The sequence below is a fragment of the Physella acuta genome, unplaced genomic scaffold (genome assembly GCF_028476545.2).
Source record: "Physella acuta isolate Inbredline_101_S28 unplaced genomic scaffold, ASM2847654v3 ptg001720l, whole genome shotgun sequence".
Classification (NCBI taxonomy): domain Eukaryota; kingdom Metazoa; phylum Mollusca; class Gastropoda; family Physidae; genus Physella; species Physella acuta.
In genome coordinates this window covers 35578-100000 of record NW_026733232.1, presented here as the reverse complement: position 1 = coordinate 100000, position 64423 = coordinate 35578, and the positions used below count along the sequence as shown (strand labels likewise).

At 34.8% G+C, this 64423-nt stretch overlaps 2 protein-coding genes and 1 pseudogene across 3 annotated transcripts; 2 read left to right on the top strand and 1 right to left on the bottom strand.

Annotated features, from left to right (window-relative positions):
• Positions 1–6669: 6669 nt before the first annotated feature.
• LOC131930115 (uncharacterized) lies at positions 6670–12780 on the top strand. Its single transcript, XM_059286490.1, has 8 exons — positions 6670–6896; positions 7884–7934; positions 8830–8883; positions 9199–9255; positions 9795–9836; positions 10554–10667; positions 12327–12632; positions 12734–12780. Exons 1-8 carry the CDS (start codon positions 6707–6709, stop codon positions 12778–12780), a joined length of 861 nt encoding a protein of 286 aa, XP_059142473.1. The 5' UTR covers positions 6670–6706.
• Positions 12781–26848: 14068 nt separating this feature from the next.
• LOC131930118 (uncharacterized) lies at positions 26849–45903 on the top strand. 2 transcript variants are annotated; one of them, XM_059286493.1, is made up of 11 exons: positions 26849–26980; positions 35225–35327; positions 35909–36190; positions 36632–36670; positions 37239–37292; positions 40212–40271; positions 40425–40457; positions 42205–42306; positions 42573–43043; positions 43813–43864; positions 45291–45903. In XM_059286493.1, the coding sequence occupies exons 2-11, from the start codon at positions 35261–35263 to the stop codon at positions 45343–45345; spliced, it is 1215 nt and encodes a 404-aa protein (XP_059142476.1). In that variant the 5' UTR covers positions 26849–26980; positions 35225–35260; the 3' UTR covers positions 45346–45903. The 2 variants fall into 2 exon arrangements, with proteins under 2 accessions (XP_059142476.1, XP_059142477.1); XM_059286494.1 differs by having other exon boundaries at positions 45286–45903.
• A 13829-nt stretch (positions 45904–59732) lies between these two features.
• Positions 59733–63393, bottom strand: LOC131930114 (uncharacterized; annotated as a pseudogene).
• Positions 63394–64423: the final 1030 nt, after the last annotated feature.

The window sequence follows — 64423 nt, the reverse complement described above, 5'->3', positions numbered from 1 at the left end:
CTCAAAATGCTATAGATCCTGAGTGAGTTTTTTCTTTTTCGTGTCTACGAGGTATAGAGAAAGTCTAGTAATCGTGAAAAAAAACGCGATTTTTGCAAATCTCGACGTTTTACAACTACCTGAGTCGGAAAAACACAGTTATGCAATCTTGTCTATATGTCTCTGTGTGTGTGTGTGTGTGTGTATGTGTGTGTGTGTGTGTGTGTGTGTGTGTGTGTGTAACATATACCATGGGTACCAGTCAGGGGGGATAATTTACAATTTATGTATTATTGATATTATTTTGTATGCTCTCCTGTGAGCAATGTTCCCCGTGTTCGCATGTCATGTCACATCTTGTCCGCGGCATTCAAAACACAGGCTGCGGATGACAAGGACCGTTCAGTTGATTAACGTGGTTATTTAGACCAAATGATGGACTATATGTCGTGTATGGATTTACTAACACGGATTTGACGTTAATGAATTAGCTGTATATTGATTTGCCGTTTACGGATTTGCCGTATATGCATTAAAGCCAGGATCTATCATGAAAAGGTTCGTTGATCGTTTGTGTGTTATCTCGCAGGGTCAGCGCTAAAAAAACATGACATCTCAATGGATGACATCACACCACATCTCTACTGAGGTAGTGTTACATATGGCCTATGTATCGTAAGAAATTACAGAAGGTCTCTGCCCCTTCTCCTCTGGAGTGGTATCTCTGATTAGCATGAAGGAGCTTGGAGAAGCAATGAAGCTCCTCAAATTAAAGCAAGCTCCAGGCCCTGACAAAATCTTAAATGATACGCTCTTGCACCTAGGCCCCATTGCTAAAAAAAAAACTTCCCTAATATTTTATCCAAGCTGGAAATCTGGGAAAATCACAAATATTTGGAAAAAAGCAATCATGATACCTGTTCTCAAGACAGGAAAACCCAGGAAAAAAGTCGATAGCTATCGCCCAATAAGTTTAACAAGCTGCGTCTGTAAACTGATTGAAAGGGTGGTAAACAACAAACTGACCTGGTTTCTCGAATCGAACAATCTACTTGCATACGGACAGGCTGGGTTCAGGAAGTGCAGATCTACTGAAGACCAAATCACGTACATTTCCCTTGGCTTCCAAGAAAAAAAAAACCAACCTCAATAGTGTGGGTTGACTTTGAAAAAGCCTTAAAACAAGATCTGGGAGCTAGGTTTAATTATAAAGCTAATAAACCATCAAGTATCTCATAACATGCTAAACTGGATCAAAGGTTACGTAAACAACCGAAAAGCATCAGTCTCCATGCAAGGAAAAAGAAGTCTTACTGTAACTTTAAAAAAATGGAGTCCCTCAAGGGGGAGTCTTGTCTCCTACTCTCTTTCTCATCTATATAAATGACTTAAATGAAAACATCCCAAGGAGAGTAAAAAGAAGCATGTTTGCAGACGACCTTTCACTAATCAGCAATATATTGGTACTTCAAAATTGTGTCTTCAGGAAACACTTGACAAGCTCGGCAAATGGACCAAAAACTGGGGCTTATCTATTAATACCAAGAAAACAACCTATTCAATCTTCACCCTATCAACTAAACATAAAAAAAATGAAACTAACCCTAGAAAACCAAGAGCTAGAAAAAAATGACCACCCCAAATACCTAGGAGTCACTTTTGACACTCGACTTACCTGGAGAAAACAAATATAAAACCCACAAATCTAATGAGGAAACTGGCAGGAACAGACTGGGGAACAAATCATCACATCCTGAAAAAAACCTACACCAGCTATGTGAGACCTACGTTAGAATATGGTGCTTCGGCTTGGGGCTCAGCAGCAAAAACAAATATTAGCAAAATTGACAAAGTTCAGAACAATGGTTTGAGAATAATGACAGGAGCCATGAATACAACGCCTATAAAAGCAATGGAGGAAGTAGCCGCTCTTAGTTCAATAGAAGAAAAAGAGAATAAAAAATCCTCACTCAATACACAAAGCTAGAGGCACTGGAACACCATAATCTAAAATACAAACTCCAGAAGCCCAGTCCATCAAACAGACTACAAAAATCAAAGAAGCAAAGAATCTAAAAAAGAAATATGAAATCGAAAACATCATTCCTGAAGCAATCAAAATTCAAAACATCTCCCCGCCTTGGATCTCCCACTGTCATTTAACCATTAGTGACTCAATAGACACCATAGAAAAAAAATCTGACTATGATCAAGAAGAACTAAGAAAATAACAAATAAGCACATTAAGGATCAGTACCCTAGCAATAGTTGGATTAGAGTATTCACAGATGGCTCAGATGAAGATGCCACAAAAAATGGCGGGGCTGGTGTCCTTATTGAATGGCCAAGCGGAGAAAGCCTGGAAAAGTCAATAGCCACAGGCAGCCTATCCGACAATTTTAGGGCAGAAAAAGAAGCTTTAGAGCATGCAGCAAACCTCATGTCAGAACACCCTGAATCACCAAATAGTCAGATAGTATTTCTTACAGATGCCAAATCTGTCCTGCAATCCCTAAAAAATCCAGAGTCCTATATTCAAACACTTATGACAGCACTAGAGAGGCTAAAAAATACCTGAAGCAGAATTGTGCTGCAGTGGATTACGGGCCACTGCCAGATCCAGGGTAATGATAGTGCGGACCAGCTGGCAAAAATTGGGGGAAAGAAACAACAACCGGAAATTTCGCTACACCCAAAAGAAATAAAAAGAATAATAAAAAACAAACAAACGCAAATGTGGTCTGACACACACCCTCACTAAAATAAAGATGATGGATATTATAATTTGACACGAAAACAACAATACATAATCTTTCGACTTAGAAAGGCCATAACAGACTAAATCAACACATGCATAAAAAACCAAATGTTTGGGTGTGGCGAAATGTGCCCTTGTGGCAAGGCCCTGGAAAATACGGAGCACGTCCTTCAGGATTGTTTTTGAATAGCCAGGCACGAGTCAGACACTGGCTCCTGCTCACCCCACTCAGGGAAAAATTATATGGGGCACCTGCTGATTTGGAGACCACAGTCCGGTTTGTTCACGAAGTTGGACTTGTCTAAATCCTCCACCATATTCTCAATTAAGAACGAAGAAGGAGAAGAAGCTCTCATTAAAATCACATTAGAATAACACAAATCTTTAACATAGTTTAATATACACAGTTTCAAAAAGGATGAACTAAAACAATTAGAAAAAATATTAAAAAATACATTTTAGCCAACTTTTTTAAACGTGAGACCTAAAAGGTTTTAACAAAAACTTTCAACTAAATATCTCAAGTAGTTTTTGAGATATAGTAACATTTTGAGAAATACGCTAAATAGTAAAAAAATATACTAAATTTGAAAAAAAAAGAAAAAAAACAAAAACTATGCCAAAAGAGTCGTTTTTAAAACCTCCCAGTTACATTAATTGCATCTGGAGCCTCTTGCTCAACAACCAGAACATCTATTTTAGTTAGTTTTTAATTTTTATGTTGCAAATTCAGTACGTTGAGTAGCGTGGGTTTATTATTAGAATTTAGAAAAAAGTAAAAAAATAATATTGGGAATTTCCAGTGTCTACTTTAGCTGTTATATAACTATACAAGGCGTTACCTTGCTTCACTGATAGTCGCCATCTTGTGAAAGGTAAGACCAAGCACAAACGTCGGATTTTCTTTTTAAAATATACGAGCCGGCCCGCGGCATAATATACGCCGCTATTTAGTTGTTTCTAATTTTCAATAATTCATAAATTTGTGAATTCGACAGTACCAACGCTGACACTGAAAATATTTCTTTAAAACACTATAAGTAGCTCGTTAAGGACCATAACCCCCCCCTCCCCTTCCTTCCCCCCCCCCTTCCTTCCCCCCCCCCCCCCCTTCCTTCCCCCCCCCCCTCCCCTCCCCCCCCCCTACGTTTAAAATCGTTGGCTCTGCTTGTAAACATTTAGAGTGAACACAGCTCACTAAAATCATGTAGGGGTGGGGAGGTAGGGAGAGCGTTTGCAGCTTGTTTTCTAACGGCTCGAAGAGGAGAATTATATATATATAGAAATTTTGACAAGTATCATGACTTTTACGCCTTTATTCATTGACGAATAACAAACAGTATCTTCCTATTAATGCTTTTCATTTTTTCTTGTTGATTGAATAAATTCTGAAATATTCTGTCTCTCTCTATCTGTTCGTTTGGGGCGCTGCATGGGTCCTTTAGATCAGATTTCTACTTTTCTCTGTATACACCGACATCGTTAGTGCCTCCCGTTCAATCACTGATGACACTTCCCATCTTTTCATTTGCCTGAAGCTTCTATTTAAATGAGTTTTTTTTTTTTATTAACAAATTTAAGCAGCAGATTTTTTTTAAAAATATCGTCAATGTACAGCAAAAAAATTTATTTAAAAATAGCATATGTAAAAGTTGCTAAATTTACAGTAATGCTTTTAAAATTAATAGTTATAGCCCATTTGATGTAAAAGTACATAATTCGATTTTTTAAAAAATTCTTGAATGTGGTCGCTACTACTTGGGTGGAATTTGGTATGTGTGTAGTGTGCCACAACACTATCTACATACCTGACACGCTTCTATGATAGCATAGAGGTACAAGATTCGCTTGACTAGATATCAAGTACACGCATTAGACAACTGTCGTGAATTTACAACGGTGTGTGATAAAACGACTGAAACCTTGAGTATGTTTAAATTTACGAGTAAATTATACCAATACATCATTCAACGAAGAAATCTTAAGACGAAACCTAATTAAAATTATCTTCTACATTGACGACAAACAGTAGCGTCAGAAGTTGGGGTGGTGTTGGTGGGTGAAGGTATTTGAAGGTATGTGAAGGTAGTGGACCGGGGTATATCATCCAGGGTGAGGGGGGGGGTGAAATCGAAACGAACAAATTACTGCAAACACATAATTATGCTTCTTAATTTAATAAATTATCAATGCTGAATACATCCTAGACACAGGTTGAAGCGTTATGAGACACAACGATTCGTATAGATTTAGTACATATCAAATGGAGTCGTGGGGTGGGGGGGGGGGGGTTAGAGCGGTGTCAACCTGGAACCAAACCTTAAAAACATATTTGCTCCATTTTTTTTTCAAACGCCACAGTCAAATCCTAAGCAATGTATCCTCCGCTCAAAGCATGTTTTCTCGAATTCTAAAACACTAACTCTGCCAGTCTAATTGCATTTCTTTTACTCACTATTTACAAACAGCACTGTGACTAGCGTCTCACTCACAGCATCCTTAAACCACGTGTAACAACGCGTATTTGTAGATGAGACAATACGGTGTTATTGTGAGTTCTTCAATGAATACGAATAACAGTTCTTTCAACTTACAATTTTATTCACTTTAATAAATAAATCCATAGGAATTAATAATAAAAATCCATAGTGGAACAACAGCAGTCAAAATACAATTCAGAAACAGAGTGACGTGGTGACAGCTTACAACATTCTTCTATAGAGGCACCATAATGGCACTTCTAGTCCACCTTACGCTCCCCTTTTATATCCTTCATTCTCTCCCCTAACGTCAGTGAGCGATCTCACAAAACGCATGGAAAAATACATGACAAGTCGCTCACACAGTCCTTCCGTTGGCCAGGTACTCTACTTTCATACTACGTCATGCTAAATACAAAATAGTAAATCATCCCCAAAAAGTCTGTTTCACCACGTTTTAGCGAGAATTTAGTTATAGTATACATCGTCATTGTTGATTTTTTTTTACCGCTCCCTCTCGCCACCTTGCTACCTTTGTAATTTTTAGCGCAATTTCCATACGGACAATTGCGATTATTAACTCGTCATTTCTGGATGGATGTGTGTCCCCAGCTTTAAGTCGTATCTCCTCCTCAACGAAGCAATATCGAGGACTAGTTCCAAAGCAAATATGTTAAGCAAATTCCGAGGATGATTGTGGGTCAAAAAATTCCCGGAATTCCTTCCTGGATTTCCCGGAAAAGCCAAAAAACCTCGAAAAAATGCAGTTTTTTGCCCATATCTTGGCAACCAGACCACTTAGCGACCGACTTGAAACATGTACCAATCGATTTCTGTCATAAATTAGAACAATATTGCCGAAGAAAGTTTTCAAAAATATCCTTTCGTTCGGGAGTTACAATTACAAGGTTTTGTTTCGCTAGGTCTAATAATTTTTTTCACATTTTTTACAAACAAACTTGATCACTATCTATTTTTAGATAACATAAGGAAATTGCGCTTAAATTGTCACTAGACTTTTTATTAACTTGTTTTTATTTTATGCCGTTTTTCAGAACAAAAATGATATAAAAATGCTAGTTCTCACTTCATTTTGGATCCTGTTATTTGCTCCTGTGTTTCTATCAGCGGGTAACTATCCCGTTCTTTTTTTAAATTGAAATTGAAATTCATTAATTTAGAATAATCATCCGATATTACTGTACATGTAAAGGCCCATTTAATAACTCGATAAATTAATCTTTATATATAATTTTAATTATCAGGAAAATAAAATTATTACTCAGACAATGATAAGAAAGTAAGTTTGTGTATTTACAAATGCTACGGCCTTTAGAGTACATAAATTAACAAAATATAGTTATGTTGTTAGTGTTATATTATAAAAGCTATAACGTATTTCATTTAATAAAATCAAGGGAGCGTACAATTACATTGTAATGAATCGAGGCCTATCCCTTGCCCAAAGTATGGCACCTGTTGCAGTGGGATGCAGTTTTGTGCTGAGGAGCTCGGGACGTGTGAGGAATGTTTTCCGCTGGACATCACGACAAGAGAAGAGCGTCTCAAGTTGTGTAGTGAGATGGCAAAGAGTACAAACACACGTTCAATGCGACATTACTCTTGTAGCCCGGCTTGCTATCACTCGTTTTCTCATGGTGAAATAAGTAACTACACAGGTAAGAGATGTGCTGAGATTATTTTCGTTGTTGCAAAAGTTGATAGGACGACTAACAAGCAGATGAAGTCTACTTCACCTGCATTATGGTCTTAAGTGCAATATAAACATAAAGTGATATTTTCAACGCCAAGGGTAGACAAAGGTACAGAAGTGGTACTTTACTACTTCTTTACCTTAATAAAAATTAACAATCTGGGTGCGTGTTTCGTATGAACGGTTTAATGTCTGTAATTGTATTTTATAATACGTAAGTGATTCCAACTATGAATTTATTTTATATAAGTGAAATGGGATATAGCAAACGTAAATAATATTAAAATTTGTTCAATTATAGGAATGGTTAAGGATTGTGCTCAAAGAAGCTATATTTATTTTTCGGTCTCATTTTTATCTTTCTAGCAGCTTTTCTACTTAGGTAAATATGATGATTCATTTTTTAATAAAGCAAAAGTCATATTTCCGCAAAATCTAACGAGTTAATTATTCTTTAAATTTTAAGCTAAAACAACCTTATAAGATAAAAATAACTTTTGTTAACAGCTGTAAAACTCATTAAAACTAAATTGAAAGCAAAAGAAAAAGAATGATATTTGGAATATTTTTTTGTATATTTATACTGCTTTTTAAAAGCAACATAATTATCAATTATTTGCATTGTTTATTGTAGTTTTTAAACTACTTGTTCGGGTGTGTGTATCTATACAAGCACATGTAAGTTGTACTACATCCATTAAATCTCAATATCACACTTTACCCTATTTACTGCATGAAAAAAACGCATTTCACATTTCTATAAAGTACTACTATTTATGTGCGAATAAAACATTAATCAGACTTTTAGAAAAACATTATCCTTAACGATGGTTTTGAAATATTTTTCATTTTAAGAATATTTTTGCTTAGTTACTGTTTTTTAATACATTATTTTCTTTTCATTAATTGTTAACATCAACGTTATAATGTTAATAGATTTTTCTTTGAATAGAACAAGCGCCAGCGAAAACAACTAAAGAACTCATAGATGGATTGATAGCCGGTAAGTTTGAAGAAATATGTTAACAAACATAACAAATCTACTGAGCAAACCGGATATATTTTAGATACAAATCTTTGGCCTGTTTCAAAATAAATAAATACAACATAGCATATTTTTCAACAACCTCTGTGGTTGGTTGAGAAAGAAATTAGGTCAAATTATTTACTTGGTCATTCGGCTATTTTAATAACAAACTTTAATATATTTATGCACTTGATAGAACAAAATAAATATTTTTCTTTAAATATAGTAATGCACTATTATTTAAATAAGTAGAAAGACAGGCCTGGGTCTTTCGTTAATATTTAGTATTTAGTAAAGGTATTCTATACATAGATAGCCACCCACGCTTTACTTTATAGTTATTTGAATAGTTCATGATTATTTAAAGAAAATCATTTATTTTCTTATGTTTAGTGCATACTTACATAATTGTTTGTTATTAAAACGTTTCATGAATTTTGATTTTCAGTACTTAAAAGTTTTTTTTTTAATAGCATTGAATTGCAAGACTAAAAACAAATGCGCATAACAGAGTGGTAAAAAGTACTTAATATGGGGGGGGGGGGGGAGGAAAACAATAATGATTTTCTTTTAATATATAATAATGAACTATTTAAATAACTAGAGAAAATTTCGTCAGTTTCTATTCATGACGACGAAGCACGACAGAAAAGAGTCGATAGCAAGTTAAATAAATGCTTATAAATAAAAACTTGTAAAAATTGTATTAATTATAACCCTCTTACACCAACATGATACACAATTTATTATGGCGTTAAATAAAAGACTACAAGTCATCTGCCATTCGTTACGAAAAGTTATTTGGTAATTCTTTTAGACGGCTAAATTTAGGTTTTAGACTTGTGAAAATATATATTTTGTAATTTTACAGAATATAAAAGCTCTAGACACAAACAATTAAGGAAAATTAGAATGGACATAAAAAGTAAGTAAAGATTAAATTATTTAGATCAAATTTTTGATTAAATCTTAAACCTAGTTTGTTATCGAACTGTATTAAATCAAAATTATCAAACATTCCCATGAAGACATACAGACGACAAGCATATATTTACTTCATACGTCACAAACTAATAAATATTTCTAGGAAACTACCATAAACGTATTTTTAATTCTGTAGGCCTACTTGGAGTACTTGTTACTATCTTTGCCTGTAAGCTTATGTGATTTTGATTGTATCTTTTGATTTAGTTCATCAAACGATTAAAAAATTTTCATAAACAAGTTTGTGTACTTTCAGATAAGACAGAACGTTTAAGTTATCTTGAAGATCAAGTACAAAATTTGAAAATTAACGGTAAGTATAAGTTTACACAATGTACGGCAGGTCCGCAAATTATTTAAATTAAGTTTCACTAATTTACACATTTTAGCTGAACCAACTCAATATAAGATTTCAAATAGCAGTAAAAATTCTTTTTTTTTTTCAAAAAAATGTATTAGGTCTCTATTACGTTCTCTGACTTTGCAATTTCTCTCTTTCTCTTATTTATCTCAATTAATGTACATTTGAGTGAGTTAGGTAAGTACACGTTACTGGTTTTTTATTCGTTTTCCTAATCCTGACAAAAAATTTATTGTTCAAATAAATATTCATATTCAAATATTAATGTAAAAGTAAATTTCTTGTTTAGATACAAATGCGAATACATCTAATTTTATTGTAGCTATTTTTTTAGTTTAACATTTTACAGTAACTTAATATTTATTATGTCTTCTAAAAATGTTGTATTGATTGTAGGCTTACAATACTACTACTAAGCAAATCAGAAAAATGTAGTTTTATAGACCAGTATTATATTTGTGATAAATGTTGTATTTCATATGGTTCCACAGGTCAGAAGCAGGACGATAAGATGGTGACATTATTGATAATAGGTACTTGAAATGTGAAATCTAGTATTTCTTTGTTCAAATAATTTTTAAGTCATTGTTTTGTCATCAGCAACAATAAACAGAAGTTCTCTTAACTTGCAGTATTATTGCTACAAAATCAAAAACTATGAAAATGTTGCTCTAATCTAAAACGTTTTAATATTTTTTATGGTACAATAATTGTTCCAGTGTGATTTGACTCTAGTTGGTGTGAATAAATAACAACATATCATTTCGGAATATAGCTTCCCTAGAACCAGATAGTCCTAATTTTATGTTGTTTTTTTTTTAGATTTATCTCTTACTGTTCGCAACACTTTAATGTCACCAATGGCTTAATATAGAAATGTCAAGGAACACAAAACTTTAATGTCTAGTTGTGAACATTTTTAAAAATTGGAGTCAGAACAGTTTGGTTCTAGGGAAGCGATATGTTGACTGTTTAGAATCATGCTCAATAAACAACATTATCTCATCGAAAAATACTTATTGATAGCTTACACACAAAGTTTAAGTTTATTGGAAATTTTTATATAAACAAAAAAAATTTACTAATTCGGTTTTTAGAAAAGTACATAATTCGCTTATAAAAAGTAGACTATAAATTTCTTGAGATTATATTATATATTTGTAATTTATATAAATACAATGTATTGAACTTTTTTATCTCAACTAAATTAATATAGTACATATTCAAAATATGTCATTTTTTTCATACAGGAACCACTTCCCTCGTACTAGCTACAACCATAGCAATCGTTTGTATAATTCTGAGAGTGATGTGGTGGTTGAAACAACGAAAACGAAAATATAAATGTAAAAAAATAGAACCCGGTATGTTATTATTTCTTATTAAAAAAATATTTTTTTAAAAATAATGAAGCATAAAATAAACAACTTTATTCACACATCTGAATAAAGTGATGAATGCAACAAGCATTTCTTATTTGAATAAGCTTTGCAAATCTACGTTTTATACTAAGACTAGCTGTCGGTACCCGTTACACGTGAATTGTAGGCCTATATATTTTAATGTTATACTTGTTTGAGAAAAATATATCATAACATAGTTATTAGTGCTTTACTTCACGTTGAATGATATCAGTGACAAAGTAAAGAAATAACTGAATAGCTAAAAATCTGACACATTTAAAATAACAATAGGCAACCAATACCAATTCGAAAACCAAATTATATACATACTAGGCATGCTGCCCAGCTTCGCTTAGGCTTTCGAAAACATTGAGAATTTGAATGCTTAATTAATTCGCCCGAGTGTCGGTCTACGACCTCGAGAGTTATGAAGAGGTTCCTCCGTGGACATTTTTTTTCGATTTATAGCTCATATAAGGCACCGGTCAGTCGAGGTCAGTTTTGACCCCCTCATCGTAGACTTTTCGGCCAACCGGCCCCCGTGTTCTGTCGCCCCAAGGCAAGATCTGCCAAATTTGAAGTGCCTGCGGCGCCGGGAAGTGCCCTATCGGACACCCGACAATCTAGATCTAGATCTAGAATCATAATAGATTTGTTTTTTTAAGTTTAGCCCGAGCATAATAAAAAAAAATACATAAACCAAGTTGACTTGGTGTGTCTCGAACCCGCACCTCCTACGTGGTTTATAGTACACTAACATCTCCGCTTTTTAAGCACCTTATAAAATACGGAAAAATGAAACACGTATTTTAAAATCTTAACTCACGCTAATATGCCTATTCTTTCAAATTAATTTTTTTATCCCAAATTAGCTAGTTCCAAACAAAGATTTTGTATAAATAAATAAGTCTTGAAACAGTTTAGTCCTAATATAGCAATTTATTTTTGGAATAGATTTTAGAGAAGTTAGAGTCTAAATCTAGATTTACGCCTAGTTATTGCGTAGATTTAGATTTAGTCTAGATCTAGAATCCAAATAAATAAAATAAATTTTATGAGTTTAGGCCGGAAAAATTGTATTGTATATACATTTCATAGTGTACGTAGATCTAAATCAAATTTGAATGAAATAGTTCATTTCTTTTTATTGTAAACACGGCAGATGACGTGATTAGTAAATGTATAAACATTAGTGACGTCACAGTTTTATGCGTTCTTTTACACATCTATTAATGCTTTTCCGGTTGCATAAATAAAATTGTTTTTCTACATTCGAATACGCCTTTAATTTTTATTTTTCTTCTTTAAATAAAATCGTGGTTATACATTTAAAACATCTAACATATTATTTTCAACAAAAGTCCGTATAAAGTTCTCCATATATCGCTGCCGTTTCTGACGTGATGTCCGGCGAAAATATTTTGCGGACAGACAGAGAGAGAGAGAGAGAGAGAGAGAGAGAGAGAGAGAGAGAAGAGCGCACATGGCGTTTTATATATTAGGATACATTCTACATATTAATTATCAGATGAGTAGCACATTAAAAGCAGTTCATTCTAAGTATCAATTTTTTTAAACATTAATAACACAAATTGAAGCTGAGTATTTTTCTATTCACAGATTTCGAAGAGTCCAAACAATTATTTCAAAAGAAAAACATTTTGGAAAATGAAAGATTTAAACGTCTACTCTCTGATCCAGATAACATAAAATGTATACAAGATCAAATAAATAAATATTTGGCGACAGTTAAAGATTTACCGTTACATCTCAAGGCATTTAAAGACAATAAATATCAATCAAATGACAATAAATCAGGCTGCAATATTGAGGACGAACGGGTTGTTTTTCGTGGAAATAGAGAAAGAAAGAAAATGAAAAAGAATATGTCTAGGAAAAATAAAAAAAATTTAAAGAAAGGAGAAGGTAAAACTGATTTTTTTTTTTGTTTTAATTAATTTAGATATGACAGTAACCCTGAGTAATTAACAGTGTATAAAAAAGAAAAAGTAAACAATCCTCTTTAGACCTAGCTATCCATTGGGCTGATAAATGTTTCTTGACCTCCGCATAAGAAGGAATAATGTAGTCAGCACTTTGCCCACCCGCCTTCACTGTCACTAACATGAGTTAGGTACCCATCAAAGCTGGGTGGACTCAGGGACGTTCTACTAACTAGAACATGGATTGAACTTGAGAATTTCTGGTTAGCAGTCTGGCCCATTACCGCGTAAGCGACGCCGTCCCACAAAGTGATTAAATAGTTACCAAAATATATCTATATATATTCACATCAGTTTTCACAAAACTATAAAAGAATATATACATATTATATACACACATATACCCACACACCCACAAAACTCACACACACACACACACACACACACATATATATATATATATATATATATATATATATATATATATATATATATATATATATATATATATATATATATATACATATATATATACTAGCCGTCCCGGCCAGGCCCTGCTCTGGCTTCTGTGAAACCTAACAACAAACCCAACCACAACCACAAACACCAATACGAACACAAAGAAATAAACAAACGAAAAAGATAACAACGAAAACAAACCAAATTCAAACGCAAAATCAACCACAAACACAAACCCAAAGAAAAAAACACAAACGAAAAAGCAAACGAAAACAAACCAAATCCAAACGCAAAACCAACCACAAACACAAATACAAACACAAACCCAAAAAAAAAACACAAAAGAAAACGAAAAAAAGAAAGAACAAAAACGAACCAAATCAAAACGCAACCACTAACGCAAACCCAACCTAAACACAAAGAAAACACTAACGCGAACATAAACGCAAAGTGCTCACAGTCTAGCCCGGGGCAGAATCGCATGTTTCAGCTTAATAATCGACTACAGTACCCCAAATAATTCATAGTCTTTTGCACTTAATTAAACGAACGTAGGTGCCAAACCAAACCAAATGAACAATTATAATACTCCAAGCTTATTCGTAAAATACCTACAACATTTGCACTTGATCAATCCCCGCTAATTATGTAATTATTTTTTACCCAATACCAAAACAAAGTAATAAGAAGTAAATTCTTTTCCACTAATGCAATGTTTTATAAAGGGAAGTAATTGTGTTTTCCTAATTTATCAAAGGGAAGTAAGTGCTAAAGGACTAAATGTAAATAACTTTCAGACATAATTAGAATTTTTTTTTTTTTTAAATTATGTTTAATGAACATGCCGACAATTATTACTATCAGTTTGAAAAATGAAAATTATTTCCCAACACTTTCAATAGTAATTTTTTAACTTATAAATTTAGACTAAGAGCACGATAATAGTCTAACACTTAAATCGATCGAAGTATGTCAACGACAAACAAACTTATTACATGTTACATACAGAATTGAGCTTTATATATATATATATATATATATATATATATATATATATATATATATATATATATATATATATATATGTATATGTATACTAGCTGGATGATATCAAATAGTTGTAGGCGGAGCGGCTGTTTCCCCTCAGACTGCTACCCCTGATCCTCCCCTGTGTACACTACTAACTACGCGTCAATAGAATTGGCTTCTATGTTTAAGTGCTAAGCGATTTATTTTTTTACATTGGTAAAATAGCGCCCCGATCCACCACCTTTTTTTCTAATTTTTCTCTAACACAATACGCTTTAGTGCAATTTTTTTCTTTCTAAGTGTTAAAAGAGTTATCTACTCACCAATCCAGTACAAATCCTTGCGATTTTAATCAGCGAAAAGCGTCCCCACCCCCCTCTATCAAGGTAAAGCTGGAAAGCAGTTTTGCCTGTCACTGTTTGTAAAGGGTATATGTTTTACATTTACAATATCAAGGTAGAAAACAGTTAAATCAGTATGGGAAGGCATGTAGCCGTTACATTACTTAACTTCGGCAGTTTATAATTCAAAACTGCAGCTGAAAATGAGCTTTTAATTTTTTTTTCTACCACTTACGGTCGGCGCCCGGGGCTGCCGCCCTCCCCCCCCCCCCCCCCTAGCTACGCCTCTGGAACCCATATAGTCTTTGATAGCTAGACAGCCACAAATGACAGTAAAAAGTTCGGCCTAAAGCATCTTCGATAAAAAAATTATTATGACTGCCTGCAATCTGTGACTTTTAATGAAAAATAATGAGTAAAAAACCTTTAAAATCGAGAGGTACACAGTGTCCATGCATGATCACTCTTTCAATAAAGAACAATTTTAGATAGTCTTAGCACATTCACACGGTAAGTTTACACGCAGTAGACTGAAGGACATCTTGGAAAAGTTTAACTCCAAATTATTATTTTGACCTAGTAATAGTAATGTATGTTACCGTAAATATCATATCCCTATAATACATTACTAGCAATATACACGTGCTCCGCCACGGTGAACCTTTTTTAAATGTACCAACTTAAGAACAGAACAAAAGAAAACACAAACACAACAGAAACACAACATAACCATAACACAAACACAATACAAACACAACACAAACACAATACAAACACAATACAAACACAACACAAACACAACACAAACACAACACAAACACAACACAAACACAACACAAACACTACACAAACACTACACAAACACTACACAACACAAACACAACACAACACAAACACTACACAAACACAACACAAACACTACACAAACACAACAGAAACACAAACACAACAAAAATTGTAAATGAGTCTGTATGTTATTTCCGTGGCTTTATGTGTGATGGTTTTGAGGTGAAGGTTCCTGAAGGTGTCTGTTGTGTCTGGAGTGTATTTCCTACACCATTGAATTCTGTTGTATAGTGGTGTTGAGAGTTTTTGCATTAACTTTTTGTAAATGTTTTGTTATTTTTCGTGTATAATTTGTCCGTTCTTTTTTTACTTTCTCGTATATACGAAGTATAGAAAAAGTCTTGTAATTGTGCAAAAAAAATCGAGATCTTTACAAATCTCGACGTTTTACACCTCAATGATACGGAAAAACATTATTTTGCAATCTTTTCCGTATGTCGGCGTGTCTGTGTGTCTGTCTGTCTGTGTGTAAACACGATAACTTGAGTACCGTTACAGCTAGGTTGATGAAATTTCATATATAAGTATTTTATTAAAATCGTAGATCCGTATCAACTTTTGAGCGATTTCCGATAACCGTAAGTGGTACTTTTTCTACTTTGAATGTTTCCAAAATCCTATAACTTGAGTACTATTTCAGATAGATAAATGAAATTTCACATGTAAGTAAAAGATCTAATTCTCTACCTTCTGTCAAATTTTGAGTAATTTCCGTTGACCGGAAGTATTAATTTACGCTATTTCCGATTTCTTAAAAAACGCATGTAAAATTGTAAAGTACTAATAATATTGTGCACTATTATGTACATTTTGTTTTGGCGTTCGCTTGGTGCGCAATTCTTTTTTCTATGAGATTCTATTCTATTTTTAAAAGTTTAAGTAATTAAAAATCATGTCTATATTCCAAGTTATATAAGAATATTCGAGAAAGTTTAGGGGAGATCACTCCCGGTTTATTTAAATTTATTATTGGTGTATTTTGAATCCCTACGATAAAAATGGGAAGTCTGTGCAGAATTATGTGATTTTGGAACACGATCATACGAGACTATATTTGCAAGTCTTAATGACTTTGACTTTTTATACAATTTAGTTTGATCAGTTATTACACGTTAGAACAGACTCTCACGTTTTTGCATCATGCTTTTTGGCTATCCCAACCGAACATCATTGCTTTATTCACTTCATGAATAATGTAATAATTTTCAAGCAACATAAGCGGATTATAAATTTTCTGTTGATGTGTTAATAGTTTGTGAAAAAATATTTGTTATGCATAAAATACAAGTGTGTGCTTGTTTTTTGCTAATAATTCATATATTAGACCTTTTTTTATAAAAAATATATATTTCATAAAACGTTTAAACACAAAATTGATAGAAAACTAAAAGGAAAGCCATTTCTTCATTTAAATCGTAAAAGCTAAATAATGTCAAAGAATTACATACGTTTTGAAGTTGAGTAATGAGGGATTAAAGTTACCAGAAAAAAAAGTATATAAAAATGTACGTTAAGTATATATTTTTATCTAAGTTATATTTTCTGATTACCTTTAGCCATACCAGGTAATCACAAATAATGTAAACAGATTATAAGAAGAATGCTTACACTTCCTGATACAAACAATTGGGCGGTCAATTTGAATTTTCCGTTTACAAACTGCGAATAGTAATATTGAGAAAAGTTTCCAATGACTCTAAAAGAGGGCTCATCATGCATCGAATATCCATGCGCACAAAATGCAGACTGTGTCAAATCAGAGATCTCAAATACAGCTGCATCTATAAAAGGTAGAATACAGATAAAGTATATATATATTTATACCTGGTAAAAAAAGCATATTTATTGTAGAGAGGGAAGGATTAAACAAAAGCATAAAACAAAAACTTAAACGTGTACGTTTACGTTTACGTGTACGTGTGTTGGTGTGTACGTGTGTGTGTACGTGAACGTGTACGTATATGTTTATGCATGTGTGTGTTGTGTATTTGTATGTGCATTTTTATGTGTATATGTTTTGTATATGTTTTGCATATATTTTGTATATGTTTTGTATATGTTTTGTATACGAATTGTATATGTTTTGTATATGTTTTGTATATGTTTTGTATATTTTTATATATGCTTTGTATATGTTTTGTATATTTTTTGCATATGTTTTTTATATGTTTTTATGTTTTGTATATGTTTTTATATGTTTTGTAGGCCTATATGTTTTGTATATATACATACATATAAATATAAATATAAATATAAATATAAATATAAATATAAATATAAATATATATATATATATATATATATATATATATATATATATATATATATATATATATATATATATATATATATATATATATATATATATATATATATGTATTTGTAAGCCCTGCTAGGGGGGGATACCTAAAATCTACCCTTCTAGGCTTATCTAACTAACTAATCTGTCCGGTCAGTGCAACCGTGGTAGAACCCACAGTGGTTAAACCCTAACCTTAGTCTAAATTAAAAAAACAGAAAAACTTTAACAATAATATAAAATTTATTTCATGGAACCAAAATTATTATAAAAAAATAGAATCTAGATCTAGACAAAACAAAACACTCAGGACATACAAAACAAACAGAACTCAACGAAACAAAACACCCAATTTCGGACCACCGTCCATACACCACAAACGTGACACAGAAACTCTTCAACACACAGGCCTCGACATTCCAGCAGAATGTCCCTCGCTGTCGACACCCCACATTCACGAACAAAGAAACCAATACTACGAACAAAGAAACCAATGCTACGCACAAGAAAATAGTCCCTAATACAACAATAACTTACATTCAGGATATAAAGCAAAGTGGAGCCACACTCCAAAACAAAGTTTGCATAAATAATAACATCAAAATATAAGCAAGACACAATAACCAGGCTATCAATCATTTTAAAATAAAAATCATATCAGCGCCATAATAGCAGACTACTTAACTAAAAACCACAACAATTCTCAAAGGAACACAAAAAGTGACATTCACCTTTTTGTAATAAAATAATAATTAAATAACTCCCCAGCCCCTTACATTCACCCCCTGTAAAGCTTGCAGTACCTGCAAGCAATACAAATTCAAAAATGCAGATACCAGACATGTGAACAGAACAATGTTAAAAAAATAGGTGAGCAGATTAAAAGCGGGACACATTATGTTGCCATAACAGTTACGGGCTATATGGCCCAGGTGGTGACATTTGAAGCAGGACCTGGACCTCACAGTCGGTCTCTGCTTGTCTGGTGCAAACTGCGTTCCCCTTGGGGAAACGAGAGCAGAAATACTAGAGATTTGTGCTGCCAAATTGTCTACTCTGTCCTCCAGGTTGGATGTAGTGGGAGGTGCTAATGTTTGCACATCAGGCCTGGTGTTTAAAGTTGTAACACTCTTAGATTCTCTGCCTGGGCATTCGTCCTGTGCCCACCTGATAGCCGCATCCCTCAGGACAATAAATGACGCCTTTTGGTCACAGAAGACCATTTCTTCCAGCTGACGCCTAACAGAGGGTTGATTAAGGTTCTGAACAAACTGGTCTCGCAGGAAGACTGGACTCACAGGGGCCCTGTGCAGGTTTGTTTGCCTGGCGGTAAGCACCCTAAAGGCTTGGTGCAGACGGTGGGAATAAGACCTCACTGTCTCATTTGGGCTTTGCACCACCCTTTGAAACTGGGCCATCAGTTGGGGGATGCTACGCTTTTCCCCGTAAATGTCCCTCAGGAGTATTAAAGTTGCCTCAGGATCCTGCTCCAGATCATTGCCCCTACATCGGAGCTCCTCTTTAACAGACTCCCCAAGGTGCTCCCAGAGGAGGTCTTTTCTTTCTTCAGCAGAGAGGACTTTCCTCGCCCTCCATGCGACCTGCACCTCTTCAATGAAACGTTCCACCAACGAGGCATGGCTGTCTCCATGGAACCTCTGGATTTTAACCTCTCTGGGTGGCACAATAATGATGTTCATCGGGTGCCCCGCCATCTCGTCCGAATTGGGTGTTTAAACAATCCTTACACTAAACACAAAAAACTAAACACATATGGTTCCCAAAAGGGCCTATCAAAAAACAAAAATGTATCTAAGCTACACTAGCTCTAACAGAAAAACAAAAATTTAGCTAGACTAAAGCACTGACCCCACTCGTGCTACCAATTTGTAAGCCCTGCTAGGGGGGGATACCTAAAATCTACCCTTCTAGGCTTATCTAACTAACTAATCTGTCCGGTCAGTGCAACCGTGGTAGAACCCACAGTGGTTAAACCCTAACCTTAGTCTAAATTAAAAAAACAGAAAAACTTTAACAATAATATAAAATTTATTTCATGGAACCAAAATTATTATAAAAAAATAGAATCTAGATCTAGACAAAACAAAACACTCAGGACATACAAAACAAACAGAACTCAACGAAACAAAACACCCAATTTCGGACCACCGTCCATACACCACAAACGTGACACAGAAACTCTTCAACACACAGGCCTCGACATTCCAGCAGAATGTCCCTCCCTGTCGACACCCCACATTCACGAACAAAGAAACCAATACTACGAACAAAGAAACCAATGCTACGCACAAGAAAATAGTCCCTAATACAACAATATTTTACATTCAGGATATAAAGCAAAGTGGAGCCACACTCCAAAACAAAGTTTGCATAAATAATAACATCAAAATATTAGCAAGACACAATAACCAGGCTATCAATCATTTTAAAATAAAAATCATATCAGCGCCATAATAGCAGACTACTTAACTAAAAACCACAACAATTCTCAAAGGAACACAAAAAGTGACATTCACCTTTTTGTAATAAAATAATAATTAAATAACTCCCCAGCCCCTTACATATATATATATATATGTATATATACGCATATTCGGTTACGTAAACAGATACATATAAATTACCTGAGTGAATAATGAAATTGAAGGAAACGAAAAAAATGAAATAATTCTGCATTGTGTAGTTTCTTTCTGTCTGTAAATATAAAAACAAGCAATAGATTTTTAGTTCTCCATTTAAATAATATGAAAGGTAAAAAGAAATATTGGATATATCGCAGAGCTGTAATTCTGTGAATATTTTGATATGTTCATAGATCTACTGATTACATAAATTCGTTGCAAGTTGTTTGAAACTTGAATGGTTTAATTGTTGGATGGATTAATTTGATTGTTTTCAAAGAATAAATAAATTTGATGAATATAAATACATAAATAAATAAATTGTGTAGATTGAGGAGACTAGCAGGCAGTGGCGTATCTAACGTAAAGCAAGTCATAGGGGCCCAAGGCAAATAGGGGCCCTTTTTCGAAAGTCTGAGGGGGGGTGCAAATCGAAAGTTTGCCCCAGGTCGCCGTGAAAGGTCGCTACGCCTCTGAGGGGCCCACCAACACTTTTTGCATAGGGGCCCAAAAATCCTAGCTACGCCACTGCTAGCAGGTTGGATGTATTGGATTGGATAAAAGGATGCATGGACGGTTTGAAGGATGGATGGATGGATAGATGGATGGTTTATTGTATGAACATATACTGCTCTAATTACTTTCTTGTATACAACGTAAAGAGGAAGTTTGTTTATCGTGTAAGAAATTAAAAATTGAGGTTTTCACATATCAAGACGTTTGACACCTAAATCGGTCGGAAAAACATAGTTTTGCAACAATTTTTAATAAATGTCCGTGTGTGTTTGAGTGTGGGTGTGTGGGTGTCTGTGTTTGTATGGATGTGTGTCTGTGAACACGATAACTTGAGTACTGTTACAGCCAGGTTGATGAAATTTCATGTACATGTGGTTTATTACATGTGTGGTTCTGTATGAAATTTTAGTGATTTCCTAAAATCTTATGTGGAACTTATTCTACTTTTGGTTTTTGAAATCAAGTAACTCGATTCTGTTTCAGCTTACTAGAAGTATTACTCTACGCTAGTTCCAATTTTTCAAAAAAAAGAAATCGCATATGAATTTATAAAGCACTGATATTCTGCACTATCATATACATTATTTGCAGTTCACTTGGTGCTCAATTCTTTTTTCTAAGAGATTCTTTACTATTTTTAAAAGTTTACGTTATTAAAAATTGATTCAAAATCATATCTATATCGCGAGTTGCCATTCCTCGCAGTGTTACAAAAGTATATTCGAGAAAATTGGGGGAGATCACTTTAATGAATGCATCGAAATAAAACGTTGACTTACCTCGTCTACAAGTAGAATAATGTGTGCTGCTCACAATGAAGCTATTTATACACGATTGTAGCTCCGCCCTTTTAAAGATTTATTACTAGCCAGGGAGAACAGGTAGCCAATGAAATTAATTTGCGCATAGTGTTAATTTTATGTTAACTCTCTTCGTTAATTCGCCAGACGTACTGTTTCGTATAGTGTAGTGTTTAAAATCCCGCGTCATGACAAAAGTACATCTGGACCAAACAATCACACCTTAGCAACAACCAAATGTAACATAATACCTTTTAGAGGCTTAGCTAGGAGGAGGGGAGGGGCGGCCGCCCGGTGCGCCGACCATAGGGGGCGCCAAAAGTGGTTGAAATAATTGAAAAGCTCATTTTAAGCTGCAGTTTTTAATTATAAACAAAGTTAAGAAATATGGGACGGAGAGGTATAGCGATAGAGAGCTGGACTGCTAACCCGTAAGTCTCGAGTTCGAATCCAGGTTCAAGTCAGTAGAAAGTCCCTGAGTCCACCCAGCTCTGATGGGTACCTAACTCACGTTAGGGAGAGTAAAGGCGGCTGGGCATAGTGCTGACCACACTATCTCTTCATAAGCCGAGGTCACAGAAACAAGTAAACTCTACTTCACTTGCCCCGTAGACCGTCAGGTTTGAAAGGGAAACTTTACTTACTAAAGTTAAGAAATGTAACGTCGGCATCAGTAATCAGTGTCTCTAACGTTGGAGGGACACGTACATATTCAGTTTCTAAGTTGAAATCAACACTTTTTCCAGCAACATATACGGTTTTAATTTCTGTTTCTACAAGCGATTCCGAAACATGTTCCAAATAGCACATTACTACTGGTACCGGCCTTAATTTCTCTAACGAAAAGTCCGGCACGTTTTCGAACACTTGAATTGAGCCCAAAACCTGTTGTAAAGTAAGTTGTGTTTCATCAAGGTTTAGGTACAATAACTTTGACCTCATCACAAAAGATGCGTTTGTAAAATTTGTGAGTGGACAGGTTGCTAACGAAATAGATATATTCTGCTCTGCTTGTAACTGTTCAAAATGATTATCACACAAGCGCGTCAGTGTGCAGTATCGCCGAAGCCTATTGATTGAAGACGTTTTAGCTCCCGAAATCAGGGATCCAATTTACAGTTAGCACCGGGTATTTATAGTTCTCTCAAGTTAGTCAACATTGAGAATGCCTTGCCAGGAAACACTGGGAGGCAGTGGACGGCCGTTACAGATACTTTAAATAGTGAGTAAGTAGACGGCCGTTACAGTTAGATTAATTATTTAGGTAATGGACGGCCTTTACAGATACTTTAAATAGTGAGTAAGTGGACGGCCGTTACAGTTAGATTAATTATTGAGGTAATGGACGCCTTTACAGCTAGGTTAATTATTTAGGTAATGGACGGCCTTTACAGATACTTTAAATAGTGAGTGAGTGGACGGCCGTTACAGTTAGATTAATTATTGAGGTAATGGACGCCTTTACAGCTAGGATAATTATTTAGGTAAGGGACGGCCTTTACAGATACTTTAAATAGTGAGTGAGTGGACGGCCGTTACAGTTAGATTAATTATTGAGGTAATGGACGGCCTTTACAGCTAGGTTAATTATTTAGGTAATGGACGGCCTTTACAGATGCTTTAAACAGTAAGTGGACGGCCGTTACAGTTAGATTAATTATTGAGGTAATGGGCGGCCTTTACAGCTAGATTAATTAGTGAGTAAGTGGACGGCCGTTACAGTTAGATTAATGAGTGATCTTACTACGTCGGATTTAAAATATATACTTTTAGGCACATAGGCTTTACATAAAACATCTTCAAGCAGAAAATAATTAAAACTTGTTTGTTTTTAATTGTTCTGTGATTTTTAGGTGATTTTTGTTTGTTACTTTTTTTAAAAATTGCTTTTACCTTGCCATGACCATTTAACTATTATAAACAAAATACTTTTTATAAATTTAATGTATAATAGTCTGTAAAGAAATTGTGGGACCCAAACATAATCGGGGTCTCCAGGCTACTGCTTTATTATCCATCCCCCCCCACCCTCCTTTAATCACTCACTGGCTGAGTATGTGTGTTTGTGTTTGATTGCAAGTGTGTCTGAGTGCGTTGGTGCAAGTTTGCGGTATGTATGTGTGGTTGTATTTCCTCATCAATCGGCTAGAAAAATATAAACGTCTGTACTTAATCAAACAGCGATAAGACAGGAAACTCATTTTGTTGTAAGTAAAGCTCAGTCTCTATAAGACTATAAATCTTAGTGTTTTAATTACACATGAATGCAAGTTATTTCATTTATATCACAAACTGGATTCAAAGGGAACACCTTAACATAACATTCTTTCTAAAAATAAACGGTTTATAAATTTATGCTCACTTGCTCTCTCTATATAGATTTGGATCGCAAACACATCGTAGAGTTCTGGGCAGGCTTCACTAGAAAGCTCTAATAGTGCTGAGGAAATATTTGTTTATTCGTAAACTTTTTTTAAACTGCAATTTAGGTTTTTGTGCGCGCACCCACATAGTGGCATTTTGATACATATACTTAGATTATCTAAATATCGATTAAAAATCGATTGTTAGCTTGGATCATCCATTGTGATTTGAGAGACTTTCTTTTGGATTATCCTTTTAATTTTTAAATACTGATTTGTTACTTTAAATATTACAAACATGAATTGCAACTAAGATGATGCTACGGCATATGATACACAAATCTGTTTTTTCGTTTCAGTTTTTAATAACCTAGATCCTAATTTGGATTATTTTAAAATAAAACACCGCTTCCTGAGTAAAACCCTTTTAGGTGCCTTTTAACAAACAGTTTAACCATTGAAATTAGCGCTAAATAGCTATAACTTCAAGTGCAAATTTTATTTTATTTTTGCAAAAAAATTAGACAGATGTACAGACGATAAGTACCCTAAAATTTGTGTTGAAATTACCCTGTTTTCACCATAAACTACAAATGTTATATAGGAAAATACGACTGGACAGTTGACCACTTTGTAGGTTTTTCCCGGATATTGCAAATTTTTTCTAACATCCCTAGGTGTTTTTCTACCACCTTACGAAGTATTAAGAGAGGGGTTGCGGTCGTTTCTTTTCGATATGTTGCTCATATAATTGTAACACATACCATGGTTGCATGTTAGGTGGGGAGACGTTATAATTTATTTGGTTGCGGCCCCTAGGGGACCGTACTGTTGATGTATTTTTTATTGCTCTTCCTTGAGCGCTTTAACCCATGTTCCCATGTCATGAGACCTCGGAGACTCTGGGTAGTTGTCATACCCCCCCCCCCCAAGTATATATAAAGTATGAGGGGGGTGCAAATCGAAAGTTTGAGGGGGAGGGGGTGTGCAAATCGAAAATTTGAGTGGGGGGTGTAAATCGAAAGTTTGAGGGGGGGGTGCAAATCGAAAGTTTGAATGGGGGGATGCAAATCAAAAGTCTGATGGGGGGGGGGGGGGGGGAAATCGAAAGTTTGTCCCCGGGTAAAAATTGTAAACCCCCCCCCCCCCCCCCCCTTGAGACGATCCTGGCTACGCCACTGATCTTTAGAGAAGTAATCTGTTGTTGTTTACATTTATTTTAGGGTTACATAACCACGTATGGCGTGGACATTCATGAACTAGCCATATATGGAGTTGCAATAAAGCCAGTACCTAACAACCGAAGCATCGTTTCGTTGTGTGTTATCTCTCAGGATCAGCCCTTTTAAACACTACACCTCAGTGGGTAATATCCCTATTGAGGCAGTGTTACATAAGGATAATTTCACTCGCGGTCATTTTTTAGCCCTCGTCGTGGTCTTTGAGTCTGATCCAACAGTTTTTTCAAACATTAAAATGATTAAAAACATGCAAAACATTAGACAGGTGTACAAAAGGTTAGTACCCTAAAATTTTTGTTGAAGCTACAAATACACGTAAAATACGAAGATTCAGTTCATACAACTTTCCAGATTTTTCACGGCTATGGCGAGTTTTTTCTGACACCTATAAGCGTTCTTCTAGGACCTCATGAAATATCAAAGTGGTCTGTTACGGGTGAGTTGTAGGTCAGATTAGAATAGGTTAGAATAGTCTAGAACTAGGGGAGAGTGCGTGTCTGAGTGGAGTTCACCCTACTGTGTAGTTACCCTTGCATGTTTATGTATTGTAATCCCAAGGTCGAATGCGGGTATAAAAGCGCGAGTGAACGATGGTAGGGGGTCAGTCAGCGGGTTAGTTGCTAGCGATTAAGACGAGGGCTACGCTTGAATGTATTTGAGACGGAATAAAAGTAGCCAACGAAGTCACGAAGCGTTGTTGTTTATCAGAAACCAACCCAGAACGAATCAGGGTCGTTCGGCAAAAAATTGTTGTTTGTTATATAGCTAAAATAAGGAGAATTTCACTAGTGGTCATTTTTTAGCACTCGTCGAGGGATTTGAGTCAAACCGACTCATTATTGGCATAGATTCTAGATTGAGATAAACATAGAGCTAGAATCTACTGCTGGCTTAAGTCTATTTTTCCGTAGATCTAGATCAGGGGTCTCCAAACTTTTTAGTCCGAGGGCCGCATTGACTATCAAATTTCAGTTAGGGGGCCAGTTTCTTCCGGGCATGTCTTTGATTTTTCTGGGCAAAGTTCCTCAGCCATCACCTATCAACGTTTTTTTCCGTGGACAAAAAAATCTCCGCGGGCCGGATGAGAGGACCTCGCGGGCCGCATCCGGCCCGCGGGCCGTAGTTTGGAGACCCCTGATCTAGATCTAGATAAAGTAAATTTTATTAGTTTAGGCCGAGAAAATTGTATACATTTCATAGCGTACGTCTGGATAAGTAGATCTAAATCAAATTTGAATGAAATATGTCATTTCTTTATATTTTCAAATTAGAAGATGACGTCATTAGTTTTGTGTTATTTCCGTAGTTCAAACATGTAGCATATGACGTAATTGTTTATTGCTATCTTGTCACGCCAATAAACACTTTATTTAGAAATGTGATTCCACATTCGAATATGCACATTTATTTTTATGTTCTTTCTTTAAATAACATTTATTTTATACATTTAAAACATCCACCGTAATATTTTCAACAAAAGTCTGTATCTTTAAGTTCTCCATATATCGCTGAACATACTGATCACATTGCCTTAAAAATTTGCTGACAGAGAGAGAGAGAGAGAGAAGTGCGTACATGGAATTTTATATATTAGGAATGCTATAAAAACAATATCGGGAATTTTATGTGGCTACCTGTATTTCTGTGTATACTTGCCAGACCGTCGCCATGTTGCTTTTGTGTAAAGTAACCAAAAGGATGAACGTTTAAAAACGTTATTATCAATTCAGCGATAAAGACTCCAAGCTATCGAATCAATATACTTGATTTAAGGGTTTAACCGTTATAACGGTAGGTAAGTGTCATTTTATAATAATGTGATGTATTACATAAGTAACGTTTTATTATGTTATTCAATGCGGAAGACAAAGCAGGTACTGATATTTAAGGTGTAGTTTTGGGAGATATATATATATATATATATATATATATATATATATATATATATATATATATATATATATATAATAGTATATATATATATATATATATATATATATATATATATATATATATATATATATATATATATATGTTGTGTATGTGTATATGTATGTGTATGTGTATATGTGTGTGTGTGACGCAATGCTATGAAGATTCAAATATAGGTCAAAAGTAGGCGACAGGTAGAATAATAGCCAGGAGGCGGCGTTAGCAGTGTTTATTGGAGCGTGTAGCGGACATCCGTGTGTTAGGATTGTGTTAGGAGATAGTTGGCTTGGTTTTTGAGACTGTAGAGTTAGTGTGTAGGACAGTAGAGTGAGTTAGGAGTAGGAGTTGATAACTGTGAATAAATAAACTGTAATATATATGTGAATTGGACTTGTATTAGGTATTATTCATTCCATTAAATCTGCTTTTTGCAGTTTTACCGTTGACCAGAGTTTCTTCTAGGCATCTCTTCAGGTGTGATCTACCGCCCCTCCCCCAAACGAGATGGAATTTATATAGTAAAAATATACTTTTACTAGTGTCGCCCCCCCCCTTTCCCGGATAATGTTGACCGCCCCCCCCCCCCCTCCGGAGAAAAAAGTCTGCCGTCGACTATAGTAGTACCCCCTAACCGCTATGCAGGACGGCCAATTAACAGATACCAAGTGCTCTGAAACTCTAGGCGCAAAACTGTGTAGTTAAAAGATCACACACTCTAGGGCGCCGCCCATAAGAAATGTTAATTGTATGTTTCCTAGAATCCTTCTCTTGAGTAATTTCATCAACTTTTATTTTTTTACCGTATATAAAAAAAAATTTTTAAAAATTTATATATATATATATATATATATATATATATATATATATATATATATATATATATATATATATATATATATATATATATATATATATATATATATACTAGCTGCATCCCGTGCTCCGCCACGGTAAATCTTTTTTAAATGTACCAACTTGGGAACAGAACAAAACTAAACACAACACAACACAAACGAACGCAAAAAAAAAACAACGAAAAAACAAACACAACACTCATACCAACACAAACACATCTTAAATGCAATCATAAAGGCATATTGCTCATAGTCTAGCCCGTAGCGCCAAATCACGCCCTTTCCGAGCGCCGGCGGACGCGTCTGACACAGTAAATTTGGCGTAGCGACTCCTCCCGGCGCCCGGAGACAAACTTTCGATTGCACCCCCCCCCCCCCTCAAACTTTTGATTTGCACCCCTTCCCCTCAAATTTTCAATTTCCACCCACCCCCTTAAACTTTAGCTTTGCACCCCCCACCCCCCTCCCCCAAACTTTCGATTTCCACCCCTCCCCCGCAAATTTTCAATTTGTTTTTCCAACCCATTTTGGCGCCCCCTAAGGTCAGCGCCCGCAGACATTTTCCCCTTCCCCTTGCTACGCCTCTGCTATAAAACCCCTAGCTTGTCCGCAAACCGAAAGATGGAATAATAATTAGTAAACAATACGTTCAGTGTATAAAATAAATTAAAAGCAGTATTTAGAATATCCGTGTTTTACCGACCATATTGCACTTTATAAATTCATGCATTTTTTTCAGTACTTTTTAAAATTTACAATAAAGTTTCATGACTAAAACCATTGCGCACCTAATGAACGTGATGACTTAATTTAATAATGGAGAATAGTTGATTAAAAATTATAATTAGTAAACAGTACATTCAGTGAATAAAATAAATAAAAGATAGCCTTTTATCAATCAATGCTAATAATAATATTCCAACAATAATGTACTCTTACACGTCAGCATAATTTGCATTCACATTTTGCTAATTATATTATTCCAACAATTATTCCGTCTTGCAGATTTTGCATTCACATTTTTAGCGTGAGTTCAATTTATCTTTGAATTACCTCCATTGGCAAAATTACTAAGCAGTTTAATTAGATTTTCTACCCTACTGTTATTATGTTATTAAAATGTATCCACTTTTTCTGGGAATATTAACGAAAACAATATTTGACATTGATCCTTTTAATATGTTTTAGCAATGTCCGTGTATTTAATATTCTCTTTACGTTATCCAACATTGTACAAACTGTGGAAATTATAAAATAGCTCTATGCCGTTATATAAACAAACTCTATTACTTATAATAAGACACTGCGGTACACTGAAAAGCACAGCATGGTGCGTTGTTTACTTTTATAGTCCCAAAATCTATAGCGATGACGGACAGACACAACCCGCTTATATTATAGATGTATATGTATATGTATATATATATATATTTATATATATATATATATATATATATATATATATATATATATATATATATATATATATATATATACTAGCCGTCCCGACCAGGCCCTGCTCTGGCTTCTGTGAAAAACCATTTTGTTAAAGACCATTACCTGTGTGTTTAGTAATCATCATAAACCCGGCATCGCCCACCCAAACCACAACCAACCAAAACCAAAACAACAAAACGCAAACATAACGCTAACACAATTACAAATACAAAAGAAAACAAAAACATAACAACAAACCCAACCACAACCACAAACACCAATACAAACACAAAGAAAGAACGAACAAAAAAGGAAACGAAAACATAAACCTAACAACAAACCCAACCACAAACACCAATACCAACAAAAAAAACAACAAAAAAGCAAACGAAAACAAACCAAATCCAAACGCAAAACCAACCAAAAACACAAATACAAACCCAAACAAAAAAACACAAACAAAAACGAAAAAAGAAAGAACAAAAAACGAACCAAATCAAAACGCAACCACTAACGCAAACCCACCTAAACACAAAGAAAACACTAACGCGAACATAAACGCCCGGGTCGGAATCACCTGTTTTAGCTTGATGAACGACTATAGTACCCCAACTTATTCATAGTCTTTTGCACTCACTTAAACGAACGCGCCTGTTTCAGTTTAATGAACAATTTTAATTTATCCAAGCTTATCCGTAAAATACCTACAACATTTGCACTTGATCAATCCCCGCTAATTATGTAATAATTTTTTTCCCACCACCTAAACAAAGTAATAAAAAGTAAATTATTTTCCAAGAATGCGATGGTATTAAAAAGGGAAGTAATTTGTGTTTTCCTAATTTATCAAAGGGAAGTAAATGCTATAGGAATAAATAAAGACAAAATTAGAATTTTTGTAAAAGATGATATTTTTTTAAAACTTGCGTTTACTGACCATGCCGAAAATTATTACTATAATTTGAAAAATGAAAACTATTTCCCAAAACTTTCAATATTAATTTTTTAACTCATAAATTTAGACAAATGCGCACGATAATTTTTTAACACTTAAATTTATGCAAGACCAACGACAAACGTATTACATACAGAGCTGAGCTTTATATATTACTAGCCGTCCCGGCCAGGCCCTGCTCTGGCTTCTATGAAAAACCCTTCTATTAAAGACCATCACCTGTGTGTTTAGTAATCATCATAAACCCGGCATTGCCCACCCAAACCACAACCAACCAAAACCAAAACAACAAAACGCAAACATAACGCTAACACAATTACAAATACAAACGAAAACAAAAACTTACAACAAACCAACCACAACCACAAACACCAATACGAACACAAAGAAAAAAGCAAACGAAAACAAACCAAATCCAAACACAAAACCAACCACAAACACAAACCCAAAGAAAAAAACAAACGAAAAAGCAAACGAAAACAAACCAATTACAAACGCAAAACCAACCACAAACCCAAAGAAAAAAAACACAAAAGAAAAAACAAACGAAAACAAACCAAATCCAAACGCAAAACCAACCTCAAACACAAATACAAACACAAACCCAATGAAAATAAAACACAAACGAAAACGAAAAAAGAAAGAACAAAAACGAACCAAATCAAAACGCAACCACTAACGCAAACCCAACCTAAACACAAAGAAAACACTAACGCGAATATAAACGCAAAGTGCTCACGGGGCTGAATCGCCTACTTCAACTTAATAAACGACTATAGTACCCCAACTTATTCATAGTCTTTTGCACTCACTTTAATGAACGTAGGCGCGAAACCGAACACGGGAGGCCCGGGACCCCAAAAAGCACCCTGTCTGGGCGCCAGAGGACGCACCATGACGTCACCGCCTGATTGAACTTAGTAAACGCCTATAGTGCATAACTTATTTATAGTCTTTTGAACTCACGCGAACGTAGATACCATAGCGTACACCGGAAGGCCCGGGGCGCCAAATAGCACCCTGTCGGGGTGCCGGAGGACGCCCGGATTTGATTCACTTAAAGACTATAGTAACCTTTCTTATCCATAGTCTATCGCACTGTTTAAAACAAAATTATGCAGCATAGCGCTCACATGATAGCCCAGGGTGCCAAATCAAACCGTGCAGGGGCGCCGGCGGACGCGCCTGTTTCAATTTAGTGAACAAAAATGATAATACTCCAAGCTTATCCGTAAATGGAAAGAAATAAACGTATATGATTTGTAGGACCTGGCTTATTAAATGTTATTGATTTAAAAAAAAAAATATTGAACAGTATGTTCAGTGTATAGAATAAATAAAAGGCAGTGTTAAAAATACCTAACGACATTGCACTTAATCAATCCCCGCTAATTATGTAATTATTATTTTTTTCTTAACACCAAAAACAAAGTAATAAAATGTAAATTCTTTCTTCTTAAGAATTTTTTTTTATTAAAGGGAAGTAACTGTGCAGTCAATACATTTCCGACACAATTTTAGAAATTTTATAAACGTCGATACACTTTTTAAAAATTTTATGTTGTGTTCATAATTGAAAATTATTTTTCTAAGTAAATAGAATGAAAATTGTTTTTAAAGACTTTCAATGGTAATTTTTTGACTCGTAAATTTAGACTATGAGCACGATAAAAAATCTAACACTTAAATCCGTAGAACTGTCAACGACAAACTTTTTTGCCACACGTTACAGAACTGAGCTTTATATATTAGACTAGCCGTACCGGCCAGGCCCTGCTCTGGCTTCTGTGAAAAACCTTTCTGTTAAAGACCATTACCTGTGTGTTTAGTAATCATCATAAACCCGGCATCGCAAACCAAAACCAAAACAACAAAACGCAAACATAACACTAACACAATTACAAATACAAACGAAAACAAAAACCTAACAACTAACCCAACCACAACCACAAACACCAATACGAACACAAAGAAAAAAACAAACGAAAAAGCAACGAAAACAAACCAAATACAAACGCAAAACCAACCACGAACACTAATACAAACACAAACGCAAAGAAAATAAAACACAAACGAAAACGAAAAAAGAAAGAACAAAAACGAACCAAATCAAAACGCAACCACTAACGCAAACCCAACCTAAACACAAAGAAAACACTAACGCGAACATAAACGCACAGTGCTCAGAGTCTAGCCCGGGGCGGAATCGCCTGTTTCAGCTTAATAAACGACTATAGTACCCCAACTTATTCACAGTCTTTTGCACTCACTTTAATGAACGTAGGCGCGAAACCGAACACGGGAGGCCCGGGACCCCAAATAGCACCATGTCTGGGCGCCAGAGGACGCACCATGACGTCACCGCCTGATTGAACTTAGTAAACGACTATAGTACATAACTTATTCATAGTCTTTTGAACTCACGCGAACGTATATACCATAGCGTACACCGGAAGGCCCGGGGCGCCAAATAGCACCCTGTCGGGGTGCCGGAGGACGCCCGGATTTGATTCACTTAAAGACTATAGTAACCTTTCTTACCCATAGTCTATCGCACTGTTAAAAACAAAACTATGCAGCATAGCGCTCACATGATAGCCCAGGGTGCCAAATCGAACCGTGCAAGGGCGCCGGCGGACGCGCCTGTTTCAATTTAGTGAACAAAAATGATAATACTCCAAGCTTATCCGTAAATGGAAAGAAATAAACATATAGGATTTGTAGGACCTGGCTTATTAAATGTTATTGATTTTAAAAAAAAATATTGAACAGTATGTTCAGTGTATAGAATAAATAAAAGGCAGTGTTAAAAATACCTAACGACATTGCACTTAATCAATCCCCGCTAATTATGTAATTATTATTTTTTTCTTAACACCAAAAACAAAGTAATAAAATGTAAATTCTTTCTTCTTAAGGATTTTTTTTATTAAAGGGAAGTAACTGTGCAGTCAATACATTTCCGACACAATTTTAGAAATTTTATAAACGTCGATACACTTTTTAAAAATTTTATGTCGTGTTCATAATTGAAAATTATTCTTCTAGGTAAATAGAATGAAAATTGTTTTTAAAGACTTTCAATGGTAATTTTTTGACTCGTAAATTTAGACTATGAGCACGATAAAAAATCTAACACTTAAATCCATAGAACTGTCAACGACAAACTTTTTGCCACACGTTACAGAACTGAGCTTTATATATTAGACTAGAATACCCGTCATCCGTTGGATAACTGTGGGTTTCGGGGGTCATCTATTAAAAAACATCACGTCTGTCACTCAGAGGCAGAGCGACCCTTCCCGGCGCCCGGGGACAAAGTTTTCGATTTGAACCCCCCCCCCCCCCCCCCCCGCAAGATTTCGATTTGAACCCCCCCCCCCCCCCTCAAACTTTTGATGTGCACCCCCCGCCCCCCCCACTCAAACTTTCGATTTGAACCCCCCTCAACCTTTCAATTTATTTTTCCAAACCATTTTGGCGCCCCAACATATGTCCCGCCTCGCCTCCCCTTCCCCCCCCCCCCCCCGCCTCCCCTCCCCTACCGTCCCCCCCCCCCCCCCCCCCTCCTCGCTACGCTACTGCAGTGTCACTTATCGTCACAAAAAACAGACCCCACATTCAAAAATGTTTTTTATCTTTTAAAAACACCGAAAACACCGATTTCGGACTATCCCTTCATATACTGACGTCACATGTGACCTACTCAACTCTACTTCACCTGCCCAGTGTCCCGCCAAGTCTCAGACAACATGTTTTTATCGTTTAAAAAACGATTCCAGCCGAGCATGTCTCTGACCACACTATCCTTTCATATGCTTAGGACAAAGAAACAGATGAACTCTACTTCACCTGCCCTGTATCCTGCCAAGTTCAGATAAGCAACTTTATCATTCACATCTAAAAAAAAAAAATTTAAAAAAAAATATCATTGACATATTGGTCTAGAACCTGTGCCACCCGCATGAGAGCCGACTACACTACCAACTTAGCTATTTACTCGTGACGTCACATGTGAATTTGTATACTATACTTTGAGTCTCCTTATGCAACTTGATTTACGCGCATAGATCTAGATCTAAGCCTAGTAGTAGTAACTTTCAAATTAAATTTTATCTTAAATTAGCCAAAGAAAGATTTATATAAAATAATTAAGGCCTGAAATAGATTCTAGATGTAGAATTTACATTAAGTCTAGATCTAGAATTTACATTGAGTCTAGTGACCTAGATCTAGGCTAGATCTAGATCTAGGCTAGTTTCATAACTTTCCTTCAACAGCTGATCTTTAGATCTAGAGAAATTTATTGTAAAACTAAATGAAAAAAGACAGTTTAAAATTGATATAAGTATTGGAACGTAATAAATACAGCAAACGGACGTATTGTTAAAGTTAAAGCCGACAGAAAATTAGCTTTAGAACGCGTTAAACATTGGAATGGGAACACAATCTTCTTCGATAGGCAGCCATTATCGATGTAAAAAAATAAACACATCATGTGACGTCACTGTTTCCGTTGAGTCTAGTGCCTTTAAAATCTTTTTTAAAAAATAGGGTTATTCTACGTATGAATAAATCAATAAATTAATTAACGTCTTTAAATAAATTTTTGATTAACAGTCTGTCTGCATTAAAAAATTATTCTCTACCTACATACTATTTTACAGCTCTCCAGATAGAGTAGAACATATCACAATAGTCAATCAGCCAAACAAAAAAAAAAAACAAACAAAAAACAAAAAAAAAAAAATATTCAAACATGTAAACAAACTTGAGTTTTAGTAGTATATAGATAGATAGATTTCTACATGACGTTTAGTTTAATTATAATTAAGTTATTTTGTTCTTGCTATTGTTACAGTTGTGTCTTTACAATCAAAGTCTTCACGTGAATAAGATGAAGTCCCCATCCATGTCAGTTTCTTGTATTGCAGGTCTCATTACATTCGTGTACCTCATTAATGGTATTTATTCTGTTTTGTTTTCTATGTAATGAGGTGTTAATTAATAAATAACAATCATTTTATCAACACAAGATAGAAAAAAAACTTTTTAATTAAGTTGGCCTTATTTTGTTGGAACAGTTTGACTACTTATGTACATTATTAATTTTTTATCTTTTTGTAACTATATTATGTATTGCATAGACCTAATTTTTCGGGTCTAAAATTTTCATTTGACATTCTGGCTAAGTTATTTCAATTTTTATTGTAATATTATTTTCATTGTTATTATATGTTCTCTTTTAAAAAGTTAAAAACATTTAAATGGTCACATATTATATGAGGCGTTTCGATTCCGTATATTGTTAGACGACAAACAAATGAGACTAAACGTTTAGCCTTATGTATCTAAACAAAGCCGATCTATAGAGTTTTAAAGCTACTTTTAACAAGCAGTTAATAATGCGCAGACACTATTTGAAACCTAAAACTCGGAGAGGATATGTTAGTTTTATATAATAAAATGTACTTAAATGTATACATATATTGTTACAGTACTTTTTTTAATTGTTTAAATTTTTTAAAACTTTTCGTGCTCCCAGTTGCACTAGTCCGCGCCAACCCAGTGCAAGACCAATGCAATACAGAAAAACCTTTCCCTTGTCCAGCCTACGGGATATGCTGTAGAGCAGATCAGTTTTGCTCTGATAAGAGCGGAACCTGTGAGGAATGTTTTCCTGTGAATATCTCAGAGAGAAAAGACAGACTCAAATTTTGTTATGACGAGCAACAGATGAAAAGAACAAATAGTAGGATGCGTGGTAACACTTGTGTTGGTGCTTGCACTACCGTGTTTAATATGACTGAAATAATCAACTACACCGGTAAGATTAGCTTTCATCATCATTTTAATTAAATAGTAACAGTGTTCTTTTTCATTTTAAACGGCGACTTTTTCATATTACTATTTGAAAGTTACCAAATATTATAAGGGTAATTGATATCCCTAAACCTACACATGATACACTTACTTTTATAGGAAACTTTAACTTATTCCTTCCTTCCTTTTTACTTTCTCGTATATACGAAGTATAGAGAAAGTCTTGTTTAATATTATTTTAATTTACGTTTATTTTGACTTTTTGACTTGAGTCAAAATTCTTTGAGTCACCACATTTCAAAGTAGTAAGCCTATATGTTACCGACAAATAAGAAAAAATCAGTTATTCTGTATTTACATTAGCCTGCCTATTGTCCCTTTATAGCTAATGAAATAATGCTAGAAAAAATAAACAATAAATTGTAATTTTCTTTTTTTTATATAGGTGAAGCTCCAAAGAAAACTGTGGAAGAATTAATAGCTGGTAAGTATGTGTGATGGAGAGGGGGAGGAAGTGGGGCGTGGTAGGGTCGTAGACTAATAGCCTGAGGCATCGAGTTCGGATCCACGGTTCGAGTCTTTAGGTCATACCTGAGTCCATCCAGCTGTAATGGGTACCTGACGTTAGGAAAACTAAGTAGGCTGGGCATAGTGCTGATTAAACTATCACCTTATACCTCGAGGTCATCGAAACAGATGAATTGTACTTCATCTGCCCGAAGTGTCTTGGAAAAGATTAAATATATCTTTATTAACTTGAAGCCGAAAATAAAGAAATATGTAAACCATAAGTAAATGAATGGGTTTATATAGAGTGTAGGTTTACATCTGGAAAAAATATCAAACAAAAAGGCAATAAAGGAAAAAAAAATGTCGAACACAATGTATGCATGCCTTACTTTAAAAAGAATAGTATTTTCGTACTTAGTACTTCTAAATGTGACTTTGATTTTGAATATACTTAAACTAGATATTTTAAATTTCTACTTACTGCAATTTGCAGTTAACGTTTCTAGCATTAGACTCTTGATAGCTGTCTTCTAATGTTGCAGATCACAACATCTCTATACACAAGCATTTGGAGGATCAAGGTCTCAATAGAATAGGTAGGATTTGATTTACCGAATACTCTTTTACCCGTCTTTTAGCCGAAGTAATTTAATCTATAACACTTTATCCACAAATATGTTTTTATTAACTAATTTGTCTGAGAACAAATACATTGTTGTAAATACATTAAATAGATTACTCATAAAAATGTCCTATGAACCAAAAAGAGCACAATCTTTGCCAAATAATAGGGCAACTTTGTAAGCAGTATTTTGTTTCAATTAACATAAATCTAACTTTCCAATTTTATAATGGTAGTATCTATTGATTATATCATTTATATATGTTGGACTACCTTATTTAGTTGTTTTACTGTAGACAACAGACAATGTCATCACAATTTGACAAAAGGATTATTTTACAAGGCGAAATCAAAATTTTCACAGATTTGATATTCAGAGCTTTAAAAATTACTGTGTAGATGATTATTCCTTGTAGTGTAGGCTATTTCTCGTTTCTATCCTGCCGACAATGCCTATTGTGACAGACGTGTGACGCACCTATTTAGATTACGTCAACCCTTTTCTGCAACTCCCAAATGCGACAGAGATGTGGAACCACCTGTGATGTATCGTTTTGTCCACAGCCAGGAATTTAGCTTCCACGCTGTGGACACAACAGTTGGCGATGATTTATCCAATTCATAAATTGTTGTCAGCAACATTTTTCAGGCGATGTGATCAGTATGTTCAGCGATATATTGAGTACTTAAATATACGGACTTTAGTTGAAAAGAATATAGTGGATGTTATAAATGTATAAACTAAATTTTATTTAAAGCAGGAAAATAAAAATAATGGCATATTCGAATATAGAAACACATTTCTATGCAGCCGGAAAAAGTGTTTATTGCCGTGACAGGAACGAAATAAACAATGACGTCACATGACACATGTTTAAACTAGGAAAGAACACGAAACTAATGGCGTCATCTTCCAGTTTTAGAGAGTATAAAGCACGGGTTCCCAACCTGGGGTACGCGAAGGTCTTTCTGGGGGGTCGCCAACTGGTATACTAAACCTTAGTAATTTGAAACAAAACATAAATATTTAGAAGAATTTTTTAAATTCGGCTTCATTAACATCATTGGAAATGTAATAGAGAAGAAACAAAGCGCACTGTACAAAGTTGTTCTCAGTCACGAATCGATGAAATCTTCAAAACTAAAACGTCATTTGAGACGAGTCATTCGGAACACACCAAAAAATATATGGAGTTCTTTCGTCGGTAAGAAGCTAGTTGCAAACACCAGAGACTTGATCGAACAGGAAGTTTTCACCAGCATTAGTGCAAGCATCAAATGAAGTCGCGATAGAAAATGCCAATTAAAAAAAAACAATAGGAGAAAATCTCATCAAACGCTGCATGCACGTAAATGTTAAATAACACGTTTTTATTTAAATTAAGCTTTCACCATTGTTTGCTTTTCAAGTTGATAAATCAACTGACGTGAGTTTGTGTTCGCAGTTGCTGGTCTGTGTCTATATTCATGCGGATGATAGCAAAGAAGAGTTGCTCTTTTGTGAAGATAGCATGTAGAAAATAAATACGTTTTTTGAAACTGGATGATTAAAATGGGTTAAAACTGCTGTGTGGGGCTTATACGGATGGTGCGCCATCTATGTTTAGGTCAAAATCGGGCTTTCAGAAAACAGAAAAGATTTTGCTCCCTAACCACTGCCCTAACCAATCGACATCAAGAGTCCATTGCTAGTATAAGTCGTACATTATATAAAATCTGGAGCATTCAAAGAACTAAGCAAAGACATGAATAAAGATCACGAGGTTCTGCTCTTCTACACTACAGTACGCTGGCTGTCAAACGAAATGTTGTGAATTGTGTTTTAGAATTGAAATATCTGTAATCAAATTGTTCTTGGAAGTGCAAAGGAAACAAGACTTTTTGGTATACTTATAACGACATAGAGTGGTTGGAGAGAGTATCATACCTAGCAGATGTGTTCGAGCAGCAAGATAAGCTTAACCTGAAGCTTCAGGGAAAATAAACGATTATTATAACTTTCCATGATAATCTCGGGGCATTTTTATCAAAGCTGCAAAATCAGTAATGAAAATAAATCTTGGAAATATTGTAAATTTGTGAAACTCTGCGGTCTGGTAGATGATTCTGATTGTGAGATAATAAAAATTTAGTGAATAGTATGCAATTTTACTCATGCTATTAAAACAGTTATCAAGAGTAGTTCATATTGAAAGTCTACTAGAAAATCTTATTATAGTGCTTATTAATTTCCATACTAATTTCGGCTTTTTAATTCTATGGGGGTCGCGGGTCACTTACTTTTTATAAAAGGGGGTCGCCACTCGAAAAAGGTTGGGAACCACTGGTATAAAGAAATGAACTATTTCATTCAAATTTGATTTAGATCTACGTATCAAGAAGTACGCTATGAAAAGTATACAATTTTCTCGGCCAAAGTTAGTATAAATTAAAAATAATAACCTGAATACCGTTGAACAGCCGGTTTTTTAACGGAATCATTTAAGTCGCTTAATCAGTGTGCATTTAATATGGTGATGTATTGACTAATAATGTAAATAATTTGGTTTTTCTAATAGATATTGGTAGACTATGTTATTTTTAATGTGTCGGATTTTTAGCTATTCAGTTATTTCTTTGCTTTGTAACTAATATCGTTCAATGTGTATTAAAGCACATAGCTTTTTGACCAATGGCAATTTTATAAAATATTTTTCTCAAAGAAGTATAACATTACAATATATACGCCTGTAATTCACGTTTAACGGGAACCTACCGCTAGTCTACTATAAAATTTCATCTGCCTTAAAAATATTTCATTCAAATAAAAAATGTCAATGTTGTGACATTAACCATCAATACAATAGATTACTAACCATGTCTGTTCTAGTTTATTTTTATTTATTTTTTTCAGATGAAAATCAACGTTGGATTCATAAGTTAGAGGAAAAATTAGAGATCCTTAAAGAATCCGGTATTTTGTTGTCTTTTAACATTCTTTTTATGTAGATACACGCTTTATAAAAGTTTCTTTAGTAATTCTTTTTTAAATCGACTATGGAAAAACCATTACTAAAATTTGTTTTCTATTCAGTAAATATTGTTAACCGTTTGATTTTTTTTACAGATTACACGAAATCCGTTGTTTTTGGAATAATTGGTATTCAATTTTTTACTGTTTCTATACATTAGTGCATTAAATTATTTTAACTGCATATTCAGAAACTTACAATACATCTTTCCATTTTAAATTAGAATCGTCTAACGAATTAGTAAAAAAATAATTTTCCAAGCTTTTATTTAACTCATTGTCTCTGTCGTCAGTATGTCTGTCTGTCTAGAATCAAACACCCGAGCGAAATTTCAACGTTGGCACGTAGGTCAAGACATGAAGACAATGCAACTTGACATTGAATTTGAAGTAATTTGTTGCCTAATTTTTTTTTATGAATTAATTAAAATCGTGTTCAAATTAGTAGGCTGTCTCAATAAATTATTCCGCGCTATTAGACACGCGTCATCACGTTCATTACGTGCGCATGTATTGTATTGTATTGTATTGTATTGTGTTGTGTTGTGTTGTGTTGTGTTGTGTTGTGTTGTGTTCTGTTGTGTTGTGTTGTGTTGTGTTGTGTTGTGTTGTGTTGTGTTCTGTTGTGTTGTGTTGTGTTGTGTTGTGTACTGTACTACACTGCACTGCACTGCACTGCACTGCACTGTACTGTACTGTACTGTACTGTACTGTACTGTACTGTACTGTACTGTACTGTACTGTACTGTACTGTACTGTACTGTACTTTATTGTACTGTACTGTACTGTACTGTACTATACTGTACTGTACTGTACTGTACTGTACTGCACTGTACTGCACTGCACTGCACTGCACTGCACTGCACTGCACTGTACTGTACTGTACCGTACCGTACCGTACCGTACCGTACCGTATCGTATCGTATCGTATCGTATCGTATCGTATCGTATCGTATCGTATCGTATCGTATCGTATCGTATCGTATTATTACATGGCATTGCATCGCATTGCATTGCATTGCATCGCGTTGCGTTGCGTTGCATTGCACTGCATTGCATTGCATTGCATTGCATTGCATTGCATTGCATTGCATCGCATTGCATCGCATTGCATTGCATTGCATTGCATTGCACTGTACTGCATTGCACTGCATTGAATTGCATTGCATTATATTAATTTAAAAATTCATAAAAAACGTTTTAATAACAAGCTTTTATGTAATGATGCACTAAAAAGTAGAAAATAAATTATAGACTACTATTTAAATAACTATAAAGAAAAGCGTGGGTCTCTTCTCAAATATTAGTAAGGTATCCAATAGATACTAAAGTGACCCACGCTTTTCTTTATAGTTATTTAAATAGTAGTCTATAATTTATTTTCTACTTTTTAGTGCATCATTACATAAAAGCTTGTTATTAAAACGTTTTTTATGAATTTTTTTTCAGTACTTTACATGTTTTATTTACAATAGTGTTACATGACTAAAAACCATTGCGCGCCTACTGAACATCACCTTCAGTAGGCGCGCAATGGTTTTTGAACGCAGCCATTACGTGATGGCGCAGCTTTTGAAGGTGATGACGCGTGTGGTGTGGTTGGCTAGACATGCCTACTAATTCGGTCCAAATTTTAATTAATTCATAAAAAATTAATTAGGCATCCAATTAAGTCAAATTTAGTTTCAAATTGCATTGTCTTCATGTCTTGACCCACGTGCCAACTGTGAATCGTATCGGTCAAGTAGAACTGTCCGAATTTTCACTCCTGCGTTTCCGTCAAGACAGACTGACGACAGACTGTCGACAGAGGAAGTGAGTTAAATAAAAGCTTGTAATAAAAACAAAGAATTTTTGTTTTGTTTTCTCGATACAGCCAGCCTCTCATTGCTACTTGCAATTATAGCAATCAGTGCCAGTATCTATCTATTTAGGAGGTCGACCCGGAGGAAAAAGAAGTACCAAACAGATTTAAGCGGTAGGGTTATTCTTTGAAGGGTTTTCATTTCTCAACCGCATTTACACAACTTTATATTCAGATGATTTTCTAGTCTCTATGTATTGCGGCTGTAAATGAGATGTATTTTTTCTATAAGATATATTTGTTAAAACACGTATTACAGTTTATAGCAGTTAAAATAGATAGGGAACAGTAACACAATTCGCCAAGTAAGTTTGTTAAAAAATTTTCTCATATACTGTGTAGGTCAGTATAAATAATTATTATAAATTATTTGTTTACAGAAACTAAAAACCTGATGACTAGCGCGTTCGACCTGGACGACATTAATAGTTCATTAAGCAAAACTAAACAGACCTTACTTGATGAGCTACAAACAAACCTAACTAACGAATTGAACTTGGAAGACCACAATAGTAAATTAAGCAGAACTAAAACGTTGCTGTCTAATGACTTAAACACAAAGCTAACCAATGAATTCAACCTGGAAGATGACAATAGTTCATTAAGCAAAACAAAAAAGTTGATTTCTGATGACCTAAATACAAAGCTAACCAACGAATTTAACCTAAACGACGACAATAGTTTAGTAAGCAAAGTACTGTTATCCTTTAAAGAGGAATTGAAAACTGCAGTAAATGAGTCTTCTTCACAAGTTGTAAAAGAAGAAAACTATATTAAGAACTTAGATCTGAAAGCGGAAGTGACGACCGAGAATGATAATCCTCAACCCTTACTAGACATAAAAAATGATGGTAATTTTTATTTTAAAAAGCATATTCAATTTAAATACAAATCTATTTTAATAGCTTTAATATAATTTTAATATAAAATAATGAGTTAGTCATGTTGCCTATTCATTGTTGGTGTTAATTAGGCCTACATAGTTTTCAAAGCGAATTTTAATTATTAATCTTGTTTTTGAAATCCCTGTAGGCCTTTTTTTAAACAAGCGTGAATAAGACCTTTTTCTAATGATTAAAACTGTATTTTATATATTTATCGGTTGAATTAGCAAAATAACTATACTTAATTTCGTTTTGGGAAACTTCAGAATTGTATATACCGTATTTAGTGTTATGAACAGCTGCAAATGATCTCCAAGTGAAGTTGCTATATGTAGATTTTTTTAAAGAGCTACAAGAGTCAGATTCTCTAGAAAATGAACAGTTGTGGAAAAGATTGTCCACGTGACACCACGCAAGTTTAATGCAAAAAAAAAGGATGCAACTAAAAAATTCTCTCTCTTCTGACTCTCATACTCAGGCAATAATAAAATCTATTAAGAGTGATTGAAAGTAATTAAATTAGCCAATGATGTTTTAAAAGGAAAAGCTGAAAGAAAACGTTCACAAGGATAAATGCGTAAAGTTATTCTTTGTCTTTGTGTGCAGTTTTCTTTTCTTTCAATTTGTTTATATATATATATATATATATATATATATATATATATATATATATATATATATATATATATATATATATATATAAGTAAGTAAATAAATATCTACTGTATGTTCTCAGAAATAAAGATTAGTCCGAAAGATGTGGATGTACACCCAAACGCACTTCAACGGTAAGTAGATTATTTTTTTAAAAATTATTATTCTTACATAATTTACACTTTTAATGGAGGCATACGAAAAATTGTAAACTCTTTCTTTTTTTTTAAACATCACTTGTTGCGCTTTAACAAATATGCCAAAATAAATGAAAGCATACACTAACTACATAATAGAACTGCCAACAATATTTCATCAGTTTGGTTAACTTTAGCCGAATCCACACATTTAATATGCATCGGAATCGAGATTCGTAAAACTACTAGACACCCTCAGGCATACCCCCACACCCACCTACATCACCGCCCCCCACACACACACACACAAACACTAATACACGCGCTCACACGCAAGAGATTATACACCGTTTTATGTTTAGATTTGGAAAAAAAATGACTACAAGTCATTTGACAGTTTTTTATCTATTTATTTCTATCTGTAATGTTTATTTTAAGAAGAATGTGTCATTTAATATCATTGTCTTACTCAATCTATTAATTATGCTAAACCAAACAATCCCGAGTTAGGGCCCCATCAAGATGAGACTCATTAGTTTTGAACAGCAAACTAAATTGAAAACTCCAAACTCCACTGCCCCCGTGAATGGAAATACAAAAACAAACGCAAGCGATAAACTATGGATACGATGGGCTACAATATTCGTTCACTAAATTGAATCAGGCGCGTCCACCGGTGCTATTTGGCGCCCGGGGATATCCTGTAAACACTATGGCGCTTACGTGCTTTTTAAACAGCACCCAACAATATCGATAAAGTGGTACACGACATTTGATGATTGAAACGAGCCAGGGGCCGTTCGCGGCGCCGTGCTGTAATATAATAGGGGTCCCATGAGAGCGCCAAGCTACATACATATATATATATATATATATATATATATATATATATATATATATATATATATATATATATATATATATATATATATATATACATATATATATATATATATATATATATATATATATATATATATATATATATATATATATATATATATATATATATATACATATATATATATATATATATATATATATAGGCCTTACATACACACACACACACATATATATATATATATATATATATATATATATATATATATATATATATATATATATATATATATATATATATATACATATATATTGGACCAAACCCATCTGACACAAATATATAGAATGATCGCTAACCCATATTTTAATGTTTAAATGACTAAATTATTTCTTACCTAATTGATAAATTAATTAAATGATTAATTTGCTCATTCATACGTCTATTTGTTCTTTTTTTCATATGCTCATTTGATTACTCTTTCGCCCATTCATGTAGTTATTCATCTTTTATACATTTTTAATTGATTTATTCATTTTATTGTTCAGTTATATTTTTATATTCTACAAATTCCCCACAGAACAGACAAAAGACACAAGACCAAATGATCTATGTATCGAGGCGAGTGTTAAAACGATAGTTTCATAACTTGTGGAAATGTATCAGACAAGCACCGAATAGTGCTTATTAAAATGTGTTACAACATTTGTTTTTAATTGTTAGTTTTCATTAGAATAAATTTATCTTATTTAATTTTTTTCTGGTTGAAAGAAAACATGTTTGGAAACTTGCTTTATGTTGTTTTCTATTATGATATCGGACACCAGTTTATTAATTTTGTGTAGCTCTCATGTTATATTTTTAACTAGGATTAATTGAAAATATATAATAGTTGATTTAATTCTTCATCTTTTTATTAAGTGGATATGCTCCGTAAAAAAAATCACAAAATTTCTGGTTTTTCGTCATGATGGGTTTTTTTTGCCATTTCGGATACCTTGTTCATTTTTTTACTTTCTCGTATATACGAAGTATAGAGAAAGTATTGTAATCGTGCACAAAAATCACTTGAAATAATAATTTTAACAATTTTCACCGTATTACACCTCAGTCCTGCATCACATCCGAAGTAAAGAGGACTTATTTTAATCGGGCAAAAATTATCAATTCAGATTTATCAAAATTAAGAGGTATTATGCGTAATCCAGTCTGAAAAACTGGGCTTTGCAATTCTGTCCGTATGTCTGTGTTTCTGTGTTTGTCTGTGTTTGTGTATGAGTGTAAACACGATAACTTGAGTACCGTTACAGCTAGGTTAATGAAATTTCATATATAAGTATTTTATCAAAATCGTAGATCCGTATAAACTTTTGAGCGATTTCCGATAACCGGAAGTGGTACTTTTTCTACTTTGAATTTTTCAAAAACCTATAACTTGAGTGCTATTTAAGATAGATAAATGAAATTTCACATGTAAGTAAAAGATCTAATTCTCTACCATCTGTTGAATTTTGAGTAATTTCTGTTGACCGGAAGTACTAATTTACGCTACTTCCGATTTCTCAAAAAACTAATGTAAATTTTTTAAGTATTTATAATATTGCGCGCTATTATGCACTTTTTTATTTGGCGTTCACTTGGTGTGCAATTTTTTTGTCTACGAGATTTTATTCTATTTTTAAAACTTTAAGTATTTAAAATGGATTAAAAATCATGTCTATAGCCCGAGTTCCCATCCCTGCTATTTTGTATAAGAATATTCGAGAAAGTTTAGGGGAGATCACTCCCGGTTTATTGTATTAAGAAAATTATAGCTTTAATGAGAAATGAAAATTGTATGTTTTTAAAATACCATTTTAATGAGCCTATTAATTAAAAATAATCAATTTTCCCAATCTTATAAAAATAAACAATGGGCGATTTTTACCATTGAAAATTCTTATTAAAATAGATGGGTATATCCGTTTAATATCCGTCATAAAATTGTATTTGGCATCATTGGAAATCTAGATTCCTCATTTATTTGATAATCTTAATTTCCATCATCTCGGAAACACACAAAGCTTACAATCGGCTTTGCAGTTTACACAGATATGCTATTTTCGCGACCTACTTTTCGTTACTTTTAGACGGTTTTCTCAGTTCGCAGGTTTTTTAATACTAAAACGCCTACTACTTTTTTTTATCAATTACACTATGCCCACAATATTTTCAGTAATTGTTCTTAATGCAAAAATACAAATTTTTGTCACGATGGAATTGTGATAGCTTTCATAGAAAAAATATATGATAAATAATATGCAAATTTCGAAACTTTTGAATACTAAAAAAGGTATGATATTTTAGACCTTGTGAAGTGTCTTAATATCAGCTATTTCAAAAAATTGTCGTGACAAGTTTTAATATATACTGAAATATAAACAGTTTAAATTTGATTGCTAAAAGTTCACAAATAAAAAAGGTTTAGCATTTTTTAAAGTACCGACAATTTTAAAATGATGGAGGAGGTTTATTTTCGTCTCCATGACAAGCGAAATTGTTGTCAACCCTTTTTTACTGTTTAATACTTACTTTCATGTGCCAATCATGGTAAAAGTGTTCAAAAGGCTTTAGATCTTAAAATGTAAAAAAAATAGAAAAACAAAAATAGCAGATGCACGTAATTCTCTTAAATAGTGTGTGCATTTAAATGGTGCTGTGTTAACTAATACTGTATATAAGATCTAATTGGTTTAAGTTTTTCTAATAGGTATTGGTAGCCTATGTTATTTTAAATATGACGGATTTTAGCTATTTAATTGTTTCTTTGCTTTGTTACTAATAGCGTTTAACGTGTAGTAAAGAAAATTGCGTTTTGAACAATAACTATTTTATAAATTATTTTTTCTAAACAAGTATAACATTAAAAGGCTTCTAATATATAGACCTACAGTGCACGTAAAATGGAAACCCATGGCTCGTTTACGTTACAAAAAGACACTCCTTATTAGAACCATATTCATAAATGAAACACTCTTATTAAGAAAAAGTTCATTGGTTACATATATAATGGATAATTATTATATTTATAAAGAAAGTAAGTTCTTACATATAATATTTTACTTTTTACTGTCTTTCTCGTACTTACACTTTCCGTGCATGGGTACAAACTGGCAAGTGAATTTTTACCACTTCTAACAGACCGATTCGTTTCAAACTTGGTACGTGGGTCAAGACACAATAACATTGCAACGGAACATCACATTCGACTGAAATTGATATTAAATTAATTTTTAAAGAACAAATAAGTGTCCTATTTAAAGTACTATTTTCCGAACTATTTTTACTAAAATTTAAGAAGCGAGTCACGCTTTTCTTTATAGTTATTCAAAAAGTAGTGCATCAGTATATATCTAAAATCATTATTTTCTCTTTTTGAGTGCATAATTATATAAAATTCATTTTTACAAGCTACTATTTAACGTGCTATATATGTTTGTCGCTAATTTCAACCATTTTTAACTAACCTATTTCTTTCAAATCTATCACATAAATCAAGATCTGATGCCAATGCAATATGACATCAAATTTGATCTAATTGGATGTATTAATTAATTTTAAAGAATTAATTACCGTTTTCTTTATAAATTTCTAATTAATTGTCAGTGCTATTATTTGTATTCATTTGGTGTGCAATTACTTTTACTCATGCAATTCTATTTATTAAAAATTTCGAAAAAGGCCTATTGAAAAAAACTGTAATAAAAGCGTTTTAATAACAAGCTTCTACATAATAAAACACTAAAACGTCGGAAGAAATTATTTTCTTTCAAAAAAAAAATAATAATGTAGGCCTACTCCTATTTAAATAACTATAATGCAAAGCGTGGGTCACTATATTATCTATTAATTACCTTAAGTAGAATTTAAATAGCTGTCTACTTTTTAGCGATTTATTCGAGAAAAGTTTGTTTATAAAAAAAATTCTTACCAATTAACTTTTTTTGTTGTCATGCTACAGTTTTAATGAAATATGGTTTATTATTTTATATCGATAAGCAAATTTTTATTCCTTTTAATTTGTATGCACACGTATGCGTTTTCTCCACATAATCGGCAAAATGTTTTCATTTTAAGTTTGTATTCAAATATAATATCTATAATGTAATTTAATGTGTTTGTTTACTTTTATAAATATTTCTAGCTGCAAAGCCTGTCGGATCACAGGCATAAATTGGTTTTTAATCTTATTTGTTGTTAGATGACCCTGATGTTTAGGTAAAGTCCTAAGGATAAAGTTTCATGGAAACAACATAGAATGAAAAATGAACAAATATTTCTGTCTTTCTGTCTTTCTGTCTTTCTGTCTTTCTGTCTTTCTGTCTTTCTGTCTTTCTGTCTTTCTGTCTTTCTGTCTTTCTGTCTTTCTGTCTTTCTGTCTTTCTGTCTTTCTGTCTTTCTGTCTTTCTGTCTTTCTGTCTTTCTGTCTTTCTGTCTTTCTGTCTTTCTGTCTTTCTGTCTTTCTGTCTTTCTGTCTTTCTGTCTTTCTGTCTTTCTGTCTTTCTGTCTTTCTGTCTTTCTGTCTTTCTGTCTTTCTGTCTTTCTGTCTTTCTGTCTTTCTGTCTTTCTGTCTTTCTGTCTTTCTGTCTTTCTGTCTTTCTGTCTTTCTGTCTTTCTGTCTTTCTGTCTTTCTGTCTTTTTGTCTTTCCGTCTTTCTGTCTTTCTTTTTTTCTGTCTTTCTGGGAAGTTGTTAAGAATACTCCTGGGGAGGTTTCTGCGAAAATAAAAAAAATCAAATTCGCCGGGCGCGTATTGTTTTTTCACTATATGCGGTATATAAAAATAAAAGTCGATTGCGATTTCAAACCGTTCATCCGATCGCCATCAAACTTTGGGGAATTATTTAGAACGCTAATTTCGCAAGGGCAGCACCCTGGGTGGGTGTTATTTTTCTCTATATACACCATATACAAAATAAAAGTAGGATGCCTTTCGACACCGTTCATGCGAGTGCCATGAAACTTCTGGGGTGCAAATGAGAATACTCCTGATAAGGTTGCTGCGGGGGAAAAAAATCAAATTCGCAAGGGTGGCGACCAGTAGGGCGCGATTTGTTTTTTATCTATATAAGGTATATAAAAATAAAAGTCGATTGCGGTTTGACATCGTTCATCCGATCGCAAAACAACTTTGGAGTGTTGATTAAATTATTCCAGGGGAGGTTTTTCTCTATATACGGTATATAAAATAAATAAAAGTCTCATGCGGTTCGACACCGTTCATCCTAGTGCAATGAAATTTGGGAATTGATGAGAATACTACCAAGAAGGTTTTTGGGGTAAAGAATTTAATTTCGCACGGCTGGCCCCCTGCATGATGCGATTTGGCGCCCGGTCCTTTCCCGTGAGCACTGTGGCGCCTAAGTTCGTTTTAAATAGTGAGCTAGACTTCGGATAAAATGGGGCATTATAGTCGTTCAATATATTGAATCAGGCATGTCTGCCGGATATTAGTTTAAGTATATATTTGGTATATGAATTTTATTTCGTTCAAGTGGAGGGGAAGGGGGCAGTAACGTGATTTGTTGGGGCATATATTATCCAACCCGGATATATGCATGAAAGAAAGCAGAGGGTCAAGATGAAAATCCGACATTTCAACAAAGGCTGTCATTGACGACGCAATCGTCATCAGTACACAATGTGGACGGACAAGTCAGACCGAAAAAAAAACCACAAAAGTTAATGTGTCTAATAAATTTCTTTTATTATTAATTTTTCAACCGGGTATTCAAATAATTTAAAACAACTAGCCGTCCCGGCCAGGCCCTGCTCTGGCTTCTGTGAAAAACATTTCTGTTAAAGACCATTACCTGTGTGTTTAGTAATCATCATAAACCCGGCATTGCTTACCCAAACCACAACCAACCAAAACCAAAACAACAAAACGCAAACATGACGCTAACACAATTACAAATACAAACGAAAAAAAAAACCTAACAACAAACCCAACCATAACCACAAACACCAATACAAACACAAAGAAAAAATCAAACGAAAAAGCAAACGAAAACAAAAACCTAACAACAAACCCAACCACAACCACAACACCAATACGAACACAAAGAAAAAATCAAACAAAAAAGCAAACGAAAACAAACCAAATCCAAACGCAAAACCAACCACAAACACAAATACAAACCCAAAGAAAAAAACACAAACGAAAAAGCAAACGAAAACAAACAAAATCCAAACGCAAAACCAAACACAAATACAAACACAAACCCAAAGAAAAAAACACAAACGAAAACGAAAAAAGCTTAATAATCGACTATATTACCCCAACTTATTCATCGTCTTTTTGCACTCACTTAAACGAACGTAGGTGCCAAACCAAACCAAATGAACAATTATAATACTCCAAGCTTATTCGTAAAATACCTACAACATTTGCACTTGATCAATCCCCGCTAATTATGTAATTATTTTTTCCCCAACACCAAAACAAAGTAATAAAAAGTAAATTATTTTCCACTAATGCAATGTTTTATAAAGGGAAGTAATTGTGTTTTCCTCATTTATCAAAGGGAAGTAAGTGCTAAAGGACTAAATATAAATAATTTTCAGACATAATTAGAATTTTTATTATTTTTTTTAAAATTGTGATTAATGAACATGCCGACAATTATTACTATCAGTTTGAAAAATGAAAATTATATCCCAACACTTTCAATAGTAATTTTTTAACTCATAAATTTAGATAAATGCACACGGTAATAGTCTAACACTTTAATCAATTGAAGTATGTCAACGACAAACATATGTATTTTTACATACAGAATTGAGCTTTATATATTAGATTAAAGTCGGATATTTATCATAAACCATAATGCTTTTTAAAACGTTATACATATGTTACTAAAATATAATAATGTGACTCTTTTCTGTGACTTTTTAGATAAAATATGTGATATTTTTCTGTGACTTTTTAGATAAAATAATAATATATTTGAGATTTTTTTTTCCTAACATAAACTGTGATTTTTTCATTGTGACATTTTTTCGCTTACCGCGGTGGAAGTGTCCCTGGAGGGGGCATCCTCCCCAACCAAAAGAGATGAATAAATTTCAAAATGACAGTGTAAACCAGGCTAGAGTGGCTGACGTATGACAACACAGGCGCCCACCCTGACCCAAGTTTCTTTGTTCTATTCCGCTCTACCGATTCGCCCCGATCTGTAACGCGTCACCAAGAAATAGGTCACACCTACTTAAATGACAGAGCGAAACACAACACAAGGGGAAGGGGTGGGGGTGGACAGACATTAGACATGCTCTGAATCTGATTTGCAAACATTGTGTTACGCTTTAGAGAGAGCTGATACTTACTATTTCTCGGTGACTCTTAAATTTATTCTATTTAGGGGGAAGGGGTGAAGGGCACACAATTGTTAAAGTATATGCATACATACATTTTCCATTTCTTTTCTGTTGTCTTGAAGGGAAGAGGGTGGTTGGAGTATTCCATGCCCCCCCCCCTTTCCCCACCTAGAGAGATGTCTAAAAGACAAAAGTAAAACTGATAAGAAGTGGTTAGAATGTCTGGGGCACGCAATCGACCCGGTCGAGACAAGGCGCAGAAACGAGACAGTTATTGCCCCTGTCCATATATTCTGATTCACTGCCCTTGTTTGAAATCGTGTCAAAGAAACAAAGGATGCTTACAAGTAGGCCTACAACATTCGCCTATCCGGCCAAACATAGAAGATTAAGGCCGTAGCTTAGAGCTTTTGTTTGCTTCTCGTCGCAAAACCCGTTTATGACCAATCTCTTAGCGTAATGTGGACATGAGACTTGGTTAGATTTAGCTAGCCTGCACTTAGCTTAATCCAGCCTAGCTTTTGATCGATGCGAACTTCTGTTAATGAGTAATTTCATTTAAATAACTTAGCACTTTTGTAACTCGGAAGTTGGTTTATTTTTTTTTACTTTAATGTTGACATTTTTTAAAATTATGATGTTATGTCACAAGGTTATTCAAACAAAAGTATTTAAATATAGGCCTATAGTTTAACAATTTGATCAGTAATTCAAAATGAAGTTAGGAAACCTGAACAGTGATTAAATCTAGCTACTTGCTGGTTATAAGGGACACATATTTTAATAAGTGGGCCTAAAGAGGTCACGCTTTTTGACGATTAATTTATCTCCCCCCCCCCCTCCTTCCCTCCTTCACACATCACAAAAAGCAAGACTCCCCCCCCCCCCCCTAAAATTACGCCACATCTCGGCCTAAAACCTTCCTCCTCCTCACAGATTGGATTTGGATTTTTTTTTAAACATCGATTATTTTTCTAAAATTAAATTACTGACTGATCTTGGTCAGCACGTGGTACTATAATCAGTTTCTATAACAATTTATTAAAACAGTTTTCTAAGGCGCGAAATTAACGTCCACAATTCAGTTTCTAAAATTACTTTTTAAAAATGCAGAACTGTGATTTCGCATTATCTGACCCCCTACCCCCCCCCCCCCCTCCCTTCTCATCACACACTGTCACAAAATAACAGACACCCCTTATACGAGTGTGACGTCACTGTCTTAATTTTTTGTAAATTATGTATTAACTCATCACTGCTTTCTTAGTGAAAAGACATTAAAGAAGCTACATAAGTGATGTGTTGTTATCATGTATGGGCTTACTCATATTTTTTAAATAGCAAACTTTTATATACATTACAATTAAACATTAACATAGTGTTTCTTGGTCGGTCAATGGAGTAAACAAAACGGGAGTGGTCTCCCCTAAACTTTCTCGAATATTCTTATATAACTTAATTATAGACATGATTTTTAATCACTTAAACTTTTAAAAATAGAATAGAATCTCTTTATAAATTTACATTAGTTTTTTGAGAAATCGGAAATAGCGTAAATTAGTACTTCCGGTCAACGGAAATTATTCAAAATTTGACAGAAGGTATAGAATTAGATCTTTTACTTACATGTGAAATTTCATTTATCTATCTGAAATAGTACTCAAGTTATAGGCTTTTGAAAAATTCAAACTAGAAAAAGTACCACTTCCGGTTATCGGAAATCGCTTAAAAGTTTATACGGATCTACGATTTCGGTAAAATACTTATATGTGAAATTTCAGCAACCTAGTTGTAACGGTACTCAAGTAATCGTGTTTACACACACACAGACACACAGACAGACACACAGACATACGCACAAGATTGCAAAATTATGTTTTTCCGTATCAGTGAGATGTAAAATATGTAAAAATCTCGATTTTTTTTTTGCACAATTACAAGACTTTCTCTATACTTCGTATATACGAGAAAGTAAAAAAAATTAAAGAACTTTCATTCATACTTATTTACATTAGAAGAGATAAACATGCACATTAGTAACAACACACATGGTTCACGCACACAGTGGCGTAGCTAGGGAAGGGGCGCAAAGTTAACAGGTTCGCCCTGGGCGCCGGAATAGGTCGCTACGCCTATGCACGCACACTGTCCAAAGACTTGACACGTCTACGCAAACAACTGCTACGAAATGCAATGTTTTTGGTAAATTGTTTTGGTTTTAAAAAATATCTATAACATTGAGTGTTTATTGTGACGACATGTCGTAGCGAACCTACACATTTATCCACATTCGTTTTCAACAGAATGGGGATCCACTGATAAAATTTTTAAAGGAAAAGTATAACAAAGTAACACCAGGAAACACAGATTCTTTCGGGCAGAGGCGTAGCGACCCTTCCCGGCGCCCGGGGACAAACTTTTCGATTTGCACCCCCCCCCCCCCCCAAACTTTCAATTTGCAGCCCCCTCAACCTGTCAACTTGTTTTTCCAATCCATTTTGGCGCCCCCTAATGGCGGCACCCGGGGTAATTTGTCCCCACCCCGCCCCCCCCCCCTCTCGCTACGCTACTGCTTCCGGACAACATAACTTGATTATTAAATTATACTCAGTCGAAACACTGCTACTTGGCTTTACCTGCTTAAGGTTAAGTTAATTAATTTTTTTTTACATTGCTTAAGGAAAGTGTTTGTTTCAGACACTTATATCAATTTTCTACTGTCTTTTTCATTTAGCTTTACAATAAATTTCTCTAGCTCTACAATCTGTCCAAGAAAGTTATTTATAGATCTAAATATCAGGTGGCCAAGAACGTTGTTTATAGATCTAGATCTAGAATCTAGGTCAAACTAAAGATTAATTAGTTAAAAATACAATCTATTTTAAAATCATAATACATTTTTGAGTTTCTTTATTAAACTACTTTGGTCCTTAAATACTTGATATAAATCTTTGTGATGTATCTATCTAGATCTAGAATAGGTCTAATCTAGATCTAGTAAGAGCTACGCAAAAAACTAGACTTAGGCAAACCAGTCGTAGAATATAGATAATTCTATCTAGATTTAGATCAGGGGTCTCCAAACTTTTCAGACCGAGGGCCACATTAACTATCACATTTCAGTTTGGGGCCAGTTTCTTCCAGGCATGACTGTGATTTCTCTGGGCAAAGTTCCTCAACCATCACCAACAAACGATTTTTCCTTAGACAAAAAGATCTCCGCGGGCCGGATGAGAGGACTTCGCGGGCCGCATCCGGCCCGCGGGCCATAGTTTGGAGACCCCTGATTTAGATAAACATGAGTTTCTATATACTAAACTATTTCAGACCTTTATTATTTTATATAATCTTTGTTTGTTTAGCTATGGAATTGGCTAATTTAAGATACAATTTAATTTTGAAAGTTACTAGACTTAGATCTAGATCTGGCCTATGCGCGTAAATCAAGTTGCATAGGGAGACTCAAAGTATTAAACTATACAATAAAAAAACATAGTGTAATAGGCTTTCATGCGGGTGGCACGGGTTCTAGACACATTACGTCAATGTTAAAAAAAAAAATCATTTTTTTTTAGATGTGAATGATAAAGTTGCCCATCTTAACTTGGCGGGATACAGGGCAGGGGAAGTAGAGTTCATCTGTTTCTTTATCCTAAGCATATGAAGGGATATTGTGGTCAGAGACATGTTCGGCCGGAATAGTTTTTTTAAACGATAAAAACATGTTGTCTTAGACTTGGCGGGACACTGGGCAGGCGAAGTAGAGTTGATTAGGTCACCTGTGATGTTAGTATATGAAGGGATAGTGTGGTCAGACCAATGCTCAGCCGAAATCGGTGTTTTTAAAAGATAAAACGGTTTTTTTGAATGTGGGGTCTGGTTTTTGTGACGATAAGTGACAGACTTGATGTTTTTTTTTTATGGATGACCCCCGAAACCCACAGTTATCCAATGGATGACCGGGTAGTCTAGTAATTTTAATTTTTTTTTACTTTGTCCCTGTGTGTGTGTGGGGGGGGGGGGGGGGGGGGCACTCTGCAAAAGATCGTCGGGTAGGGACGGAGGAGGCAGTCATAAAATTTTTTTTATCTGTGTGGATCGGAAGGGGGGGGGGTGTTACGAACATTCCACCCATCCCCACAGCTGTTAGTAAAAGGGCGTCATTATAACAACTACACAACAGCAAACGTTGCATGGGCTGCTTAATGGAAATCAGCGTCAGTAACCCCTAGGCCTCAGTAGCTCCACTCCAGTTTGATTTAGTTTTCACACCAAGACGGATTACTGTCCCCATTTAAAAGAACACAGCGTTAAATGTAAAGATTTTCGAGCGCTAGATTTAATAAAATCCCCCCTCCCCCTCCATTAAAAACTAAAGTTATTTATAAAATTACACAAAAAAAAAACTAATGCAAAGTATTCTAGGTTAATTTTTGTAGTAAGATACTGTGAGTACTACTTTCTGTACCTCACAGTGTTTCTTCCAGACTTTTTTCTCCGGGGGGGGGGGGGGGGGGGCAGGGAACTGGAAATTTTCGGGGGGGGGGGGGGCGGTAGACTTTCTTCGGGGTGGGGGGCGGACACTGTTAAAAGTATATATTTTCTATATAAATTATATAAATTTCATTTCGTTCGGGGGGGGGGGGGGGGGGGGCGGTATGATACTGTGATTTATTTATATACATGTTCAGCCCATTTTTTTCAAATGCAAGCTCTAAATATGTAATTTATAGGTTTTGTAGGTAGATGTAGTTTTTATTTTTTAGCGCAATTTCCATTCTGGAGAATTGCGTTTATTAACTCGTCATTTCTGGGAATGGATGGATGGATGGATGAATGTGTGTCCGGGCTTTAAGTCGTATCTCCTCCTCAACGAAGCAATATCGATGACTAGTTCCAAAAGCAATTATGTTAAGCAAGTTACGAGAATGAGCATAGGCCATAAAAATTCCGGGTTTCTTTCATGTATTTCCCGTAAAAGCCAAAAAACCTCAAAAAAGGCAGTTTTTGTCCCATATCTCGGCAACCAGACCACTTAGCGACTTGAAACATGTACCAATCGATTCCTGCCATAATTTAGAACAGTATTGCCGAAGAAAGTTTTCAAAAATATCCTCTCGTTCGGTCACAAATTTTAAAATTACATAAACACCTACAAACCGATCGCTCTTCAAGCTTGAACGCACCCAATCATTATACGTCAGAGCTATTTTTAGATAACATAAGGAAATTGCGCATAAATGTCACTAGACTTTTTTAATTAACTTGTTTTATTTTTTGCAATAAAAGTTATTGCATGTTTAATTAAACATAAAACATACTACATCCCGCAATGACCCAAAAACGTCTGCCCCGTGCAAATGGACCCAACCCACCCACCCTTCTCATGTGAACGTTATGGGATTAAAGCGCGGGAGGTAAAATAGATTGCGCGCGACTTCAGAGAATTCCTAAAGTCTATTTTAAAAATAACATGATCTCGAAAATTTACTTTTTCGAGGACGTAAAGCTAGGCCCCTAGGCCTAATGTTTTTAAATACTTTTTTTTAGAATTAGAATTAGTCTATAGGCTTACTCTAATATCTTACCCAGAATATTTAATATTTGTGTACAATTTATTAACATTAGGCCCCTATTTTTATCTGGCACATTTTTTATGCCTGGGCTAGGCTTCAGTTGCCAGTTTGCTAGAAACCAGGCATAGAAATCTAGTTATAAGCTACAGGTCCTTTCCTGTTGGTTCATTTAAAAGCCAAGGTGCAGCCATGCCTAGATCTAGATTTAGGCTTAGACCTGAAGGTGTTTCAGCAAAACGTCTAACAAGATTATAGTTTCATAGATCAAGATACACCAGCATGGTGCTTCTGCTTCAGTTACAGTCTTCGCCTTCTTACAGACAAGAAGTATAGATCTAGAATCTAGATCTACATTGAGAGCTAAGTATAAGTAAATTTTTAAAATATTTAGGCCTAATCAATCAAGGCTAGAGAGATAAAGTTGATAATTTAGAATCGATCTAGATCTAGATCTAGATCTAGATTCTAGATCTAGATTCTAGACAAGAATCTAATATAGACCTAGATTCTAGATCTAGAAGCTAGATCTACATCTATTCTGTTATTCACTATAATATAATGCGGCATAAGGGCCATAAAGCCCACACAAATTTATAATTTAAAAAATTTTAGTTAGGATGAATGTCACTTTGATTTAGAAGATTCAGAAATATGCGACGGCACGGAGGGGGGGGGGGGGGGGGGGGGGCTGCTATTGAAAGAGTGAGGGCACACGGTGGCTAACTATTAATATTTTCTGCACATTCTGCTTGGGGTCATATATAGATCTAAATGCCACACACCGGTTGTAGAGTGACATGAAACAAAATATTAACAGCAACTTAATAAAAATCAAGCATCTAACGCCATGTACTAGATCTATGTAGGCCTACATAATACATATAGCCTACTACATGCAATAAGTGGTTAAAAACCTCCATAGGAGGTAACAGATAACAAATGACAAAGTTGGAACACGTGTATAAAAAAAATTAGTAGGCTACTTGAAAAGCAAAGCATAATCAGATGTACAACTTAAACAAAACACATAACTGAGTATGACCAAAATCACAATATTAGTTACAATTGTAAATAAAATGGCAATCAAATACAGCTAACTTTAGCTCTATCTCTATCACAAAAACATGTATAACCATTACTGACATCTATATCACCTAAACAAACACTATGTACTATGTAATGACCTCACACAAGAATCACACCCTACCCACTCGTTCTACCCTTAGCCAACCTTTTATCTGGATCCTCTAACCTACAAATGTTACATCTATTCTTCAAAACTTAACCTTTCTTTGGCAATCTTATAGCAGTCAAACCACAACCTTTGGGCCTACCTCTCTTTGCAACTTTTAAAGGGGGTTTAACTGCTAAAGTACCTTCAAAGCTTACTACAATCTCACTATTTACACTATCAACCTCAACACTGCTACCATAAGCTACAACTGCAGGGATCCTAACACTATCGAGGTCCATTTCACCAACACTATCAACACTGCTACCAGAAGCTACATCTGCAGGGGTCCTAACACTATCAAGGTCCATTTCACCAACACTATCAACACTGCTACCAGAAGCTACATCTGCAGGGGTCCTAACACTATCAAGGTCCATTTCTACAACACTATCAACACTGCTACCAGAAGCTACATCTGCAGGGGTCGTAACACTGCTATCAATATGCACACTAGAAATAATGCTGTCCGAATCTCCACTAGCTAAACTCGCGAAGTGATCTAACAATCGAAGATAATAACCTAGCCAATCTGTCCCTAACTCAACTAACTTTTGCAACAAACTATCACAGTTAGATTTAATCAACAAGTATCTAGAAGTTTTACCTAACGTTGGCCTGCCAGCAAATTGAGAAACAGGCACAGGCAAAACATCAAGAGAAAAATTGTACTTGATAAACCACCTAGCCCCAAAAAGATCAACACTGATCAATTTGAGTCCTAGTTCACGACAAACAGCAATAAAGTGCCTGCAAGGAAGGCCCATGGTGCAAAACAAACGACAATTACATTGATTATTTGCAACATTATAAGTATAATTTTTAAAGAAAACAAAATGACCATTTTCATGGGCAGAGACTTTTAACTCTGTGCTACAACCTCTTTTGTGACCATAGATAGTGCATATGGTGTTACTTGTTTCTGCAGTTGAGGAAATTGTGATGGTCCTTTTTTTGTAATGGATTTGAATTGTTTGTGTGTGTAGTGAGCTGTGAGTGAACTATTAAGGAAAAGAATCCTAGGCAAAGATCTAAACGCAAAGGATGTGTAATTACAGTTGTCAGTTTTTGGTGCTAGGATTCTATACGGTTGTTTGTATTGTCTCCTAAATTCAAATGCTCTGCCCTATGAAACTCAACCCAATGGATGGCAGTGCCATCCCAATTGCGTATAAAGTAAACAGCAAAATCAGCATGCAAACTCAATAATGTACATTTTTTTTGGTCATACTAAGCCTGGCACTTAATGTGGCAAAGCTTTTCTAGGACTAACGTGATTTGAACCTTCTTGTCAGACGAACAAGGAATTTCTGACAACTTTTTCTTAAAAGCCTTCTTTACATGAAACAGGCATAATGTTGCAGACCGGACTACGATGTTGCAGTCCGCTTAGTCACCGGCTGAATACGTTGCTGACACTGGCTCGGGTGCTAGCCAATAAGGCCGTCGTTGTCTAGGGTATTTAATTATTCTACCCGAGTCAGCAACAGTGAAGTAATCAACGGAACAGGAGACCTTCTTAGTTTGTTGCTGTTTATTAATTTGCAGAATGCCTGTTCTGCTGAGCAAGGCTTCCCCTAAACGCTAACGTCTAGGGGTATTTAACTATTCTACCCGAGTCTGCTACAGTGAAGTAATCAACGGAACAGGAGACCTTCTTAGTTTGTTGCTGTTTATTAATTCGCTGAATGCCTGTTCTGCTGAGCAAGGCTTCCCCTAACAGCTAACGTCTAGGGGTATTTAACTATTCTACCAGAGTCTGCTACAGTGAAGTAATCAACGGAACAGGAGACCTTCTTAGTTTGTTGCTGTTTATTAATTCGCTGAATGCCTGTTCTGCTGAGCGAGGCTTCCCCTAACCGCTAACGTCGGAAGCGCTTGAGCGAGAGACTAACTAACCTGCCTGTATTTATACCCCTGTTCTAACCCCCTAGCTATTCCCACGGGACAATGAGCTCAAAACTTGTGACCTAACAAATTATCCTCCCTGGCGCTAACAACCCTGGCTACTGGTCAGTATAAAGGCTACTATTGTCCTGTCAGATCAGTCAGTCTCTTTGAACGTGTCACCTACAGTCCATCCCTACTGTGTACCCTGTAATTATATAGTGAATGGATGTTTGTGGAATTCTGACCCAACACATAGCTCACACACAGCATTCAGAAAATTCTCTCCTAAACAAGCCACCTCAGTTAGATCTTTATCAACCATAAATGTTGATATCTTATTTGCATCATTGTGGCTTTTAAATATAGAAAATATCTTATCGCACATCACTGCAGACTCATTAGATATAAGAGCAAAAGCTGCCACACGTGACATTCCATTGCCATTGACAACTAAAAATGTCATTAAGGGCATAGCCCGATTATTCAAGTAGTAAGTGGAATCAATTAATCCCGAAAATCCCGAAATGCCTCCATCATGCTGCTTGCTTGCAATAACTGCAACAAGTCCTGGTCATCAACTCCATATTCCACAACCAAGCCTTTGTCTTTATTTCTGAGGTCGTCTACCACTCGCAGCATCAACTGTGCATCATTTAGTGTTGTGCAAGTGGGAGTTGTTTTGTCCTGAAAATCAAGTAAAACATTTTTAAAATATAGAAATTACTATACATTCGAACGTGTACACTTCCTACACGCTTCAGCTGCTAAAAACAGCAATCTTAAAATTATTGACAATACATTTTTTTTTTATAAGTGCAAATCAACAAAAAATCTTTTTATACTTGTAGATACGCACCCTTTTTCCTTATTCTCATCTTTTCATTCCAAATGTTCTGATTAATCACAGGCTTTCGTTTTGCCTGTAAATCCTGAGCTATCACTTTAGTGGGAACATTCAGCCTGTGTAGTTCCTCTACTCTTTTCTGTTCCTCCAAAGTAAGTTTACGATTTTTTGAGTATCGCATGTATAGTTCTGGTCCTATTGAAATAATAAAAATATGAAAAAGAGTGCCATTAAATGTGATTTGTTAGTTCTAATTTGGAATATTCTAAGAGTCTAGTCTATACATACCAATGGGATGGTTATGCTCATTAATCATTTGCTTGACAAAAACTTGTGTCTTATTCTTTGACAGACTTGCGTGTATCTTAGCAGGGCGTTCTTCTTTGGTCGATCTGCAAATAGGCATCTTTTTAATATGCTAGCACTGAATTATTGAATATTTTGGGATTTAAATCTGATAGATCTAGTCTCAATGTCATCTATTTTTACATTCCAAAATATTCAGTTAGTTTAAAACCTACTTCTGTATCTAACAATACAGCACTAACCACCAAGGTGTATATTATAACTATAGATCAAGATAGCTTTACTTACGAGGTCTGTCTTCTTGTGTCAAATATGCTCTATCGAGTCATACCGCACATAAATAGATATAGCCACAGCTACAGAATGACTTGTTTGGTCTAGGGTTTGTCTCGCTGGACAAGAGGTCCCTTAATAGTTAATATTGTGTTTATTAATGTTATGTTATTATTATTGGCTGACTGCCGATATTTGGCTCAGTGAAAAAGGTTTAAAATTATGACTAAGTAATTAACTCAGTTTCACAATCGTTTAACTTTTAATACATGAATTATTGGCATTGGAGTAATGACACAACTTAGCCTGGAATGGGCGACTGATCTTCAGGGCGGCGTGGTCACACTTCCTCACACTCAGACCTCTGTACTGTCTAAGTTTTAGCCCCAAGCTGGCCGGCTGTAAAATACATGTGACAAACTTCCTAACATCTGTGTGATATACATTCATTCAGACACATACAAGTTTACAATTGTTACAAAGATAATACATTTACACTAGCCTTACGTAAGGCCTACGACAAACATTACTAGAAAATATGCTTTTCATTCATACATTGTTTTATACTCATTCCATACTTATTAATAATTAATATTATAACAGTACAGCTAATAAAAGTGTTAATTACCTTCCAATGAAGCCACACAATCCTCTACACACGTTGCCAAACGTACGTTTAATTTCTCCGTGGAGAACAAGTGCCGTAGCACCAAAATAAGTATAATATGTTATGTTGGCTAGTGCCTTAGCACCAAAAAAACGTGTACCTCCAAAGAGGGGAGAAGGTAGAGTGACCGGACTGTAGCGTCCCTACCCTACAGGTCACATGACTCAGTCTCCGCCCCCATGACCGCAGTCCGAGGTCGAGGCCCGGTCAGCCTTACGATACCGCTGGTCTCGGGTCCAGGTGTGTACCGTTACCTGTGGGGTAGCAAGAAGGGGGAAGAGGTGGAGACACCATGATAGATATTTATAATCTATCATAACACTTCTCCCCTGTCCTCGCTGCTGAAAGGTGCCATGGTGGGAACATCTGATTGTGTAGTATGTGAACACCATGGCGGTAGCACAATTTTGCCTTCCTTGATGGTGCATTTTTTAGCAGATGTTTTTACCATCGGCTGATAAGTTTCCTCACAATAATTCTGCATAGCGCAGAAGAAATTATCCCAGGTAGCAAAAGTATCACTAGCTTTAAAAGGCATTTTAATTATTGTGTGAAGAATGAATTCAGGAAGCAATCGAGAGAGGCTGTCTTGAAACAAGAGAAACTGTACAGCCCGGGAAACATTCTTATTTGCGAGATCTTAAATAATTCCCGATTGTGTGATACGCATTGTCTGACTTACCCATCACGCTGAGCGAACTACGTAGTTAAGTCACTTCGTTAAAAATGGTACTTAACTAAACTATTGTAACCTTAATGCCACCTAGATTCTAGATCTATAAGATAACAGTAAACTATTGAATGCTCTAATCCCCTAAATTAAAAAAAAATCCCTACTGCTAAAATCATTCAAAAAATGTACAATTACAAAATACAAGTAATCCCTTACAAAAACAGGAAAAGAACTAGATCCTAGAGGTCTATCACCTTTAGACACAGTGTGAGAATTCTCAAGAGCAATCTTTTGTTTTACTCTACTTAATAATGGCTTATGAGGTCTGGTGCTATCTTGTAAGTGTGAAAGTGGAGACAAATTCTTCTTAGTGCCAGCTTTGAATTATTGGTGTATATTCACTGTATATGGTCTGTCTACTGGTTGTCAATTTAAAAATAATTACTCTGCAAACTGATCATCCAAGAGAAGGATTTGCTCAGCTGCAAAAATAAGCAATGTTTTTATTATTTGTATCCTTAAAAAATGCAATATAAATGCTACGCCATTAACTCAACCCTGTTTCCCCTCGTTACATATCGTCACATAAAGCCAACGCTCACAATGATGGGGATGTCAATAAACAATCAGAAAGTGGTCACCACTGCTTTGACATAACAAATAGCATCCAGCAATGGCAAAATTTTGAATTTTATGTTACTAATACACCTTTATTATGAAACTTTTTTTAAATTTCTTGACATGGAACAAAGTTCACAGATTGTTCAGATTGTTCTTGGAAATACCCTTTCCAGGCTAGCTATCTCTGATAAGTCCTTAATAAGTCTTTATGTGAATAGTTGCTGGATTATATAAATTTATAAATGAACGGTTTTTTAAATTTTATTATACATGACAGCA

Coding starts and splice junctions, on each gene's coding strand:
- LOC131930115 (XM_059286490.1), top strand. CDS start 6,707: ATGCAGTTTTGTGCTGAGGAGCTCGGGACGTGTGAGGAATGTTTTCCG. Junction 8,884..9,198: donor AATTAGAATGGACATAAAAA/GTAAGTAAAGAT, acceptor GTGTACTTTCAG/ATAAGACAGAACGTTTAAGT. Junction 12,633..12,733: donor AAATTTAAAGAAAGGAGAAG/GTAAAACTGATT, acceptor AATCCTCTTTAG/ACCTAGCTATCCATTGGGCT.
- LOC131930118 (XM_059286493.1), top strand. CDS start 35,261: ATGAAGTCCCCATCCATGTCAGTTTCTTGTATTGCAGGTCTCATTACA. Junction 36,671..37,238: donor TGTGGAAGAATTAATAGCTG/GTAAGTATGTGT, acceptor CTAATGTTGCAG/ATCACAACATCTCTATACAC. Junction 43,865..45,290: donor CACCCAAACGCACTTCAACG/GTAAGTAGATTA, acceptor CCCACAGAACAG/ACAAAAGACACAAGACCAAA.